This window comes from Eleutherodactylus coqui, chromosome 1 (assembly GCF_035609145.1).
Source record: "Eleutherodactylus coqui strain aEleCoq1 chromosome 1, aEleCoq1.hap1, whole genome shotgun sequence".
NCBI classification, from domain to species: Eukaryota; Metazoa; Chordata; class Amphibia; order Anura; family Eleutherodactylidae; genus Eleutherodactylus; species Eleutherodactylus coqui.
Window position 1 is genome coordinate 288,210,416 of NC_089837.1, and position 72,089 is coordinate 288,282,504.

The 72,089-nt window shown below is 43.0% G+C and overlaps 1 protein-coding gene across 2 annotated transcripts; it reads right to left on the minus strand.

Moving 5' to 3' along the window:
• Nucleotides 1-4,044: 4,044 nt before the first annotated feature.
• LOC136572019 (transcription elongation factor A protein 3-like) lies at nt 4,045-59,385 on the minus strand. 2 transcript variants are annotated; one of them, XM_066572642.1, is made up of 17 exons: nt 59,099-59,385; nt 45,933-45,995; nt 45,673-45,778; nt 45,482-45,554; nt 45,318-45,350; nt 43,507-43,551; nt 37,265-37,330; nt 33,878-33,946; nt 31,058-31,111; nt 30,605-30,655; nt 28,573-28,650; nt 28,351-28,487; nt 27,843-27,899; nt 20,788-20,942; nt 13,792-13,938; nt 10,058-10,129; nt 4,045-7,374 (listed from the first exon to the last, which is right to left on the minus strand). In XM_066572642.1, the coding sequence occupies exons 1-17, from the start codon at nt 59,165-59,167 to the stop codon at nt 7,366-7,368; spliced, it is 1,284 nt and encodes a 427-aa protein (XP_066428739.1). In that variant the 5' UTR covers nt 59,168-59,385; the 3' UTR covers nt 4,045-7,365. The 2 variants fall into 2 exon arrangements, with proteins under 2 accessions (XP_066428739.1, XP_066428745.1); XM_066572648.1 differs by lacking the exon at nt 33,878-33,946.
• Between the last annotated feature and the right edge of the window lie 12,704 nt (nt 59,386-72,089).

Sequence of the window (72,089 nt, forward strand, 5' to 3'; positions counted from 1 at the left end):
AGGGGTACTATATAATGTACTGACAAACTTTAAAACATTTTTTGTGGAGTGAAATGGAAAAGAAACAAAATTCTGCTCTCTTTGGGTGCGTCTTTTCTATGACGTACAACAAAAATGACCTGATAACTTTATTCTATGGGTCAGTACAAATACTAGAATTCCAAATCATATTTATATTTTTTTCAAAGATATTTAATTTTTTAAATTATTTTCTGCCACCATTTTCTGCCAGATATAATTTTTTAACTTTTTTTGGCGACATAGTTGTGCAACATCTCATCTTGGGTGGGAGTCCTGTAGTTTCAATTGGTACCATTCTGGAGTACATACGACTTTTTGATCGCTTTTCATTATATTTTTTTTTGGAGAGCGGGTGACCAAAAAAGGGCAATTCTGGAGTTCTTTATTTTATTTTTTTCTGAGGACGTTCACCGTGTGGGGTAGATAATGTGTTACCTGTATAGATTGCACTTTTACGGACACAGTGATACCAAGTATGTATTTTTGTTTTATTATTTAGATTCCTTTATTACAAATATGGCAAAATGGGGTGTTTTTTAAACTTTTATTACCTTTTTTTAATTCACTAGTCAACAAATTTTTATCATTTCTTTCTCAACATGAATATGACAGTCAAAATTCAAAATTGGCTCTATTTTTTTCTAATCTGCAATAATTGTTTACATCATGAAATGCATTGCAATAGTAATAGGCCTATGGTTAATACCGGTAACAAATCAAGTCATAGACTACGTCTTAGATCTCTTTGCCTGTCTCTTATACAGCTGTTTGTGAACATTTTTGTGGAGTGTCCAGCAGTAGTCAGCCAGCATGGTAGTGGACCATTTTCCCTGGTATCTTTGTTCCATTGTTGCGATATCTTGATGAAAACGTTCACCATGTTCATCACTAACCATACCACGCTTGTCTGGAAAGAAATCCAGATGGGAATGAAAGAAGTGGATCTTTAGAGACATATTGCAGCCAAGTTTCTGATACTGCATCAGCATGTCTTGTACAAGTTCCTTGTAGTTTTCTGCCCTAACATTCCCAAGAAAGTTTGTAGACACAAGGCGAAAATCATTTTATGCGTGTTTCACATCACCCTGCAGCAAGTTGTTGAAGCGGTCATCCTTGAAGAGCTCTTGAATCCGAGAACCCACAAAAACTCCCTCTTTAATCTTTGCCTTGTTGTGTCGAGAGAATTTTTCATGAAGGTATCGGAAAGCTGACGGAAAGTCCGGTCCATGGCTTTCACAAAGTTCTTCATCAAACCTAGTTTGATGTGAAGGGGTGGTAGCAAGATTTTGTGAGCCTTGACCAGAGCTTGGTGCTGTATATTCTTCTCTCCAACTGTTATATTTTGTCTACATTCCTTCCGCAAGTAGTGCTATTCTCTTGCTTGGCTGTCCCACAAACATAAGAAACACATATATTTTTTAGATCCCTGCTGCAGTACCATTAAAAGTGCAACTACCTTCAAATCACCACAGAGGTGCCAGCTGTACTTGTTATACTCAATGGAATTCAGTAGCTGATTTAAATTATCGTACGTCTCTTTCATGTGGACAGCATGCGCTACTGGAATAGATGGAAGATGGTTTCCATGGGGCAAAAGCACAGCCTTACGACTCAGTTTGGCAGAGTCTACAAATATTCTCCATTCTTGTGGATCATGACTGATTCCTAAGGCATTCATGAGACCCTCAATATCAGAACAGAATACCAGATCACCTTCTTTTCTGAAGAAAGGCTCAAACCGCTGGTGCATTATGAAGTAACTGTGGCATCTTTTTCTAGAAGATTTCATTGTTGGAGTCTTGAACCTAGCAATTCTGCCTTGTTCTTGATCACAAACCACAAATCACAAACCAGATGATTTAGTTCTTCCTGTGTTACTCTGTGTGGGGTTGATGATGCACCACAGTGAAAATCTGAATCTCTGCATGCTGACGGACCACGAGAAAAACAGGTTGGCTCACCCTCGTCCTCATCAGCTGAATCAAAAAAATATTCTGCTGGAGGTTCTGGAATAGGAAGTACTTCACCATGTGGAACTGGTCTCAATGCAGACGGAATGTTGGGGTAAAGTATTCTCGACTTCTTTTGCTTTGGCTTATCGAAGCTGATGCAATCCAGTGCAGCAGCGCCGGCCCCATTGAAATCAATGGGAGAAGATTGCGATCCCCTGCTGTGACAGCAGCGCTGGAAGATTCCTTTAGCTCCACAGGGATGTGAGGCTGTCACATCCAGAGGTTTCCATATGTTCTCAATGGGGCCGGTGGCAGCAGCACCGACCCCATTTAAAACAATGGGAGAACATTGCAATCTCCTGCCATGGCTGTGACAGCCGCGGAGGAGATGAAGGGAACCCCTGCAGTGATGTGAGGCGGTTTTCTTGTGAAAATGCCTCACATCCATGGGTTTTGAGAAGGACTGCAAGGGCAATATTGGGCCGTGAACCATGGCCCGATATCGCCCTCACCAGTGTACAGGAGCCCTTAGTTGTATGTATATACCCCAAATATTACCAGTAGAAGATATAGCATGCACCACAGAAAAAGTCCCTCAAACAACTATATCAACAGAACAATTAAAAAATAATGGTGGTCAGAAGATGGTGACAGAAAATATATCTAAAATATTGTTACCATGAGGCCGGTCAGGAACCACAGGTGGCAGTGGCGCGGTTCACCGCGGCGTTCTGGGATGGTGTTGCACCCACGTTCGGGTCAGCGAGCGGCGGCGCTGTGCTCCGGTGTGTGGGCGCGGCATGCACGTGCGGCTGTGCGCGCGCGTGCCTGCTATGATAGGCGCGCACGCTCTACCTCTGTGAGTTATAGTGGCTGGCTGGGAGCTCCAGTCAGCTGGCTTGATTGGTCTCCGCCCAAGGGGCGGAGACTCCTGAATATAGTCTGGCAGCTGCTGATAGCAGTTGCCAGTAATTGGTTGCATTCACTGTGTGTCTGACTTTGGTCCTGCTCCAGTGGAAATTACCTTGTCTCGATCCAGCTCTGCCTGAGTTCAGTGGTTTCCTGTCATGTTGGTTATTCTATCGGCCTAGCCTGTCGGTACTAGTAAGTTGTCATCTGCATAGGTACGGCGGTTCCTTCCTGTCTTGCCACTAGGCAGCATAGGGTCAGTGTTGGTGGCCTGGACCTGTCCACCTTTGGGGCTACCCCCAGGAAGGGACATTGGCGTGGGTGAGGGTCAGGGAGTCCCGCGCCATGCGTACCTGTGCACACTACTAGTACTGTAACATAACTGGCCCCAAAAATATTTTTCTGCGGTTTTTTTAGGTGGGATTAACGGTGCGAATGGAGTCCTACAATACGATTACCGGTCAGATTTGTGACCTGGCCAGTACCTGAACCTAAATGCCCATTACCCGAGGTGTTCTTGGGGGACAGGAAATAATTCTTTGTCTTCTGGGAGGCTTGTAAGTTGTTTTTTCGCTTGCGGCCTCGTTCCTCTGGGTCCGAGGCCCAACGGGTGGGGATTGTTATGTCTCTGCTCAGAGAAGGGCCTCAGTCATGGGCCTATTCTTTACTGGCTGATTCTGCTTGTCTGCAGTCGGTAGACTCTTTTTTCATTGAGCTTGGGAATATTTTGGATGAACCCGATTGTGCAGGTTATGCAGTCAGTAACTTGTTGGCTCTACGCCAGGGGCGCCAGTGGGCAGAAAAATATTGCTCTAGTTTCTATTGCTGTGTTTAGCACGCAAATATTTCCGCATGCAAAAACCCGCACAAATACACCCGTGTGAAGAAGCCCTTAGTTTGTAAATTGGATGCATTTTTTGTCACTTACCTGGGCTTTAGAATTAGTATTTGTTGAAGACAATGAACACTAAAATACAGTGTATTACACCATATTTAGTGCACTTGTCATAATATTGGGTTTCATGCGCTGAGCACCTATTCAGTGCTGTGCAATACTATGTAATTACAGACACTTTGGTTTTCGCTTATTAACTATAGTTTGTTTTTATCTGTTCAGTACTCAACTTGCAAACAAAAGAAGAAAAAGTAACTTAAGCGGCATTCAATATCTGTATCCAGCCACTTAACTTTATTACCAAAGACATGAAGTGAGAAATGGATTGTATTGATTACGGTGAAGATATAATGCTGATTTTCATGGTACATAAAAATAACTTTCAACAAATTTGTATTCTTATATTTCTTGGAGGACGTAGATAGACTCAAAATACACAGTTCCAAATCCACCACTATACCATCCCATATGTCACGATTTCCAGAAAAATGACTTTAAGAGTTTAATATAACCGGTTGCAGTATTCCATAAATGTTATGTCACTCCTCTCTACGAAACATTCCAGACTTGGTACTATGTGTAAAATGTAAAAAAAAAAGTAAGGTAAAAAAAAAAATACAATGATTTGGAAATCTCTTATAACCATATTTTATTCACAATTGAACACATATCAATTTTTCCATTTCATTTAAGTAACTCAAAAGATTGGACAGCGTTAACAAAAGCCTAGAAAAGTAAGTGGTAGTAATGAAAAACAGCTGGAGGGACATTTTTTTTTACTAAATCAGATGACCGTGTATAAAAATAGGATGTTATAAAGTCAGAGTTTCTCAGAAGCTAAGATGGTTCACCAATCTGTGAACTCTGCATCTAAAAATTGTGAACAATTTCAGAAAAATGTCCCTCAATGTAAAATTGTGAAGACTTTGAATATCCCACCATCAGTACAGAATATCATCAAAAGATTCAGTGAATCTGGAGAAATTCATGTACACAAGGGACAAGGCCGATGGTCCATATCTACAGGCCCTCAGGCAGCACTGCATTAAAAACAGGCATGATCCTGTAAAGCAAATCACTGCATGGGCTCAGAAATACTTCTAGAAATCATTGCCTGAGAATACAGTTCAATGCAAAGAAGAAGCCATATATCAATACAATCTAGAAATGCTGGACCATCCAGTTTGTTATCAATACACAGCTCAAACGCCTGCATCTCTGATGAGGGTTGCATTAGTGCCTATGGCATGGGCAGCATATACATCTTGAAAGGCACTATCAATGCTGAGTGGTATATAGAGCTTTTCGAACAACTTTTGCTCCCCTACAGAAAACATCTCTTTCAGGGAGGGCCTTGCATATTTCAGCAAAACAATCATAAGCCCGATATAGCATTTATTACAACTGCATTGCTTCACAGAAGAGTTCAGTTACTAAATTGGCCTGCCTGTAGTCCAGACTTCTCACCAATAGAAGACATTTGGCGCATAATGAAACAAATAATCCATAATAATACATCAGACAAGAATGGCACAACATTCCTCTCCCAAAACTCTAGTGTTATGTCCATGCTAAGCATTTATGCACCACGCCCATCACGGATGCAAGGTACATGATGGATGACAGTTTGAGTGACAGCTTTGAGCAATCATTTTGCATAAACTATTAAGTAGCTACTCAGCTACCTAATAGCTTATTAGTGTGCAAATTAAGCCTTTAGCGGAAAGCAGTTAATATCCCGAGGGCTTTTATCTGCTTTCAGTTCCTTTGTTCTCCGACGGGAAACAATGCTATCAGCACTACCCGTGGAAAACTCCTGGTAAGGCCGAACAATGATTTTTAGGTTGGCCTGAATTTAACGATCAGCTAGCAGTGCACGATGGCCGCATGTTTAGACGCAACAATGATCGCTCAAACTATCGCTTTTTAGTGATTTTTGAGCGATCATCGCTCTGTGTAAATGGGTCTTTAATCGTATATTCGGAACAATGTGCTTCAGGTGTAACGGGGATGAATCTATTGTGGAAATAGAAGTTCGGTTAGAGAGTGTTTCTATCTTCAGACCTGCTTTTAGGGAAAACTGGGAATTAATCAAATTAACGTCTGACTGACTAGTCAACCAGCAGATATGATGTTATTATCTGGATTTAGCCAACCAAGAAACTTGTTGTCTCTTTTTGTTAATTGGCTGCGAATAAAGGGCCCACCTGGTCTACAATAAAAGCACAAACCATTCTTTAGATGATTATCCCTATGTTCTTTATTAATAGAAACTATCGACATAGGCTCATCCAAAAGCTCTTCTGGGAATGTAGACGATGATGAGGGAGACTCAAACACTGTTTCTCGGATTCTCTCTCACAGACAGCGAGCAATCCTAATTGCCGAAGCTATAGCATCCTCCAGCATGCAAAGCAGCATGTAGCATACTGAACCATTGCATTCTTCACCCTGCATGACAGGCTGAAACAGAACTGGCTTTTCAAACCCGGACAATTGCCTTGTTGTAGCATATACGAATTTTACTTTCAGTGAGGGCAACACGATCCAGATCATAGAGCAGGCCTAGCGCTGAAGAAAAATGTCTACTGTAGACAGAGCAGGCGAAGTGGCGGAAAGGGAAAATGTTCAGGCCTGAGGGTCTCCCCGTGACCAAGAGATTACAATGCCCACTCTCTGGATCTCATTCCCTAAGGAAATTGGCCTTTAACGAAAATATAGCTTGCAGGCTTCATGAAATGTAACAAAGTCACTCCATTTAGCAGAAAAATGGACTAGTAAAATAAGTTTAGGTTCAGATTGCGCAGAAACGTCAAAAGATGCAGGAGAATACTTAATGGCAGACAGCTGTTGCATAATATCCGTCATTTGCTGTGACAATGCTAGTACCTGCTGAAGCAGAGCTTGCATTGAATCCTTTACAAACATAGCTTTCACCTGTTTAGCAAGTGACTGAACAGGATCCATACTGCGTCTAGCGCACTTTTATATTGCCGGTTATAATGTTATGTTCGTTCTGGACTGCTAACAGAACCCTGAGAAGACAGTACTGAAGCAGTCAGGACTGATGTGTTAGCTTGCTACGTAGGTGGCTAGACGCAGAAGCAGACAGAAACAAGAGGTAGCGATCAGAGCGGGGCACTCTGAACCCCTCCGACAGACCCCACCTCGCAGCTACACAATGGTAGACATGGACCTGCCTCAACTATTTAGAGATGTATTGCTGCCATCAATTTCCAAATCAGTTGATTTTTTAAAATGAAATGGAAAAAATGTCTCCCTTTCACCTTCTGATGTGTTCTATGTTCTACTGTGAATGAATATGGTTATATGAGATTCCTAAATTATTGCATTCTTTTGTATTTACATTTATTTTACACAGCAGCCCAAGCTTTTTGGAACTGGGTTTGTAAACCCTATAAACATGTAGGTAATAGACTTGTTGATCACAGGGGAATATATATATATATATATATATATATATATATATATACACGTATATTTGACAGGACAGACTTGGAAGAAAACAATGTTGTTCCTGGCATATTTACAGAGCAGGAAAGATCATTATTTGTTGGGAGCCACAGATCAACAGAACTGTAAGAAAAAGACAAAGGTATGAAGATTATTCATGTAAAAGCTGATTAGGGTGTGATACATCAAGCAATTTGCTCATAACAGTAGTTAGGTATATCACATCCTGATATCAGAACTTGCCAATTTTACAAATACATGAGTGGCGCTAAATAGCCTCTGCTCATGCCTTCCTGTAGAATCCAACCTGTTACTGTGCCAACCACTGACTCACATATAGTGTTCTCACTCTTTAAAAAAGAGGTTTTTCAGCATCTGCAGTATATATTATACAACTGCTGAAAAATAACATAATGCACGCTTCTATACCTACATTATGATAAGGATGAAGGTATTTAATATCAATGAAGTATGGACAGGAATCTTTCCTTCCCATGAGAATTTGCAGCAGCTGAGGTGCTGTAGGGCCATGAAATGGTTAATGAGGTGGCCAATGACTGCAGGGAGGCTATATACCTTTAAGGAGGAGAAGAGACTGCAATCTGTTGGCCAAGTGTATTATGCGTAAATGAGCATTACCCACAAAGAATAAAAGTGGGTGCAATGGGAGGGGTGGTCACCTTCTGCACAGGACCACTCACCCTGGCCTGGAGTATTGTAGGTACTGTGTTAATGAAGGTTTTGTTTTGCAGAAGTTGTCATAGCTGTTCAGAGAAGGCGACGTATGTATGCTAGCGATAAGAACTGGGGATCTATATGCTCGCTATTAAAGCAGGGCAGAACAGAGGGTTCTATAGATAGTCACAGTTAATGTAAACATCTTAGAGAAGGCTGATTCTGAAAACAACACTGACGCTCAAACATCGAGGGAAAAAAGTTGTGAAATTGCCACAATTTTCTTGCAGCAATATCGTGATCACCTGTGTGAAACTAGCCTTAGGGGTGCTTGCAGTGTTTAATCATTTGTCTAAATCCATAGTCATCACAGGCTAACTTCTTTTATTCATTTCCCAAAAATTGGGTGGTGCAATTAATGTGCTGTAGTGTATATGGTCACTGCATCCATAATTTGGTGGGTTTCCAATATCCTCAATACAGATGTAGTAGAGTTTAACTTGCCTGTGCTAACTATCTTATCTTAAGCCATTAAAAAGTTATAGTTCTCTTATCTTAATTCAATTTAACTCCTTGTAAAATATTTGAAAGTGTGAACAAACTGTCACAGAAAGTTGTGCCTTAAAAGTCATGTTAAACTTTGCTGCATCTGTACATACTGTATACAAGTACTTAATATATACATTAGAATTTAGGGATACTTTATGTATACTATATTTGTATATAAGGAAAACATCTATTTCTGTTACACAAGTGACCCCTTTAAATTTCACCAACTGGGGAACAGACTAAAACAAATTTAACCAGGGTTGTTTGAACACATAATACTTCATTTTTAGTTTTCATCTCTCCCTTTTTGCCCTATTTAAGAGCTCCTTAAGGAGTCTTCCGGGTTCTTTCTTTTTAAAAGAGCAGGCAATGGTGAAAAATAATAAAAGAGCCTATATTTGCAGGCTTTGGACCCTGCCATTTGAGTGTTGCCACACCTGTTCTCCCCATTAGGCTCTGTTTACAAAGCCAAGACGTACTGTATATACCTGTAACCACTGCAGTCAAGCACTGTACAATGCTGAGGCCCATGATTGCTGCAGTGGTGAAGCACTGGGGTATGCCAAGACCCCCAGCAATCTAGTATCTTTAAAGTAGGCCATCTAAACCACTTTAAGGATTAATTGAATTAATAATAATTAGTGATGAGCGAGTATACTCACTAAAGGCAATTGCTCGAGCGAGCATTGCCTTTAGTGAGTACCTGCCCGCTCGAGACGAAAGGTTCGGGTGCCGGCGGCGGGCAGGGAGCTGCAGGGGAGAGCGGGGCGGAACGGAGGGGAGATCTCTCTCTCCCTCTCTCCCCCTGCTCCCTCCTGCTGACTGCCGCTAGTCACCGCTCCCCCGCGCCGTCACCCGAACCTTTCGTCTCGAGCGGGCAGGCAAGAACTAAAACCAACAATTTCTGCCTTTGGGTACATACAAATTGGTTTAACATAAAATAAATTGTGTTCTGGTATTAGTATCTGATATAAGAGTTCACTGTCAGTTTGATGAGGTCTATATTCATCCAAATAGAATAAATCCAGAGAAAAATGAAGCTGGTAATAGTGAAAAGAGATATGTCTTGCTTTATTTAGAACGTGCCATTACATGCCAAGCTTAAAACAAAATAGGACGCGTTTCGGTTCCCATCGGAACCTCGGTAACCAAGGTGCCGACGGGAACCGAAACGCGTCCCATTTTCACTACTACCAGCTTCATTTGTCCTCTGGATTTATTTTATTTGCCTACTGCTGCTTAAGACTGGGCGGTGAAGCTGCACATGTGAGGAAATTACTGCTGGAGCTTGAACATCATGCTATGGGGAGCGAGGTGGTAAGCAATAATCTTTTTCCTTTTTTAACTTCTATATGTTCATCCAAGGTAGATGTGTTGCAGAAATTTCTGCGACTTGAAAATTATTTCATTCAAGAAGTTGTTTTGGTGGCAACCTTATGTATTCATCAGGCCACATTCATGTGAATAATGCAGAAATAAAACTTTCTGCAACAAATCTGTTGCATGCAAATATATCATAAGTGATAAAGGATATTAAATACATAAGCAAGGACAGGGGAACATGCTTAGATAGCATACACACCTTCCAACGATGTCCACACTCATTGCATAACACAAAAGTTGTCATTGGCTCATCTGCACTGCGTGTCTGCACCTGTAGGAAATAAAGAGGGTACAATTTCCTGAGATTATCTCACTTTCTTTCGTGTTACAAGGCTTGTTAGAAGGTTAGACATCGACTTATAAGGAAGTTGCTTTGCAAGGTTTCAGCTCTGACACACCCTGCTTGCAGAAACAGAAGCAGGTCTGAAGCAGCTGATATGTAAAATTAAAACTTAAAGTGAAAAAATGGGCCTCTACCTGAATTTAAAGAAGACTAAAATTATGACAACTGCAAAAAATGGCCAAATTCAAATCAAAAATCGACAACGAGGCTGTAGAATGGTTTGAAAATTGACCAAGATTGAGAATCTATGCCAGAGATAAAATGTAGGATAACACTGAGGCGAAGCGCAATACTAAGCATGGACAAAATCTGGAGGGATACTGGCATAGCAACTAAATGCAGGATAGTGCAAACCATTGTTTTCCTCACAGCCATGTACTGATGTGCAAGCTGGACTGCGTAAAAAGCTGAGTTGTGGTGCTGGCGAAAGCTGCTGCGTATACCCTGGACGGCGAGAGTAACAAACAGAGAAGCCCTAAATCGTATGAGACCCGATTTATCACTGGAGAGCAAGATGACCAGAGTCAGGCTCATGGAGGAGAAGATGACCCAGCTCAGGCTCACATATTTTGGCCATGTAATGCGAACAGAGTCGCTAGAAAAATCTATAATACCTGGACAGATCAGTGGCAAAAGAAGACCTGGCTGCCAAATTCAGCCATTGATTGAATTCAATGAATGGGTGACTGCTGCTTCTGATTGGCTGAGCGCAGGGACCAATCACAGGCAGCTCTCAGCTGTCATTTTAAATCCCCGCCTGCTGAAAGCACTTCAGAGCAGTGCAGGAGAAGACCTGGCTGGACACGCCTGAGCCCTGGCAGCTGCAGAGAGGTGAGTATATATATTTTTTTACTTTTTACACATTTTAGGGATGATTTCCAGGGAAATTTAAAGCCATTCCCCCAAAATCACTGCAGGGATTGCGGGCAGCCCATTGCTTTCAATGGAGCCAGCTGTAGCGCCGGCTCCATTGAATTCAATGGGAGAACATCGAACTCCTCTGCCATAGCTGTCACAGCTGTGGCAGAGGATCGCGATCTTCACTATATGTTCTCAAAGGGGTCGGTGCTGCTGCCGCCGGCCCCATTGAGCACAAGGTGAAACCCCTGGGTGCGACAGCATCCATGGGTTTCACATTTTAAAAATACTGATGCCGCAGTTACCTACGTTTTAAAAATGGTGTCTAATGATTTTCCCTGCAGACGTTTTTGCGCATGTAAAATTCACACATGTGACCGCTGCCATTGGAAGCATTGGTTCTATATAGTGCGATCTTTTTTACCGCACGAATAATCGGATGTTAAAACGCTCATGTGACTGAGCCCTTAGGGTCGTGAACCCTGTGTATTTACTGCATATTTGTGCACTATTTTAATAGGCCCATCTGCATTCTTTTTTGCGTACGCAAGTATACAGGCATAAGTGATTTTCGATTGCGCAAATACACAGCGTATTTGTGCGACCGAAATACAATTACACCCATGTGAACGAGCCCTAATAGTGACCCTGATAGTGGCCCCAGTAAAAATAGTGACCATGATAGTGGTCCCAGTAAAAATAACGACCCCCCACAGTGCCTCAATTAGTAATATTAACCCCCTCCATAGTAATACCCCCTTAGCAACATTAACCCCCCCCCTCAGTAATAATAATAAGCCGCCCTCAGTAATAATAAGCCCCCCTCAGTAATAATAATTACCCCACAGTAATAAGCCCCCCTCAGTAATAATAATAAGCCCCCCTCAGTAATAATAATAAGCCCCCCACCAGTAATAGCAATAAGCCCCCCTCAGTAATAGTAATAAGCCCCCCTCAGTAATAGTAATAAGCCCCCCCAGTAATAGTAATAAGCCCCCCCTCAGTAATAGTAATAAGCCCTCCCCCTCAGTAATAGTAATAGGCCCCCCTCAGTAGTAATAAGCCCCCCTCAGTAATAATAAGCCCCCCCCCCCCTCAGTAATAATAAGCCCCCCCCTTCAGTAATAATAAGCCCCCCTCAGTAATAATAATCCCCCCAGTAATAATAATAAGCCCCCCCCAGTAATAGTAATAAGCCCCCCCCAGTAATAATAATAAGCCCCCCCTCAATAATAATAATAAGCCCCCCTCAGTAATAATAATAAACCCCCCCTCAATAATAATAATAAGCCCCCCTCACTAATAATAATAGGCCCCCTTCAGTAATAATAATACCCCCCCCCCCCCTCAGTAATAATAAGCCCCCCCCCCCTCAGTAATAATAGTTCCCCCCCAACCCATATACTTACCACATAACATGAGGCAGGGGTTGATGATTATGATGATAATTTTTTACATTGTGAATTGAAATTGCATATTGTTTACATTGTTTTACATTAAAACGCTCACTAACTTTTCAACAACTTGTGCTTACATGATAGCCAGTGTGATAACCAGCAGAGGTGAGGTTTACTTACTAAAGTGAGGTTTCTGTGTTGAAAAATCACTCTAAAGTGCTGACTACTAAGGGTCTCCCTTGCTCCTAACTTGCTTTCCACTGCCCCTTCTTAAGTAAAGTTATCTCTGTTACTTTAGTTAAGACAAAGAAGAGGAAATATTGGAGTGGAATGACTCATCTTGCTCAAGAACAGAGGGAAGGGAAAAAGAAGGAAGGGAGAGTGGAGCAGAAACTCATATGGGCATGGTGTTTGAGCTAATGGTGAGTGTTTTTGGTTTTTGTTTATTTACATCTATATTGCTCAGTACTGCTGTACACTGTCCCACATGATGATGTTATGTCTCTGTGTATGTGTGTTATAGAGAGCAAAATCTCTTTTTTCTGTGTACAGTGTATAGAAGGCAGAATACCAGCAGGCTCCACCTACCAGTCCCAAGAGAGCTAAGAAGGAGATATATATCCTGCAAAGGGGAAAGTGAGGGTATGAGTCATATAATGGCCAGAAATAGTGTTCTTTGTCATATACATACACATGAAAAGTCAGAAACGCTTTAAGCGCTGATGCTACGCTATGTCCACGCTTGAGCCTAGAAGTTTCATTAGAAATCTTACTGTACCATTGACCAGGGTCATTTTAATTTAATACACAAGTGGGCCCAGTGCACAAGCATTGAAAAGGCGCACCCTGAACTTTTTTTGTGGCAAAAAAAACCACTCATACGCACCATGATTTTCACTCACCCATCTAAGCATGTGACCACTGGACCCAGAAAAAGTGGAGACCCAAGTGACAGAGACACGCAATAGGTGAGTATAGCTTTCTCTTTATTACCTTTCAAATTCGTCAATACTTTTCAACTGTATCTATGTCCTGAGGATGCAGATACAGTTAAAAGTAGTGCCACTGCGAGGGGGCCTGATGCTACCAGGGAGTCCGATACAGATGCAATGTTTACACTGTGGTTAAAGCTGCCCTGCCATTGACCATAGATTCCAGGTTTTTGCTACAAATACTATTATTATAGGGCAGCAATTGGTCAGCTTGAATGTTATCAAATCTCATATATCCTGTGTTTCGATTTCAGAGATAAGTCTTGAGAATAATGAAAGAAAATGGGATTTAGATAACACTCCACTGATCATGACATATTTCGTTATTGAACAAGTCACTTGCCTGGTTATAGGTACAGTTCTTCTTCTTACACTTGTCACATTGCAGTAGGTCTGTCTGAGTACCTCCTGTCTTTGCCATCTGATGTTCTCTTATAGCTTCTTGTGTCAGTGTGTTCCTAAGTTCTTTTAGCTCATCACTTGCCATTTCCTGTTATGTGAGAACAGAGTCAGACACTAGACTGCAATTTTGAGGGAAAACACACTGCAGAATACATTATCTCCTCAAACCACCTGGTACAAAATATTGACTCAGGCTCTGTTCACAATACGATTATGGCTTATATTACTTTTAGGCCGAATACACAGCGCTGGGTCGAATTCCTAGCGGACCCTATTCCCGGCGGTGACAACCATATACCAGTGCGATGTCTTCTTCTTTGTGCTGCAGATGTGCTGTCTGACCCGCCGCTGCACATACACAGTGCAGAGAATGTCGCACCAGCGATGACATGGATCCACGGTGATTTCAAAATTGACGTTTTGGAATCGCCGCGGGACGGACGGCTTCCATTGACTGCAATATAAACCATCTGTGCGAGGTATGCACTAGAATACGACATGCTGCGTTCTTTCCCCACAACCGGAAAATAGCAGTTGATTTCTGCTCATGGGCATGGAAAACTGTTTTGCTTAGCATGTCTATGGGCAGTATTTGCTGCAGGATCTAGAGGCAAACGCCTGCTCCAGATCCCGCAGTGCACATACGCCCGTGTGCATTGGACCAAAAGTACAGAGGCAGGTTGCCTTCACAGACATTCAAGGACAAAGATAAGAGCTTGAGACAAGCACAGTTTTTCTGAAACTTTTTACTCAAACTGAATAATTTCTCCACGGCAATATTTGAACTTTAGAAGCGCATAATAATACAGATGTGGCAGAGTTTAACTTGACTTTCTGAGGCAGAGTTTGTTTGCCCTTTCAATTGCTTCACCCCTCAAGAACTGCCCATACAGCTTTTGACTGAGCCTTATTTTGATGCAGACTTTTTTGTAAGGCGCTAGATCAGAAACCTCGCACGCCGGTGCTGAATATAGTATTCCAGATGTAATCTCATCAAAGCTCTGTACAGCGGGATCACAATCTCTTTCTGTTTGCTGGTTAAAGGTTTTTTTTTTTAAATTAAACAAAAAAGTTAAAAGGGCTTAAAATTAGAGATGAGCGAACGTACTCGGATAAGCACTACTCGTCCGAGTAATGTGCTTTATCCGAGTATCTCTCCGCTCGTCCTGAAAGATTCGGGACGCGCTGCGGAGCGGGGAGCTGCAGGGGAGAGCGGGGAGGAACGGAGGGGAGATCTTTCTCTCCCTCTCTCCCACCCGCTCTGCCCCGCTCCCCGCTGCGACTCACCTGTCAGCAGCGGAGCGCCCCGAATCTTTCAGGACGAGCGGAGAGATACTCGGATAAAGCAAATTACTCGGACAAGTAGTGCTTATCCGAGTACGTTCGCTCATCTCTACTTAAAATCAATAACAGTTGAATACTCACCTACCCTGGCTGCTCCCTGTTCAGCGCTACAGCCTTGGTGCCCATTGCATGCAATCTGGAAGAAGCAGCAGGCGGTCACGGGCCGTTCACTGTGCACGTGACTGCTCAGCCACTCACAGACTTCAGTGGTCTTCTTCTATGGCCAAATGGCTGAGTAGGCACAAGCGCGATGAATGGCGAGTGACCGTTGCTGCAGACCACCTGATTCTGGTCATCAGAGAGCAATAGAAAACCAACAGAATAGACCATAACACCGGCAGGAATATCAACCCAAATGTATAAAGTTTGTAGTTCTTTATACCAATCTGAGAAAAAAAGGACCATGCAGCCTATGCTACTAAATTGTGTTTCAAATTCATTGTCCTTAAAGGGGTTGTCCCATGAAGAATATTGCTGATAGTTAAATCCAGCCCATAATTATAAATATTTTCTTTATTTACACTTATTTTAAAAAATTGTTTCTATCCCCAAATATTCCAGAGTTAATGTTATAATAGTGCCACCTATTGCTTCTATTGAATAGCCTTTCTGGACCTACCTCTGTAAATGGTCCATATTGGTCACACATGCTCAGTATTACTTCTCTCTCTTCGACTGGGTATGTAAAGGGATTCCTGGTGTGGTGAGTGGCTGCTTCTTAAGTTCTATAGTCTTCTCTGATGTGAGAAGCGATGCTGATCAAATGATAAGAATGAGACAGCGTTACTGCAATTATGCTTGCCTATCATCTCCTCTGACAAGCAGAGACGATACTGGAGCTTCAGCAGCAGCTACACCAGGGATACCTCCACATACCTAGTGGAGCAGAGAGAGAAGCAACTTAGCATGTATGACTATTTCCATTTGTCTCCTTTAACACTGGTGGGAGTTATTATTTTTGTGTTTTGCTCTTGGAGTACACCTGAGGGCAATTATGGAGGGTATTTATTTCCACCTTGCCTTGGTTCTATGCTGTTCAATTTTTGCAGTCTCCTTCTGCTGGTATAGGTGAACATTGCTGGATCAGGGCTCTGGGATTCATCCAACAACTCATAAGATAAGTACTGTGGCTTATTTTGTGGAGTTTGTTTATTTGCACAGTGGTATTCATTTGTTATAGGTTGCAGGGCTAGTGAGTGGCCAAGGAACAAGGGTTGGATGTGTCCTTATCAGGGTGGGTCATTGACTATTAGTAAGGGACTGTCACCATCTAGTGTCCCGTAGGGAAAGTTCTTCTCTTTTTGTTTTCTTTACCACATATAACTAGTGTTCCTGATAGTATAATGTAAACATTGACAGATAGATTATTTTTTGGTTTGCAGTTATTGAACTCAAAGCAAACATGACAATTGCATCATCATTCACTTCCTGGCTGTGACATGAAATGGTGGTTCCAACCCTGTCATCAAGAGTTTGAAATTGTCAGAATTCGAAATAGAGTAATTAGATTGAGGCCTAGCTGGCATCTGCCTTTCCAGCAGTCTCTGTATCTACCGCTTTCTCCCTTTCCTCCAGGCCATATGTTTGCCATCAGAACATGTTCAGTAAAGTTCATTCAGAGCACTGAAATGTCTGCAGATTATTTACCCCAAGGGCCTCCAGTGGGCAAGTGATGCCCTTGTTACCGGGTACACTTTACCATGCACTCCATAAGACCTGAGACATTCATGGACAATTCAATAGACCCCACAGTCCCCCATCAAAGTACCTGCCAGTGACCCTCGCAAGATCTCAGAGGTCATTATAATAGTGCTAAAATAATTCTAAAATTAGTCTTGGAAAATCTGAGGCTATAAACACATTTTTTACGAAGTCTAAATACAAAATTATTCATAATTATGGTCTAAATTTAATGATAAACAATGTTCTTTCTGGGACAATTCCGTAAGTATTTTTTTATTTATTATTCCAGATCACTGAGTTTCAATAGAATGTAATATATTTTAATACCAGTTACTTAACCCCTTAGTGACGAAGCCTGTTTGCGCCTTAGTGACGGAGCCAAATTTTGGAAATCTGACATGCGTCATTCAACGTAGCATAACTCCGTAAAGGCTTTACATATCCAAGTGATTCTGACACTGTTTTTTCGCCACATGTTGTAATTCATTTTGGTTGTAAAAAGAGACCGATATAATTTGTGTTTATTTATTAAAAGCACCAAAATTGGGAAAATGTAGAAAAAATTTTCATTTTTTCACATTTTCAACTGTAATATTTCAAATATGTCCAAGCATACTGTACAAATTTTTGATAACATATATATTTCCATCTGTTTACTTTATTCTGAATGCACATTTGAAAAACTTTTGTGTTTTTTTAACCATTTAGATGACGTACAAATTTAACATTACTTTTCAGCATTTTGAGGAACACTTTGTTTTCCTGCACCAAGCCAAGTTTGCAAAGGCTCATTAGTGTCAGAATAATAGATACCCCCCCCCCCAAATGACCCCATTTTAAAACCAACACCCCTTAATGTATCCACTGAGGGGTGTCATGAGTATTTTGACCCCACCATTTTTTTTCAGGAATTAATTAAATTTAGAGGAGAAAAAATAAAATTTCATATTTTTGCAAATATGTCATTTTAAAGACATATTTCTTTTCCTATAGTGCCCATGAAAATGAGGATTTACACCCCAAAATGGATACCCCCGTTTCTCCCGTGTTCAGAAATATACCCATTGTGGCCCTAATCTTATGTCTGGATACACAATGGGACCCAAAATGAAAAGAGTAGTCAGTGTCTTTCAGAACATAAATTTTGCTTGAAGGCGTTTTAGGCCCCATAGCACGTTTGTAGAGCTCTTGAGCGGCCAAAACCAAAGAGAATCCCCACAAATGACCCCATTTTGAAAACTAGACCCCTTAACGAATTTATCTAGCGGTGTACTACCCATTTTAACCCCACAGTTTTTGAATGAATTCAAGCAAAGTAAAAGGAAAAAATTGTGATTTTTGTTTTTTTGTCAATTCTGTCATTTTAAAAACAATTTTTTTTTGTACAGCACACACATGAATGAAGCCTTGCACCCCAAAATGAATACCCCAAAATGTTTCTCCTGTGTTCAGAGATATACCCATTGTGGCCCTAATCTTTTGTCTGGATGCACAACGAGGCCCTAAATGAAAGGAGTAGTCGGTGGCTTTCAGAACAGAAATTTAGCATGAAGGTGATTTAGGCCCCATTGCCCACTTGTAGAGCCCTTGAGCGGCCAAAATGACAGAGAACCCCAACAAGTGACCCCATTTTGAAAACTAGACCCCCTAACGAATTTATCTAGGGGTGTACTGTGTATTTTTACACTACAATTTTTGAATAAATCTAAGCAAAGTAGTAGGAAAAAAATTACAATTGTCATTTGTTTGGCAGTTGTATCAATTTAAAAACTGTTTTTTTTGTACAGCACACATAGGGATGAAGACTTTCACACCAAAATGGATACCCCTGTTTGTCCTGTGTTCAGAACCATACCCCTTTTGGCCCTAATCTACTTACAGGACCCATGGCTAGGCCTATAATGGAAGGAGCACCCGTTGGATTTCAGGGTACAACGGAATAAATTCAAGGCCCCATAGCCCACTTATAGAGCCATTGAGCATCCAAAACGATAAAGAACCCCTCAAATGACCCCATTTTAAAAACTAGACCCTTTAACGAATTCATCTAGGGGTGTACTGCATATTTTGACCCCACAATATTTGAATAAATCTAAGCAAAGCAGAAGGAAAAAATTACGACTTTCATTTTTTTGGCAATTTTGTCAATTTAAAAACAGGTTTTTTTGTACAGTGTACGTAGGAATGAAGACATTCACCCCAAAATGGATACCCCCATTTGTCCCGTGTTCAAAAACATACCCCTTGTGGCCCTAATCTACTTAGAGGAAACATGGCAAGGCCTATAATGGAGGGAACACCCGTTGGATTGCAGGGTACAACTGAATGAATTCCAGGCCCCATTGCCCACTTGTACGGAATAAAAATTGACACCTTAAAAAATATCCCCTCCCCCCCTCCCCCACACACTCCGCACCCTTTTCGGCGTTCCCCAAATCTTAGATAAAAGTAATAATGTGAACTGTGTAGTATTTCCGAAGACAGGGGTAATTACGGAGGCTGGTTGGGATGGGTACATGGGGCAATAAAACCGGGTATCCCCCCTCCTCTCATGCTTTTTGGGGTATTTTGTGACCTCAGTAGCGGTTATGGGGTGTAAAGAGTGGCGCTCTGTGAGTCTCCGTAAGCTTGATGAGGTGCGGCGGTCTCACACAGAAGGCGCTCAACAGGCTGCTCCTGGAACTGCATGAAGGCGAACGTTCCCGGGGCTTCTTGTAAATTACGGATTACAGGTAGCGGTCTGAATAATGCCGGGCTCACGCAGCCGTAGGCGAAATCTGCTTGCGGAGGCCCGCAGTGGATCCCAGCTGTGAGCCCGGCTGTGACCCTGCGTACGGCCGCGTCGGGGTGCAAATACGGAGGCCTCCGGTAAAAATCTTCATCTCCTCTCAACGATCACATCGGTGAGGGGAGATGAACCTTCACCTTTTTTTTACTTTTACGTGATCGCCATTATCCATTGGATAACGGTGAACACGTGATCAGGAACTGCTCACCGCGGCCCCCCGTGAAATCTCCAGGCTCTCGGCTAAGTTTTGTAGCCAGGAGCAGGGAGATTGTAAATTACCACAGCTTTTGCGCATGCGCCTGCCATTTTGGCGACAGGCGCGTGCGCAGAAGCTGGGGTAAGGTCCGCGGATAGATCCGCGGGCCTTAGGTACGTAATTTCATCCTCCCTCACAGATATGATCTGTGGGGGGAGATGAAACGCAAGCTTTTTTAACTTTTTAAAACTTTTTAAAACTTTTTTTTTTACTTTTTACACTTTTTTTTTTACTTTACATGATCACTGTCATCCATTGGATGACAGTGATCATGTCCCTGGTGACATCTCTCTGCTCCTGGCTACACATGGCAGCCAGGAGCAGAGGGATTTAAAATTTCCCGATGATTGACATCGGGCGTGCATGCGCAGACAGGGACTTCGGGTCCCGGGACATCGGGACATCGCAGAGGACCCGAAGTGAGTATTTTCACCTCCCCTCATGGATCCGATCCATGAAGGGAGGTGAAACTTTTCTTTTTTTTAACTTTTTCGCGATCGCCGCTATCCAATGGATAGCGGCGATCGTGGGCCCAGGGACTGCTCACAGCGGTCCCCGGTAACACCTCCTGGTTCCTTCAGGATCCGGGAGCCAGGAGATTTGCAGAAGGCCGGCGGCGGGTCCGGGAGGACCAGATCTCCGGGGGACACCGCGGACAAGCCGGGTGAGTATTTTCAGTTGCCCTGATGGATCCGATCCATCAGGGCAGCTGAATATCTAATTTTTTTACTACTTTTATTTACTTTATTGCGATCAGCGCTATCCATTGGTGCAATGCATTTGGAAAGTGTTCAGTACATTATATATAGTATTACAAATAAATATGTATATATATCTTTTAGACTTGATGAATAGGATGTGGTCACCTCAGCTGTCATTGTTGCTATGTTCTGTGCTGACACCACTCCACAGAGTACGTTACGTCTAAGGCTGGGATTCTTCGGGTCTTTTAGGTTACTAATTCGACTCCTGATCCTGTTTCTGTACTTCATATCCGTGGCTTTCATTTCATTGTATATGCGTGGGAATGTTAGGGAACAATAACTGATGTACCATATGACCAGAGAAGTGCAAAATCAAACAGCAGCAAGCACAAAATGATTACAATAAGCTATATTGTTTAGAGACAGTACTGCCTAGACTAATACTACCTCTATATATATCTTAACTAGGAAAAATTAACTTGATTACTCCAGTCAAGGATAAACTGCAGAAATAAGACCGCCAATTTGTTAGCATGGGGATAGGGGATGTGCCTTAGGCCTCCCTTCCACAGTTGTTTTTGTACAGTGTTTAGCGCTGCGTTTTCAGCCCTGTGCTAAACGCTGTACAACACTTCCATTCATTTCAATGGGGCTGCTCACACAGGGCTGAAAATGCTGCGTTGAAAAACGCTGCGTTTTGAAAGCGTTGCATGTTCTATTCTTGGGCTTTTTTAGCTGTGTGTATCCCGTTGAAATGAATGGGCTGCGTTTTCAGCTGTGCTGAAAACGCAGCGCTGAAAAACGCAGCGTTTTTGCAAACGCCCTGTGTGAGGGAGGCCTAAGGGTTACTGCCTACTAATATATTACATCTGTGTCCAACCTCAGAGTTGCACCAAGGGCATAACTAAAGGTTATGCTTACTTTTTCTTTAGGCCCCCTGCACACGGGTGAAAATTCGCAAGAATTTCCGCCCGTGGAATCTACCATAGGATTGCATTAGAAAACGCAATCCTAGGCAGACGGCCACTATTTGTCCGCGTGAAATCACATGCGGAAAACAAATCACATCATGCTCTATTTCTGTGCGGGTCTTGCAGAGGCCCGCATGGAAATGTCACTCTTGGGCCGCCTGTCACAGAGCCGGAGCTGCGGGAGCAGGTGAGACCTGCACTGGTCCCTGCAGGAGCTTGGGTCTGGTCCCTCTGTGAGAATTCTTGCAGCGGGATCCGATTCGGCCGTCTGCAGGCGGCCTTAATCTGTATGCATAACAGTAATAGTGCTACAAAGATAATAAATTGTGTCATGCTGATAGTGCCTGTGACTGAAATAATGACCACTAAGTATAGTGAATTATAATTTGGGCACATATATACAGTAGTCTCTCCAGCAGAAATAGCTCCTACACAGTGCCCCCAAAACAATTTGTTCCAGCAGAATGCCCCCAAAAGTAATAGTACTCCCTTTCAGTGCCCTGAAAAGTTACAATACCAACCAAAAAGCAGTCTCTGATTGGTACACGACGGGTATAGGACAGTGTATTTCTAGATCATATGGAGGTGCTCACTGACTGCATCTATCACCTCGCATACAATACTTCCCATCATCTTGTTCCCATAAGTATTTTCAAGCATGCTGTGTGCATAGAGCCACAGGGATGTACTGAGGCTGTCGATGAGGAACAAGGCTGTTGGTACTGATGCAGGATGACTGAGATGATTGCTGCACACAGGGGCAAGAAGTGACAGCATACACCAGAAAATAGCCATATTAGGTATTATAGATAAAATATGAACAAAACGTTACCAAGTGTTAATGTGTATTATAGGTGCACAGTCCGCACTAAGAAAAAAATTGCAATTGTATCTTGGCCTTATTCTACTTGCGGATGCAATAAATTCTGAGCTTAAGCACTAAACAGGGAAAAGAATGTTACTTGCCACTAACGATTTGCAAGCAAGATTTATGATATTTTGCCTACAAAGACCAAAAATCTTACTAAATGTAGATGTCATTGAAGCATCTATTGCTGCAGCTACCCACCACATACAGTAACTTATGCCTATGACTAGCTTATGATTATCTAATAGTATTTACAATCATGAATTGTAATACAGGCAGGTCCAAATGTATGGAGACAACTGAATAAATGAAAAATGGTGGTTGGGAACACCATCCTGTGTGTGGCATGTTGCTAAGGAGAACAGGGCAAATCTGAAAGGGACAGTGTGCAACATTGCAGCCATTTTGAAAGACGCAATCTTGGAGCCAAGTTGATATTTTCAAATGGGAAGGGGGGCATATAATCTATGTACCTGATAGATAATTTCACGGGGAATCCAAATCTCTGCTTAAAGGTCACGTACCTTCATTCCTTATTTATTAACAATTTTTCCATGACATGGAACACAACAATGATCCACTACAGGATATGCTCCCCGTTGTTTAGAATCGTCAAGGCTGTCCTTTTTTTCCCATTCACGATGGACTCAAATCAACACCTCAGCAGAAATAGTTGCACAGGCGTCTAGGATCCGCTGTTGCATGTGCTCCACACACTATTTTCACTGCGTAAACCCTGGACTCGACTTCATTCTACAGGTAGAAGTCAAGGGGGGTGAAATTCGGTGAGCGCAGGGACCACTTCAAAAGGCCACGATGCCCAATCCACTTCTCCGAAAGCTACTGATCCAAAAACTCATGGACATCACATCCATAATATCAGGAGGGCACCATCTTGCTGAAAGAACACTGGGAATCTGCCATCTTTGTTGCACAATGCTGGAAACACTTTGTCATGTAACAATTGCTGATATTGGCCCACTATCTTTGTACCCCACACACTAAACCCCAACCATCACTTTCTGTGTGCCCCACTTCTTGGAGTGATCTGTCCGGTGCGGTTTTGTGTCGGACGAGTAGCAAAGGTTTTGTTTGTTCACCTCCCCATTCACGTAGAAGTTTGCTTCATCATTGAATACTACCATCTCTGTGAAATATGAGTCCTGTTGCCATTGTTGTGACACCCATTCCCCATATTCAACACAGCAATCGCGATCATTCTCATTAAGGTGATGCAGCAACTGTATTGGTAGGTAGGCAGCAACTGGATGGTAGTTCGACTCACGCCACTGTCCTGTGACTGACACCAGATGCTACAATGTTAGCTCTTGCAGAAGGACGACAGAACAGCAATTGTTGTTGCTTGATCTGTGTCACTTTTTGGCAGGTCCAACACAGAACTTGACAGGCAGTTTGCCAAATGTGCCAAGGCTGATGGGTGGTCTGTTGGGGTGCTGACCTTTTAAATCCTCTGCAATTACTCGCATACTGCGCTCTGCAAACATCAACACAATCTCTGTCCTGTCCTCGCATGTTAATCTCGTATTTACATCTGTATCTGTAACAAATAGAAAACTACTAATAACTTTGGCACCGATAAAGGTATTTCACATTTAAGCACAGATTTGGATTCCTCTATCAGATACATATGTCACCTGCACCCCTTCTCATTTGAAAATATCAACTTGGTTTCAAGATGGTGGCTTTCAAAATAGCCGCCATGTTGCACACTGCCCCTCACAGATTTGCCCTTCCCCTTAGCAACATGCCAGTCACAGGATGACGTTCCCAAGTACTGTTTTCCATTTAATCAGGTGTTCCCATAGCTTAAGACCACCAGGAACAGATATAGCACGGTGTAATTTGTCTGTGATAACGTTCTGTGACAAGTTACCCTATCTTAAGCAATTAAAAAGCAATTTTTTCTCAACACGACAAAGGCCTTTGTAAAGTAATTGAAAGGATAAAAAAGGTTTGGCACAGAAAGTTATAACACATTAAATGTCATGTTAAACTTCGCTGCATCTGTAGATAGGTGGCATACACTAAGACTGTTGCATGTAGTTATTATATTTAATTTTTTCAGAAAATTTTACTCACAACTCTTGATTTGAAATTGTTCTTCCTAAAAGGAAAGGGATTTCTGGAGTATTCAGCAAAGACATGGTTAATGCATTTCTAATACTAATAAGTTTTAAAGGAAAGCTCTAGAGCAAGCTTTTATGCAATTATACTAAAACTGTACATCACCATGAGAACATATTCTTGAGAATGATTTCGCTTGCACAGTACTTGCAGATGCATATTTGGTATTAGTCAAGGGCAGACTATTTTCAGTGTCAGAGAAAGTGTCTTCTTGTGTTAATCTACTGCTCACCCCTCTTAAAGGGATTGTCCAGGGTTAGAAAAACTTAGCTGCTTTCTTCAAAACACAGCATCCCCCTTGTTCATCGGACTGTGTGTGGCATTGCAGCTTAGTTCCATAAAGTGAATGGGAGCTGAACTGCAATAGCAGATATAAGTGATATATGTAAACGCGGGCATAGTGCAGTTTTCGTTTGAACGATGATTTTAAGGTTAACTTAGTCCATTGTTCAGCTACTGAGACATAGAGCAAACACCTTTATCTCTCAATAGACCGCATGCTGTTCTCTGCACGGCATGTTTACACTAGCCGGGAGAGAACAATGCAATCTGCCAGCAGCCGTGAGGAGAACAATGCAGCTGTTTGCACAGCTGGGAGTGTGTTTAAACACACACTGAGCTCTGCAACAGCTCCTGGAGACTCTTTTACATGCTAATGAAGATGATAACGTGTTCATTTCCATTAGTGGCCATTAACACTTTATGCAAATAGATCGCTAAATCTTGCAGTCGTTTTAAAGATTATATTTGCGTGTAAAAGAGCCCTTAGGGACCTCAAGGTTCCTCACATTCTCCTTTTCAGGTGTGTGGAGGTTAAGTAAAACAGGTAGCTGAGCACATTTTGTTTATTTGTTTAGGGACAATAGCCAACTGGAAGAAAACCATTTTCCACAATATGCATAGGACCAAGTTTACGACAGTCGGTGTACTTTCCATAGTTTTCACTGCAGTCAATCTATATTATTAGAACAAGTTCTCATGTGATTTGATATTTGTATATAAGAGTTTCACCTTATTTAGAACTTCAAAGCAAGTACAGGGAAGTGTATCAGGTGTTTTGTTCCTTCAAGCAGTGTGGAGTTTGTTTGATCTTGTGTTTGCTTTGTGTCTGCTCTTACCCTGTAATGTGTGTGTCCAAGTGTCCTCTGTGTTCCTTCTTCGGGTCTGTTGTTGCCATTGTCTGCCTTCTTTCTATTCATATCTACTGTAGGTGTCTAGGAGCCATTCAGGGCTTAAGATACATTCACACCTGCATTGGGGATTTTTGTCTTACAGTCTGCAGCACTATTTGTTCCTGTAAAATAACATAAACCTAACAGAAAAGAAGCAAACGGACAGCAAACCATTTTTTTAGCCCAATGAAAACAATGGGGAGAAAATGGAAACATTTAATTCAATTTCTGTGTTTTTAATACAGAACAGAGACTGAATTGTGGAGGATAGGTCCAACGCAGGTGTGAAAGTAACCTTACAGAAGAGGGGTAGTAGATAATTCAAGAGGAACAGAAGATAGGAAGAGGAATACATTTTTGAAAAGATGGTTTGAGAGTGGGATACTAAGTGGCTGGCCCTGAAGGTTGTCATTTACCACTCCTTATGGGTAGGATTCTGGGGTTGTGCATGTCCCTTGTAATATACAATACTCTGCCACATAAATACTGGAACACATTGATGCAATGTTATAAAATCCTGAACTACATACAGCAAATTAGAAAGTACCTCTTTCAGCTGGGATATTCTATGAGGTAGTGATTGGTCACCACAGTGACCCACCAAGACACCTAATTGTGAATTATTTGAGACAGCTCACTAAAGTGAAACTGTTATGGTGGTTGAGAACCCCGTTGAAGTTAGGAAGGAGAACCTTTGGTTGATGGTCAATACATCTGAATTAAAATCTATTTAAAGGGCAGCAAATAGGTGTGGTTATGAAAACCCTACTGTAGTTTATTTAAGAACCACTCCACAGGAGCTTGTTTGGGGTTATAGAAGCATGCAGAGACCACTGCCCTTACTGACAGTTTAAGAATTGAGTTATTGACAGGTATATGTGATCAGTACTGGTGTACCTGGACGTCACTGGAAGATAGGGTTTGACAGGAGGAACGCCCCTGTCACACCCCTAGCTCCCAATTGGCTGCACACCGAACACAGCTCTGGAGGCAGAGAGCAGCGTGACGTGATTTCTGACAGGGATGGAGGGCTAGTGTAAGGGCAAGTGCAACAGTTAGCCTTACTTTAATACTATAAGGCTAACTGTTACACTTACCCCTCACCCTAACCCTTGATCCCTGCCACAAATTGCCAAAAGTTGCCTTTTACCTGCTAGACTGCCTGCAGCTCACATACCAGGAAAAACGTTCCTGGGGGCATGAAGGCCCTGCCTGACCAGTCTGTAGGGTGCTGTGGGCGTCAACAGCATGTCAAACTGCCTGTATCTTATCGCCACCCACACTTCTGGTGGCGTCAAGATACACCAGTACCTATGTGGTCTACCTATTTGACCATTACTGGAACTCCACACTGACTCTCTCATGTGTCATATGATAACTTCCTAGCAAACTCTGTGGGTTTATTGACCTATAGATATAATACAGTATATGTTGTTTTTATAACGTGCTTGAAATATAGAAAAGAACAACTTGTCTGAGACCTCTTGAGAATGTAAAACAAAAAATGCCCAATTTAAAAGTGAAAAAAATATCAAGTCACCCATAAGGAGGGCATATTACTACATTTACTCTTATTAATATCTATCAGCTTGTGCATTTATGCTACAACTAAGGAGCTGGCGGAGGCTATGCCCTGAGTCAGAGGCGTAACATGAAGCTCCTGGGCCCCAATGCAAAACCTGGAACGGGGCCCCCAACTATAATGCTTTATTCATAGTACTGAGCTCCCTATATGGAGAAGAGAGGCCTTGTGGGCCCCCTAAGGCTCCTGGGCCCCGATGCAACCGCATACCCTGCATCCTCTATAGTTACGCCCCTGCCCTGAGTGCAAGGAGGTATAAGGGGTACAAATGAAAATTTAGCAAAGCTGGGAAATAGACCGTCCTGCAGTTCTTGCTTCATCTCTGCATGCAGCTTTAGCTTTTCTTAAGAATAAAAAAGACCCTAAAGTAAATCACATGACCAAGAAGAAATTATAATCAACAAAGTGATTAACAAAAATGCAAAAGCATTACACTTGGATCATAAATGATTATAGTTATGATCACTTAAAAAGGATATATTCTTCTATTTCCCATGCAATCCTCTCACAGCTTACACCAAAAGTTTTATAATCATCTAGAATCAGATATGAGACAGACAGTTAACAACATATACATATATATAGTATCTTAATCCATAGTATCTTATAATTGTGTAAAGATGGACATACACATTAATATCGCCTGACCCTAATGTGCACAGAGAGATTCTCAACCCTCCCCCAGAAGCTGATGGCAGGAGAGAGAAGGATGGTGCAGTTGGATTTCAATATGCCAGATCATTTCGTTCACTCTTTCCTTCACGCACAGCTGAGCTTGTACGTGTATTGATGGGCTGGGAGAGATAGCTGTTCTTTTGCTAATAGAAAACCAATTTTCAAAAATTCTATTAGTATTCTAAGCCAGAAAGCCCCTTTAAGAATTCTTTCTTTAATTCTTGTCATGTTCTGTATTAGTTATGATTGATTATTTTAAAACTACTAGACTGGTACTTATGAAATATGCAAAGATAAATTCTTAAGCCTTACCATCAGTTTTTAGAGCAGATGCTATCATCTCTACACACTTATCTCTCACGGAATCACCTGTCACATAAGAGGGTGATAGAACATCAGATGAAGGAGGACTACTACATGTAGGGGAACATGCCAATGGAGCACTGGGTCTAGGAGAATAACAAAGCCTTACTTAATTCAGAAATGCATAGAAAGTTAAATGAACATTTTATTGATACTTTAAGTTCTTGTCACCTTTCCTCTTTGGTGTTTGTGGATGTTTTGTTGGATCCATTCCGATTTGACGAAGTTGGTAAAGACACAGAATGTCTCCTGGAAAGATGAGCATATAGAACGTAATTAGATTTCTAATAAAACTAAATAGAGATGAGCCTTAGCCTCTTAGTGACCACCCATATGTGTTTGTACATCCTGGGTGTCTGGGTTTTATTCTTTAGGGCCATAAAAACCCTGTAGAATAAAGCCCTGTGGTCTGGGAATGTGACAGCTCCCGGTTATCAGCTATCAGTCACATGATCACTGTTATTTAACGTATATTTGTGATCATGTAAAAAAGCAAAAATCACGTTTTAAAAGGTTAAAGTTTCATCTTCCCTCACGGATCTAAACCGTGAGGGGAGATGAAAATATTTACAAAGGTGTCTGGCGATGTTCCCTGACAGGATCTTGCTGCAAGGACCTTCCCCCGCTTCTGTACATGCGCACCACTGGCAAAATGGTGGCACGCATGCGCAGAAGTGGTGAAGGGGGGTGGGAAATTTAAAAACTCCTTGCTAGCAGCTGCCAAAGGTAGCTGAGAGCCTGCGGCTGTTGTCAGGGGCCAAGATAAGTGGTTCCCTATCACGTGACTATTGTTATCCATTGGATCCCGTAAAAGTTCAAAAAAAGTTTTCAAAAAGTTTTAAAAGTTATTACTTCTCACCGATTCGATCAGCGAAGGGAGATGAAACTTCTTACCAGATTTGTCCCCTGAAGTAATCATCCCCAACGGATCTTCCCTGGCTTCTGCTCATGTCCCCGCCAGCAAAATAGCAGATGCATGCGCAGAAGCCGGGGAAGGCTTGGGAAAAACTCTGTGCTCCTGCTTACCAAAGGTAGTCAAGAGCCTGGAGCAATGGTGAGCATTCCTAGGCACATGATCAATGGGATCGGATTCATGAGGGGAGATGAAACTACTTACATAAGGCCTCCAGCGATGTCCCCTGACACAGTCATCCTGTACGAACCTTCCCAGGCTTCTGCATATGCGCCTGCTTGTAAAATTCTGGATGCATATGCAGTAGCTACGAGTCTGAGGAGGTGCATAGAGCACCAATTTTTTTACAGAACACCAATTTCTACACCCCATCCCTGCCACTGAGATCAAGAAATACCCCCCAAAAAAGTATTGGGTTTGCAGCAAGAATGGGAGGAGGAGGGATACGCGTTTTTATTGCCCCAATGTGCCCATCCCAACCAGGCCTCTGTAATTACCCCTATTTTGAGACATATCACACAGTTTTACACTATTAATTTTATCTAAGATTTAGGGAATGCCAAAAAGGGGGGGGGGGGGGTTACAGAGTCAATTGTTTTTATTTTATTTCTGCACAAGTGAGCAATGGGCCCTGAAATTTATTCAATTGTGCCAGGAATTTTCATGTGCACTATAGAAAAAACCTGCCTTAAAATAACATATTTGCAAATATATAAACTTTTAGTTTTTCTCCTCTAAATTGCATAAATTCCTGAAAAAAACCTGTGAGGTCAAAATACTCATGACACCCCTCAGTGAATATATTAAGGGGTGTATTTTTTTTTAAATGGGGTCATTTGTGGGCATATCTATCATTCTGATACCTACGAGCCTTTGCAATCTTGGCTTATTGTAGGAAAACAATGTACCTCAAATATTAATAATTAGTGTTAAATTTGTCTGTCTTCTAAATAGTTAAAAAAGTAAATGACTAAATGATGATCATTAGAGTTATTCTATATTAAAGTGACACATGTCAGATTTCCATAATTTGACCTGGTCATTAAGGTGCAAACAGGCTTGGTTACTGATGGGCTAAAATACCCTGTACGACATTCTTAGTTAAAAAAATGTAACTGTACTTTCTAAAAACTTTAGCTAGTGAGTGAGCAAATATAGTACTCAGCAAAGCACTTAAGTTGCTTCCTTCAAACAATTGGTCTCAGTACCCAAAACCCCAACCAATCAAGACTTTTTACATGGCCCTCTGAAAGTATAGTACAAGCATATACTTTAACATAGCAATTTTACCTTTCCTCTTTGCTGCTGCTGGAACTTTTGGATGTGTTTAAAGAGAGTCGCCTAGTGGAGACATATAGAAATCATTAGTAGGAATAGATCACTTTGTATTGTATACTTTATTGACTCCTCTTTAGGTCACGGTTCTGTGCAGTGATCCTGTGCAGCTGTACATGGAATACCTATGAGAATGCTGTAGGCGCCTCCATATGACATCATATGGTGCCTTTATGAGGTACTATCTTATAGAGCTATTCTCCTTCAGAAGCAATGCTTGAGAATACAGTACCTCCATAATATGACATCCAATTTGACATGTTTTTGTATGTAATTGTTAAATTGGAGGCATACATTGGTGCAGTACGGTCTAATAGAGTGTCATATGTTCCTTATTATAACTCCATACAACTCACAGAGGTTTTACAAAACAATAACATGCCTCTGATTCCTTACACTAAGTCTCACCTTTCTAGTTTCTTAGAAATATGAGATGCAGATTGAACGTCAGTTGAATGGCTTCTGTAAAGAGTATATGAATATGTCAAATAAATTAAGAGGTAATCCCATATATCAGTAATTAAATATATCAGCATTACAAATAGTTTGTCATTTTAAACAAATTAATACTAAATGCATAATGGAATGACTAAATGCATAATGGAATGACAAAATGAATCTCAACTCTATATATTGTAATAAATTACTTAGGACACATCTTTTTTCATATTTGGGAGCTTTAGTGTTATGATATGACAAAACGATATCAGGTATCATGGTTTAATATATCTAACCACAAGGAGAAAAAATGCAATTAATGTGTGAAAACTTCTGAACATCTTCATGTGATATTTAATAAATACAAATCCAATATCTGCTCAATCTGCTGTATCGCACTAATTAAACCAAATCTCCAATCTTCTTAAAAGATGAAGAGATAAGGTGTCATGTTTAGTTAAAGTTGTCCATGCATTTCATGCCTTGCATATGTTAGATTATATGTTAACCTAATAATTTACTAACCATGAAGGATTGTTAGGTTAGCATAATGGACCAAAAGGCTCACACTCTAATAAAAACATTGTGTTCTTTGGCTAATAGGAGCTATGAAAAATATAGTGGACTCAAAGTTGTAAGTCTGCTATATTCATAAGGCTAGCTCCCCACCTCTCAATGCCTCCTGCCAGCCTTGTGAAAAGTGATTGATGGACGGCTGTGCATACACTGCTGAGAAGCACAGACAGATGGGGCAGGGAGTTCCCCCGTATTGTTTGATAGCTCTTATTTGTCAGAACACACAATATATTTTTTGGTACGGTGTGTTGTTTAGACTAAAACAAGAGCAGACCTGTCCCCACTCTATACATAGAGCTGCATAGTCTGATGACATGGCTACTTTAATACAATATTGTTGGAAACACATGCAACAAACGTACCAGCAATCTGATGATAAACTGGGGGACTGCAAGGAATTTCAAGTTTTTAAACCCCTTAATGACATGGCCTATTTTGGGCTTTAGGACGCAACACTTTTTGGCGGATTTTCATCTCCATTTTTCAAAAGCCATAACTTTTTTATTTTTCCGTCGACGCGGCCGTATAAGGACTTGTTTTTTGCGTCGCGAGCTGTAGTTTTTATCGGTGCCACTTTTCAGTACATAGACTATATCATAAAACTTTTATTATTTTTTTTATGATAACAGGGAGAGAAAACGCATCAATTCTGCCATAGATTTTTTTTTTTTACAGCGTTAATCATGCAGCATAAATGACACAATACATTTTTTCTGCGGGTCGGTACGATTACAACGATCCCAAAATTCTTATATTTTTTTTAGGTTTTTACACTTTTTTGCAATAAAAAACCCTTTTTATGGAAATCCTTTTTTTTTCTCTATTGCTGCATTCAAAGTCCTGTAACTTTTTTTTTTTCTATGTACGGAGCTCTATAGGGGCTTATTTTTTGTAAGAGGAGCTGTAGTTTTTATTGGTACCATTTTGGGGAATATATGGCTTTTTTGATCACTTTTATTGCATTTTTTGTGAGGCAAAATGCTAAAAATTAGCATTTTGCCTCAGTTTTTTAGCGTTTTTTTACGCTTTTTGCCGTACAAAATAAAAAGCGTGTTCAAATATGTGCCATTTAAATTTTTTTTTACCTTTTTTATGCTAATATTAGAAAAAGCACAAAAAAGGGTTTTTTTAACTTTTTTTTTTTTTTTACATTTTTCTTTTCTTTTTTTTACACAATGTGAGTCCCTCTGAGGGACTTGCAGCACAGCACTTATGATCGCTGTGATAAGGCATGGCAGGGTTACTGCCCTGCCATGCCTTATCGCTTATACAGCGATCATAGGCATTGGCACTACAAGATGCTGGTGTCTGGCGTCCTGTTGCCATGGCGACAGGCCGGGCTCTCGCGATAACATCGCGAGAGCCAGCTGGAGACACAGAGGGAGCGCGCTCCCTCTGTGAACTCTTTCCCTGCCGCGATCTACTTAGATCGCGGCAGGGAAGGGGTAAACAACGGGGGGGGGGGGGCGCATCTCCGATAGTGATTAGTCATGATCTCGCACTATCCCGATGACGTAAGGGTACGTCATTTTGCGCGAAGTACCAGCCTACCATGACGTACCCTTACATCATGGAGCGGGAAGGGGTTAAAGCAGATTGCAATGTTTTGTAATAGTTAACTCTATCAAGACAGCCTTGGCCTGCAGTGCAGTAATTGTCTGAAGAGAGTAGTAGCCAATATTTAGGTGTTAGCTCGTGCATAGAGTATACTGTATAGGCAATTTGCCATTTGCACCAGCCCTACAGGATATATAAGGAATGCTCCCTCTTGTAAGGGTAGAGAGTACAATAATAACTTTATGCCCATTGACATTGAGCATAGCCCTAGTTCTTAATTTTTAATTTTATTCATATAGAAAGTTAAATGTGGGCAGGGTTCTAATTATATGAGTTGCAGAGGTGTCAGTTGCACCTGGGCACTGGTGCTTGAGGGGCCAAAAGACTTCTTTGCCACATAGGCGCACCCAAGTATTATTATACATGGCTACATGGCATATGGCAGGTCAGGCCTCTATTACAGATTTCATATTGTGGCCCAGGAGCTTTATATTACATCTCTACCAGTAGGTATGCAGTGAAAATGTCATTCTCACATGTATATTTAGGCCCATAACTCAAGAAAGAAAAAGGGGTTTGAAGAAATTTTAATTAAAACAATGAAACTATGTAAGTTAAGACTATTATACAGATATTATCATGTATAGAAATCTTTACCGTTTTAATTTTGAGTCCTTAAAAGATTTTTGCTGGTTTTGAGATGGAGAATGACTTTCAGGACAGTCACTGCAAGAGAGATAAGTTCTGCTATGAAAAGGTGAACCTTATCAATGTGTCACATGCTCTATGATGGAAGGAAAATTGTGTCTGCTTCTGTAGAAGTATCATAGTGGTCAATGTTTTAAAGGTAGATATTGTTAGAAAGTCACGGTCCGGGAAACAAGTCTTCTCTTGAGCAAACTGCATTTGACAGCATCAGCAGAAAATTTTTAAAACATACTGTAGCATCACAGAATGCGGTGTCAGTCAACTTTCTTAGTAACAGGGCAGTTTATACCATTTTACACAAAGGAACAACAAATTTTGACATGATTGACTTTTCCAACATTTGGACACTCAGACTAAACCTCCCCAGGGCCATAATAACACATTGGTGGGCCCAGTGCAAAGTTGTCATAAGTGGGCCACTCCTAGGCCAGGTATAAGGAACAGGCAAGGTCCTTGACACGTGTTTCACCAATATTACAACTGTTACCCCCCCCCCCCCCACACACACACACACAAAATCTAAATATTATATATGTACATAGGCAGCATATCTATGACACAACAGGCTTAGATATAACACAGTTACCATATAATAGTTGAATATCAGCTCTTCACAGTGACAGTGATTACAGCACAGTTTGTTCCAGTGATTATAGGTGATGTTTCCTATCTCAGTGGGGACATTTCCTTTTCTATAACAGTGCGAACCGTCACGGTACCGCCTTTCAGCCATAACTCTTCTCTGCACACTCTTCTCTTCCTGTTGCTACCCCCCAATGCCCCTCTTAGTGGCCCCTACACAGTACTACTGCCCAATTTTGTACTTCCTAAGGTAATAGTACTCACAAACAGTACTAATTCCTCTTTAGTGTCCACCACAAGAAATAATGCCTGGTATGTGCATCACAGTAATAGTCCCCTTTGTACCCCTCATAATATAATAATGCCAACCTTTTGCCTCTGAAAATTAATACCTCCATGCCGCTAAAGTAATAGTACCTCTTATACTCCCATAAAGTAACTGCGCCCCTTCTAATAGTGTCCACACAAAGTAATAGTGGCCCCAGTGCACCCATAAATTAATAATGCACCATCTATGCCCCCACAAGGTAATAGTAGTCCTTCTCTGCTTTCATAAAGTAATATTGCCCCATTAAATCATACTGCCATTCTGTAGCACCATAAAGTAATACTGGCCCACGGTACCCCCAAAAAGTAATAGTGCCACACTGTGCCTTCAAAAGTAATAGGCCCCTCTGTGCCCCCAAAAGTGATAGTACTCGGTGTGCCTCGATAAATTAACAAGACCACTATGTGCCCCCAGAAAGTAATAGTGTCCCCAAAACTTAATAATGCCACTGTATGCCGCATAAGATAAAAGTGGCTCTGTTTTTATTAGGAAACTGAGCACTAGAACAAGAGGGCACAATCTGAGTTTGGTGGAAATCAGAATCAATGCCAGAAAATAATATTTTGCTGAAAGTGTAATAGAAGCTTGGAACAAACTTCCAGCAGACGTGGTTGAAAAATCAACACTATATTTTTTTTTCAACAATACTTTTTATTAAAAGTTTTCAAATAGGAGTATATCAAAATACATAGCAATAGACAAGTTTTTACAGGCATAATATAATGACATAGCTACAAAATGTTACGTATACTGATTAAACTGTGTGTATTAAAGTTGTAGCAATCTAAAATTGTCGCTGTCATGTTTTCTTGTATTACATCGCTTTTTTATTGTGAGAACATTTTGCAAAAAAGAAGGCCTGGCCAGGGCCAATGTATAGGTCAAGAAGGGAAAAAGTGGAATTAGGAAAGTTTGTGCTTTTGCGATTTTTGTGTGATGCGATTTTAACATTAGAAAGTCCCATTGGAAAAAAACACAGCAATATTGGAGCGTTAAAAAAAACACTAGTGGGTAGAAGCTCTAATAATGTTGATGGCTGACTAAAGACATCATGGGTGAATCAAGCACATCCTGATTCTCCTTAAGGCTCCCTTCACATGAGCTTTTTTATGTGTGTGCATACGCATGCACAAAAACACGCGTCTATTACAGCCACTGCATTCCCTATGGTGTGTTCACGTGTCCATGTTTTACAGGCGTGCGCCTGCAAAGATAGGACATGCGTGTACAATGGGGAATGCACGCATTGTCTTCAATGGAGCCGCGGCTGCTGCCGGCAGCTCTCTTGAAGGCAATGGTCTTCTGGCAGCCCAGAGTGATTTTTCAGGGAAGAACTTTAAATATAAGCTCTTCCCTGAAAATCATCACTTTTAGTGTAAAAAAAAAAAAAAAAATTATATATATATATATATATTTACCTGTCCACCGCTGCCATCTCCCCCATGGGAAGGAAGAACACATCTGCCACAGATGTGACAGATGCAGCAAGGGAATTCTTCATCCCCACAGGATGACAGCTGCGGTAGAGGATCCAGCTGCCTGCACCCCTTAATAGTTTTTCAGGGAAGGACTTTAAATATAAGTCCTTCCCTGAAAAACAAGCCAAACTAGTGTAAAAAATTTAAAAAAAACATACTTTTCTTCAGCTGCCAGGGCTCAGCCGTGTCCTCTCTGCGCTGTCCCAGGCTCTGCACTGAAGTTCTTTCAACAGCCGGGGAATTAAAAAACACACCTGCTGAAAGAGCTGCTTCTGATTGGCTGGGGCGCTCAGCCAAGCACAGGCAGCTCTCGCCTGTCATTCATTCATTTATATATATATATATATATATATATATATATATATATATACACACAATATTTTGTAGGAAGGGATGCAGTTAAGTGAATGGCCACCAGGGGGCTTGGAGGAATAAGGGTACATAAGAGGAATAAGCAGGTAACTCCAGTCGTGGTGTGGCTGGAGGAAAGAAAACCTCCAGAGTAAGCTGTGATCTACTACTAAGCTCCTGGTTCTGGCTGAGAGAGCCAAGAATCTAACAGGGGTGGTTGCCCCCTACGCTGAATGGGTATCATATAGCGACATTAGAATGCTATGTGTTAAGGCACTAGGCCTGTATGGTAGGCAGGATGCAGGCACTAGGCCTGTATGGTGGGTAGGCTGGACTGCAGTTAAAGAGCCAGGAAGGCTGATGAGTAAAGCTGCATGTCTGCTGCTGTGCTTTGCAGAACATTAAAGGGCCAGAAAACCCTAAAGTAAGTAAATGACAATCGATCAGTGAAAACGTGAACCAACACCGAACGAGAATGGTAAATATATAAAGATGAAACTTGAGCTTATTGAGGATGTGACCTTTTCTATGTGAGTTTAAAGTCACATGCAATGATAATGGAATGGCTTGTAATATCATAAAGACTATGTTCTTTACCGTTTTACTTGTGGGTCCTTGGTGGCAGGTGGCTTTCCTAAAGCCTGCAAGCTCTCAGAGGTTGTGCTGCATGATAAAGGAGAGTCAGTAATGACAATAATATAAAACATTTCTATAATTGTAAAGTTAGCTATTATAGAAAACAGATGTGGATGAAGACTATTGTGATCCTGTCTATATAACCAGGGGTGCAACCGTAGGATATGCAGAGGTTGTGTAGTAGACATCATGATTAATATAAAATGTCTATTGATTTATATAAACCCAAATGTATTTTGCTGTTGTAATGACTTTCAGCTCTGAGGAGTTTAAAGGACACACACACAATCTAATCATGGTATTTGCTAGACAATGGATGTCTGATGTAATGTTAGTTAAGTACATAGAAGTTACACAAGAGACCTCTAAGAGTTAAGGGCTATAGTGTTATGTGTATATCCTGTGTTCAATACTGTGTGTTTACCTAGGCCCCCTTCCACTCCTCAAACACAAGCTAGTTAAACAAATGATTTGTCAACTACACAGAATTCCTTAAGGCTGTCTGCATGCTAAAGAAGACAAAGTCCATACTATGGCGGACGTGAGGAAGGGTGGGTAGGGAGGCGGGAGACTCTGTATAATCTAGCGAATAAGAATATATATATGTTACTGATGTAATCTGTTAAACGCCCATAAAGGGCGGTTGTCATGTGTTATAATAAAAGGCTTGAGCCTCTACACATTGTAGAGACTCTCCCGGTTTTAGACCAGCATTTGTGTCTGATTCTGGTCGACGATGTGTGCACACGATATAATTCGGAAGCGACAAAATACCCCAAAGCCTGCTGGAGAAATCATAATCCAGATCAGTTGTAGTCACACCTGGGCTGTGGAGTATATAGGGGCCCATAGAAGGATACCAGTACCATAATTAGTCGGGGGCCCTAATGCAGGTTTTGCATTGAGCCCAGGGCCCTCAATTAACCTCTTTGAATTTAGCTCAGACATCTATATGTGGAAATGTTAGCATCACACAGCTTCCTTTACCCATTGAATCAAGTATCCCTTATGAGAATATATTTGGCCTCCAATACCACCTCTATGCTGACGACACCCAGCTATACACCTTTTCCCGTGACATCTCTGCACCTTTCCTCCAAAACATCACGGACTGTCTGTCCGCTGTCTCTAACACTATGTCCTCTCTCTACCTAAAACTAAACCTCTCTAAAACTGACTTACTGGTGTTTCCTCCTTCCACTAACCGACCTCACATCTCCATCTCAGTGTGTGGCGCCACCATAACTCCCAAATAGCATGCCCGCTGCCTTGGGGTCATATTCAACTCCGATCTCTCATTTATCCCCTAAATCCAATCTGTGGCTCGGACCTGTCAGCTGCACCTCAAGAACATTGCAAGAATCCGCTCTTTCCTCACCATAGACACGCTGAAAACGCTTATTGTTGCCCTCATCCACTCACGGCTCGATTATTGCAACTCGTTGCTGATCGGCCTCCCCTGCACCAGACTCTCCCCTCTCCAATCCATCCTGAATGCGGCAGCCAGGCTCATCTTCCTGTCCAGCCAATACTCAGACGCCTCTGCCCTGTGCCGGTCACTGCACTGGCTGCCCGTTAAATACAGAATTCAATTTAAACTCATTACCTTCATCCACAAAGCCCTCCACAGCGCAGCGCCACCCTATATTGCCTCCCTCATCTCAATCCATCACCCAGCCCAGGTTCTCCACTCGGCAAACGAAACTAGACTGCATACCCCTCTAATTCGAACTTCTCACTCCCGCCTCCAAGACTTCTCCAGAGCAGCACCAGTCCTCTGGAACGCACTACCAAAGGATACCCGGGCAATCCAGGACTCGAAGAACTTCAGGCGTGCTCTAAAAACGCATTTTTTCAGGGAGGCATACCGAATTCCCTAAACAAACTCCTCTATACGCTGCCTGATAACATGCTCCCTGACCTATTGACTGCAATCCCTGCTAGCCATCATAAACTGCTCCTGTAGTCATACTGATCCTGCCGTCGCATAGCTAAATGTCTGACCATTGTCTGTATATAGCATCCCTCATTCTCCAGCTCGCCATACTGTGCACATCTCAGGCCACTTTACCTTCTGTATCACCCCATTACTTGTAGTATGTAAGCTCGTTGGAGCAGGACCCTCACCCCTATTGCTTCCATCAACTGATTACGATTGTAACTGTGGTTCTGTAATTTTTTGTACTTTTGTCTTTCTGTATTCCCCCTGTCTATGTAAGCGCTGCGGAATATGTTAACGCTATGCAAATAAAGATTATTATTATATTGTGAGGGTGGTATCACATACAATGCTTTGTGGCATTTTTCCAGATGTTCTCCAAAAAACTCTAAGGGCAGATGTTAGCTATAGTTCTATAAGAGGTTTGGAGATGCAGGAGAATATTTTTGTGACTTTTAGCCCCACTGAGTGCTTTGTCTGGGTTTATGTGCTTTTTTTCCCAAACACAGCAATAACCTCACAAAATAACATTACGTGAAGGAGGCCTTGGGCTGTGTTTCCACATAGCAAAAAACTGTTTGCAGCCAAAACCCTGTCCACCCGCAGCAGCCATCGGCTGCGGGATCTTTCTGCCATTTTCTACAAGATCATGCACCATTTGCTGCGTGAAAGCCTTGCCTTTTGGAGCCTGTATCATAGCCTGTTGATGGATCTAATCATGCTCTATGATGCTGAATAAAGTAGGTGATTCAACAATACCACCGAAAACAGTTTGCGTCATAAAACATTTATGAACCAATTTTTGCTTAAATTATAGTATAATATATATTTACTTATCCCTATATGATTTGTCATATTAGTTATCCACTAATGCTTGTCAGTACTGTTAGTTTAGCAACGTTGGAAATCTTTGGGTATCCCTTATATCTCTGATAGAGATGAGCGAGCATACTCGTCCGAGCTTGATGCTCGTTCGAGTATTAGGGTGCTCGAGATGCTCGTCACTCGAGACGAGCACCACGCGGTGCTCGTCTCGATTAAGCAAGCACTGACCATTGAATTCAATGGAGCCGGCAATACAGCCGGCTCCATTGAAAGCAATGGGCTGCCGGCTAGCGCGGGATGAATTTTCGGGAAGGGCTTAAAAATATAAGCCCTTACCTGAAAATCATCCTAAAATGTGTAAAAAGTAAAAAAAAAAAATATACTCACCTTGTCCCGGCAGAACGATGTTAGCCCATTGAATTCAATGGAGCCGGCAATACAGCCGATTCCATTCAAAGCAATGGGCTGCCGGCGATCGCACAATGAATTTTCAGGAAGGGCTTAAATATATAAGCCCTTCCCTGCAATTCATCCAGAAATGTGTAAAAATAAAAAATATATATATACTCACCTGGTCCCGGCAGACGGAGTTCAGCTGCGGCCAGCTGGCAGTTCTCCTGAACTGTCTGAACAGCTGTGAGTAGTATTCAGCAGCCGGGGATTTAAAATCCCCGCCTGCTGAATGAGCTGCCTCTAATTGGTCACAGCCTGACCAATCAGAGGCAGATCTCACTCACATCCATTCATGAATTCATGAATGGGTGAGTGAATGCTGCCTCTGATTGGCTCAGTGCAGCTCTCAGCTGAATGACAGCAGTTCAGCACCACAGTGCAGGGGACAGCAGGAGAAGACTCTGCTGTGCCCCGGCAGCTGAAGGGAGGTGAGTATGTATTTTTTTTTGTTTTTTAAATCACTTTAATTCATTTCCAGGGAATGGCTTATATGTAAAGCCCTTCCCTGAAAAAGAATTCAGGTGTGCCAGCAGACCATTTTAGGATGATTTTTAGGTAAGGGCTTATATTTTTAAGCCCTTCCCGAAAATTCATCCCACGCTCGCCGGCAGCCCATTGCTTTAAATGGAGCCGGCTGTATTGCCGGCTCCATTGAATTCAATGGGCTAACATCGTTCTTCTCTGCCACAGCTGTTACAGCTGTGGCAGAGGAGAACGATCGTTATGCTGAAAGTGCGGGGGGGGGGGGGTCTCACTCTTGCCACTATTGTGGCTTAATAGTGAGACCTCAGAGCCCGAAATGCAGCCCTGCATGTTGCTCCTCGCCTGCCCTATCCATTTCTGTGTTTTTTACATGACTTTGGTGATTTGCTAAGATTTTCACAAATGAAAACCTTAGCGGAGCACCAGTCATATACAAAAATGCTCGAGTCGCCCATTGACTTCAATGGGGTTCGTTACTCGAAACGAACTCTCGAGCATCACTGAAAGTTCGACTCGAGTATCGAGCACTCGAGCATTTTGGTGCTCGCTCATCTCTAATCTCTGATCATTCTTGGTGTAATTACATTTTTTTTGTGGACACAAATATAAGTCTAAGGGCTTAGTCACACGGGCACATCGGCGCCCATGTTACTGCAGGTAGAAGACGGCCGCACTTCAGGACGGACGTCTCTCTGCAGCGCCGGAAGAAGAACATGTGACCAGCTTCATTGATGGTCATGTGTTCTTTCTTCAGCGCTGCAGGGAATCATCCGTCCTGAAGTATGACCGTCTTCTTCCTGCAGTATTGGCACAGTCACATCGGCGCCCGTGTGACTAAGCCCTAAAGAGTGACATATGGTTGATCATAATAGTATGTTTTCTTAAGGTCCTGATGACAATATTGTAATGTTATTTACATGCTTTAATTTACATAATTTCAGCTAAATGCTCTGATTATAGGCTATTTAGCATTATAATCTGTTTTGAGCACTGGTTAATTAATTATATTATACTTTCCAACCATTTAATGACCATATTTACCAAGCACTTGCCAACTAATTTTACATGATTCATTAGGTTTGTGTTATTGTACAGTTTCCCTATTAATTGCTAGCATTCAGTGATTTCACTGCGGTGGACAAGCATGGTGGCTCAGTGATTAGCACTGTTGTCTTGCAGAGCTAGTATTCTAAATTCAAATCTGACCAAAAACAACATCTGCATCTCAATAACTGTATGCGCTATATAAGGTGATTATTATAAATACGAAACCCACACAAACACAGGGAGAACATACAATCTCTATGCAGATGTTTTCCTTTATTAGATTTGAACCTAGGCAATAGTGCTAGCCACTGAATTACCATGATTCTTCTCCTTTCTTGCTTCAGAGGATAATAAGGGGAAGAAATTCTTCTCCTTTTTCTTCTCCTCCTCCTACTCCTCTTCCTTCTCCTACTTCTCCTCATTCTTATTCCCCTTCTTCGCTGGAGGATTAAAAGAAGAAGAACCATGGTGTCTTAGTGGTTTGCACTATTGCTTTACATCATTGGAGGTTCAAATCTGACTAAAGGCAACACCTGCATGGAGTTTGTCCACCTGCATGGAGTTCGGCCAAGACAAACTGCCCAAGGTTCGCATAAACATTTAAAGGGGTTGTCCCGCGAAACAAAGTGGGTCTATACACTTCTGTATGGCCATATTAATGCACTTTGTAATGTACATTGTGCATTAATTATGAGCCATACAGAAGTTATCAAAAGTTAGTCACTTACCTGTTCCGTTGCTGGCTTCCTCGTCTCCATGGTGCCCGTTTAATTTTCAGCGTCTAATGGCCAAATTAGACGCACTTGCGCAGTCCGGGTCTTCTCCTTTTCTCAATGGGGCTCCGTGTAGCTCCGTGTAGCTCCGCCCCGTCACGTGCCGATTCCAGCCAATCAGGAGGCTGGAATCGGCAATGGACCGCACAGAAGCCCTGCGGTCCACCGAGGGAGAAGATCCCGGCGGCCATCTTCAGCAGGTAAGTAAGAAGTCACCGGAGCGCAGGGATTCAGGTAAGCGCTGTGCGGTGTTCTTTTTTAACCCCTGCATCGGGGGGGGGGGGGGTTGAAAAAAAAAAAAAACCCGTTTCGGCGCGGGACAACCCCTTTAAGCAAAGTTAACCCAAAATAGAAATAGGGTGGTACTGTTTTGGTTCACTAAATACTATTTAAAATCAGCATCCTGTTGTGAAACATAATGACTTCCCAGAATTAAATATGCAAAATGTATATCAATATCAATGGTTACTCTAGAAGAGTTTACAGGCTTCTTTGTGCTAATAATTGCATTATTGAATATAGACCATATAGGTGCAGCAGCATACAACTGATGACATGTAAAAAGACATAATGAACTTTGTACCTGAAATAGCATATCACCGTCATGGTGGCAATCAAGGAATGGACCTCCACTGTTAACATAAATATTGTGTAAACCATAACTTTTAAGAAAAATGAAATACCTTCTTTTCTCAGAGTGTGGGTTCTTATGAGTAGAGGAAGGAAGCCTGTAAGTAACACAAAGTATGAGAGTAGTATTACAGCATGTTTATATGAGTAGTCTTTACAAATCAACTTTTCTCTAATGTCGATCTGCCACAATAGGCTAAGCCTCAAAATTCTTTTGTGGATTTGCATGTGGATCCACATGTGAATTTAGACCTAGTTAATGGAGCAAATCTACATATAGTCGGTTGACATGGGTTCTGTTTCAAAACTACATCAAGAATTGCTATGTCAATTGTTTTTTCATGACGTAGATATCAGAATGGAGGTCCTAAAAATCCCCACATAAATGGAACATCGGTCGTGCATGCAGCTGCTCTATTTACTTCAATGGGAGTGCCAGAGATGTTCAAATACTTGCTGCTCCTATTGGTATGAATGGTGTGACCACTCCTTCATTCATGCACAGCCTTTCAGAACCCACATTCTCCCGGTCTGTGGGGTCCAACAATTGAACCCACACTGTTTAGAAAATTTTACTCTAACCTATGGATAGAGAATAACATTCTATCTTGGTACACCCCAGTTATTGTATTTTCTGAGTGCTACTCTGGTGTGATCGAAGTGTTTAACCTGGCTGAATTTGATTTATTCAATAGGGCATTTTCTGATGACTCATGAGAAATGTGTAAATCCAGTCAAAATGATTTACTGATTTACAGAATGAAACAACTGAAATGTCAAAATTTCAGTAACAGAATCCTCTCTTATTCGTGCTTAGGGCACATGAATGCTTTTTTTCATTCTGGAAATCAGTTGTGGATTATTATCATAGATGTGATTTCCTTATTTTGGAAAGCAAAATATCATTTTTTCCCTTAAGAACACGGACTTTCTGTTGGGCTGTACAATTTTTTGGCAGTTTTTTTAGAGGCTTGCCAAAAACCTCATGAATGTCATATGGTTTTCACAAGCATATTCTTGGCTGTGTGTGTTTTTTGACATACATTTTTTTCCTATACAGAACTGTATTAGAGAACGACTGAAAAAATGGAAATGCCACAGCTAAAGCATGATGCGTTAAAAAAACAATGCACCTAAAAAACACAACAAAAGTAAGAAAAAAAGCTACAAAGAATGCCATTTGTAACGCAATTCATATTTCTGCATTGACTTACAACTAGCCTCTGTATGCAATATTTTCTGTTAGAAAAACACAGCAAAAAATGTTGCAAAAAATGCATTTTTCTGAAAAATTCTGTGTGATATCACCTTTTTGCTAGTATTTCAGACTTATTTAGTTGTTCAAAATAATTGGGTTGAATGATAATAATTTGACTTCAGAGAACTCAGACAAAATCTACATCCCCGAGGCGGCATGCTACCGACCAAACCAACAGTCACAATGCACAACAGGCCTGAGACATATAAACCATCTAACTGCTCATTGTGTTTGTCTTGCAGGTATAAAGAAATGCTATGGCTGTTAAACAACTTTTAGTAAATAAGACTGAAGTCTATATGTTACAAACTTAAACAACCAGCAGTGGGGAACCCCCCCCCCCCCCCCCCCCCTCGGGACAAGAAATAGCAAAGCTGTCTCTGGTTCAAAGTCAAGCTTTGTTCACGTTGGTGTTTTTTTTTCCCATCAGGTGCTTCTTAAAGGCAATGACAATTTAGTCTGCAGCACTATTTCTCTGTCACTATACTGTAACCCATACATTGTAGGTTACTGGATCCATCATTGCTATCATACCGGTAGTTTCAATATGAATGAAATTTAAGACTCTGGTGAGAATAGAGCTTTGATTTGATGATGCAAATTTACCTTTTCAAATGTATCTTTTGTTCTTTCCGCTTTCTTAAATTTGCAGGCAATTAGAAAAAGGGGAAGTGGAAAAATTGAGAAAAAAGATTTTGTTGAAGTTAATTAAAAGAAAAGTAAAGAATGAACACTTCTGACTAACACTTATCTTGTCACTTATTTCTTACTTTTCAGATTCAGCCTTGGTAGAAGTATGCATGACTGTTCCAACTGAAGCTCCATTGTTGTTGTATGAGGATTCTAAGAAGAAACACACATAAATGGGAAGTATTTTCTAAGATTATGTCATTCAGTCATTCAAATGAAACTGATTTTTACACTTACTTTACATGTTCACACAAACTTGAAACCTACTTACCCAGAAGTCTTTTCCAATCCTTGATGATGACTTTGGCAAGCTCTCCAATCTCTCGATCCTTGCTTTGCTTCTTCAGCTTGTTCACAGTCACTCCAATCCTAGTGCTCTGGGGGAGGAAGGCCAATGCACTTCAATTTTGTCTTTTTAGAGAACCACCCCTAAGAAGCTATATGCTACTCACTCACTTCTGAACTCTAACAACCCCTTACTCCCTAATGGTCTGTGCAGGCTTCTGAAGCAGGAGTAGGTGCCACTCTTACCCTCAGGAGGGAGACAGTCACTTGAAATCTCTGTAGCTCCTTTAACAGATCCAGAATACGATCCTATAATAATTTCAAATACAGAATAATTATTGATGGCACAATAAAACCAAGGAGGCCAAAAACCTTACAAAAGTGGTAGTTTTATTTGTGTAACTTACATAAACCATAATACAACTACCGTATATACCGGCGTATAAGGCGACGGGGCGTATAAGACGACCCCCCAACTGTCACCTTATATGCCGGTATTACAGTGGAGAAAAAAAAAATCAGTACTCACCTCCCCCAGCGTTCTGTCGCGGTCCGGCAGGATGTCGCTCGCTCCTCGTCCCCGGCGCAGCATTGCTTTCTGAATGCGGGGCTTGAAATCCCCGCCTCCAGAAAGCTAATACACACGCCGTCAGCCAGTTACATCCATTCAATGACATCATTGAATGGCTGTGATTGGCTAAAACACACGTGGCTTCAGCCAATCACACTATTCAATGACATCATTGAATGGGTGTGATTGCTAACACACGTGCGCCTTCAGCCAATCACAGCCATTCAATGATGTCATTGAATAGTGTGATTGGCTGAAGCCACGTGTGTTTTAGCCAATCACAGCCATTCAATGCTGTCATTGAATAGCTGTACCGGCTGACGGCGTGTGTATTAGCTTTCTGGAAGCGGGGATTTCAAGCCCCGCATTCAGAAAGCAATGCTGCGCCGGGGACGAGGAGCGAGCGACATCCTGCCGGAGCGCGACAGAACGCCGGGGGAGGTGAGTAATGATTTTTTTTTTTTACACTTTTTTTTTTTGTATTACCGGCGCATAAGACGACCCCCGACTGCAGAGCAGATTTTTCGGGGTTCAAAAGTCGTCTTATACGCCGGTATATACGGTATAAGGCATGCTGGTCTTAGTGTAATGTCCATTGGAGTTAGATGCTGAAAATGTATTCAGAGGCAAATTAAAATTACAGTAAATTTGCATTAGTGCAATGCCTTGCCCAATTTATTTTTAAAAACTGTAAAGGCCGGTGTTAAAAGGTTGGTAATTTTTGCACAATATGGTTTGTGCAAAAATCTGTAGCTTTTTAGATGCCACAATTGTGCACATCCCTTTTTAAATTTCTCCCTAAATCCTTATAAAAATGGAAAACAATCAGTTGAAGGATCACTTTGATCTCCAAGTTGTTTTAACTCAAGACTATGATGAAAAAGTACATGACTGCATATACTTGCTGCCCACAGGGTTTTCTTGGTTTTCTTCTGTGAGATCTTTGAACTTGCCAGAAACTTTTATTGCAGGAAGGAGCTCTAGGGTCTATCATCCCTTAGAAATGAGTGTCACATTCGTCACCTAAAGTCTGGTTGGACAAGTTTAAAAAAGAAAAGCAGATGTACATCTGCCCATCCAAATTGAACATTCCCCATCTCCTATATCGTGGTGTAATATAGGAAGATGGACTGTTGAATTTTTATTGCAATTGCCCTGTATTGTGCTACCTCACTCACTCATCAATCAAACCAGGGATTTGATTAATGAATAGAGATGAGCGAACGTACTCGTCCGAGCTTGATACTCGTTCGAGTATTAGCGTGTTCGAGATGCTCGTTACTCGTGACGAGTACCACGCGATGTTCGGGTTACTTTCACTTTCATCTCTGAGACGTTAGCGCGCTTTTCTGGCCAATAGAAAGACAGGGAAGGCATTACAACTTCCCCCTGCGACGTTCAAGCCCTATACCACCCCCCTGCAGTGAGTGGCTGGCGAGATCAGGTGTCACCCGAGTATATAAATCGGCCCCTCCCGTGGCTCGCCACAGATGCGTTCTGACATAGAGGAGGGAAAGTGCTGTCTTGGTGGAGCTGCTATAGGGAGAGTGTTAGGAGTATTTTAGGCTTCAAGAACCCCAACGATCCTTCTTAGGGCCACATCTAACCGTGTGCAGTACTGTGGAGGCTGCTTTTTGCAGTGTTGCACTTTTTTTTTGGTATATCGGCCGTGCAGAGCATTGCGCCCTGCAGTAATACTCCAGGGCCAGAAGTGGTGGTTAGGCAGGGACAGAAGACATATTGATTGAATATAGGCAGTGGGCCTTTGCAAAAACATTTGGGGAAAAAAATCTATTTGGGCTGCCTGTGACTGTCCTCAGTGTTCTGGGTCTCTGCTGGGTGTAGTAGTTCTCCAAATTCATACGCAGCCAGCTAAGTGTTACAGCAGGCTTGTGCAAAATTATTTCCTGGTTCTGTGTCTGGGCTGTTAAATCACCGCTGTATTGCAGTCCACAGTGCAACACTCTGCAGTTCTTTGACATACTCCAGGGCCAGAAGTGGTGGTTAGGCAGGGACAGAAGACATATTGATTGAATATAGGCAGTGGGCCTTTGCAAAAACATTTGGGGAAAAAAATCTATTTGGGCTGCCTGTGACTGTCCTCAGTGTTCTGGGTCTCTGCTGGGTGTAGTAGTTCTCCAAATTCATACGCAGCCAGCTAAGTGTTACAGCAGGCTTGCGCAAAATTATTGCCTGGCTCTGTCTGGGCTGTTAAATCACCGCTGTATTGCAGTCCACAGTGCAACACTCTGCAGTTCTTTGACATACTCCAGGGCCAGAAGTGGTGGTTAGGCAGGGACAGAAGACATATTGATTGAATATAGGCAGTGGGCCTTTGCAAAAACATTTGGGGAAAAAAATCTATTTGGGCTACCTGTCACTGTCCTCAGTGTTCTGGGTCTCTGCTGGGTGTAGTAGTCCTCCAAATTATTTCCTGGCGTTCCGTAAGCGAAGTCAGCCTCCAACCACAGGCCAATAAGCGGCACATTTAATTACAGCGTTCTGTTTCTGCACTTCTGGTAATACACCATGCTGAGGGGTAGGGGTAGACCTAGAGGACGCGCCATGCCACCCTGCAGAGGTCAAGGTGCTCAACGGTGTGGCAGTTTTTCACAGGGACGCCTGACGACCGACGAACAGTGGTGTGCAACCTTTGTCGCGCCAAGATCAGCTGGGGAGCCACCACCACCAGCATGCGCAGGCATATGATGGCCAAGCACCCCACAAGGTGGGACGAAGGCCGTTCACCGTCTCCGGTTTGCACCACTGCCTCTCCCCCTGTGCCCCAACCTGCCACTGAGATCCAACCCCCCTCTGAGGACACAGGCACGAGTGCCTACCGGCCTGCACCCACACCCTCACCTCCGCTGTCCTCGGCCCCATCCAGCAATGTCTCTCAGCGCAGCGTCCAGACGTCGCTAGCGCCACTGTTTGAGCGCAAGTACGCCGCCACGCACCCGCACGCTCAAGCGTTAAACGTGCACATTGCCAAATTGATCAGCCTGGAGATGCTGCCGTATAGGCTTGTGGAAACGGAGGCTTTCAAAAGCATGATGGCGGCGGCGGCCCCGCGCTACTCGGTTCCCAGTCGCCACTACTTTTCCCGATGTGCCGTCCCAGCCCTGCACGACCACGTCTCCCGCAACATTGTACGCGCCCTCACCAGCGCGGTTACTGCCAAGGTCCACTTAACAACAGACACGTGGACAAGCACAGGCGGGCAGGGCCACTATATCTCCCTGACGGCACATTGGGTGAATTTAGTGGAGGCTGGGACAGAGTCAGAGCCTGGGACCGCTCACGTCCTACCCACCCCCCGAATTGCGTGCCCCAGCTCGGTGGTGGTATCTGCGGCGGTGTATGCTTCCTCCACTAAACCACCCTCCTCCTCCTCCTCCTACGCAACCTCTGTCTCGCAATCAAGATGTGTCAGCAGCAGCACGTCGCCAGCAGTCGGTGTCGCGCGGCATGGCAACACAGCGGTGGGCAAGCGTCAGCAGGCCGTGCTGAAACTACTCAGCTTAGGAGAGAAGAGGCACACGGCCCACGAACTGCTGCAGGGTCTGACAGAGCAGACCGACCGCTGGCTTGCGTCGCTGAGCCTCCAACCGGGCATGGTCGTGTGTGACAACGGCCGTAACCTGGTGGCGGCTCTGCAGCTTGGCAGCCTCACGCACGTGCCATGCCTGGCCCATGTTTTTAATTTGGTGGTTCAGCGCTTTCTGAAAAGCTACCCACACTTGTCATACCTGCTTGGAAAGGTGCGCCGGGTCAGAGCACATTTCCGCAACTCCAAGACGGACGCTGCCACCCTGCGGACCCTGCAACATCAGTTTCATCTGCCAGTGCACCGACTGCTGTGCGACGTGCCCACACAGTGGAACTCTACGCTCCACATGTTGGCCAGACTCTATGAGCAGCGTAGAGCTATTGCGGAATACCAACTCCAACATGGGCGGCATAGTGGGAGTCAGCCTCCTCAATTATTTACAGAAGAGTGGGCCTGGTTGGCAGCCATCTGCCAGGTCCTTGGAAACTTTGAGGAGTCTACCCAGATGCTGAGTGGGGATGCTGCAATCATTAGCGTCACCATTCCTCTACTATGCCTCTTGAGAAGTTCCCTGCAAAGCATAAAGGCAGACGCTTTGCACTCGGAAACGGAGGCGGGGGAAGACAGTATGTCGCTGGATAGTCAGAGCACCCTCATGTCTATATCTCAGCGCGTTGAGGAGGAGGAGGAGGGGGAGGAGCATGAGGAGGAGGGGGAAGAGACAGCTTGGCCCACTGCTGAGGGTACACATGCTGCTTGCCTGTCATCCTTTCAGCGTGTATGGCCAGAGGAGGAGGAGGAGGAGGAGGATCCTGAAAGTGATCTTCCTAGTGAGGACAGCCATGTGTTGCGTACAGGTACCCTGGCACACATGGCGGACTTCATGTTAGGATGCCTTTCTCGTGACCCTCGCGTTACACGCATTCTGGCCACTACGGATTACTGGGTGTACACACCGCTCGACCCACGGTATAAGGAGAACCTTTCCACTCTCATTCCCGAAGAGGAAAGGGGTTCCAGAATGATGCTATACCACAGGGCGCTGGTGGACAAACTGATGGTAAACTTCCCATCCGACAGCGCTAGTGGCCGAAGGCGCAGTTCCGAGGGCCAGGTAGCAGGGGAGGCGCAGAGATCAGGCAGCATGTACAGCGCAGGCAGGGGACCATTCTCCAAGGCCTTTGACAGCTTTCTGGCTCCCCAGCAAGACTGTGTCACCGGTCCCCAGTCAAGGCTGAGTTGGCGGGAGCACTGTAAAAGGATGGTGAGGGAGTACGTAGCCGATCGCACGACCGTCCTCCGTGACGCCTCTGCCCCCTACAACTACTGAGTGTCGAAGCTGGACACGTGGCCTGAACTCGCGCTGTATGCCCTGGAGGTGCTTGCTTGTCCTGCGGCTAGCGTCTTGTCAGAGAGTGTGTTTAGTGCGGCTGGGGGAATCATCACGGATAAGCGTACCCACCTGTCAACCGACAGTGCCGACAGGCTTACACTCATCAAGATGAACAACACCTGGATTTCCCCAGACTTCTCTTCTTCACCAGCGGACAGCAGCGATACCTAAGCAATACGCAGGCTGCACCCGCGGATGGAAGCATCGTTCTCTATCACCATCAAAAACGGGGACCTTTTTGCTTCATCAATCTGTGTATAATATTCCTCCTTCTCCTCCTGCTCCTCCTCCTGAAACCTCACATAATCATGCTGAACGGGCAATTTTTCTTAGGCCCACAAGGCTCAGTCATATAATTTTTGTAAACAATTTTTATACGTTTCAATGCTCATTAAAGCGTTGAAACTTTCACCTCAACCAATTTTTATTTTAACTGGGCTGCCTCCAGGCCTAGTTACCAATTAAGCCACATTAACCAAAGCGATTAATGGATTTCACCTGCCCTCTTGGTTGGGCATGGGCAATTTTTCTCAGGTACATTAGTACTGTTGGTACACCAATTTTTGGGGGCCCTCGCCTACAGTGTAATCAAATGAATTTTTAGCCCACCTGCATTACAGCTGACGTTACATCAGCTGTGTTGGGCAATGCAATGGGATACATTTATGTACCGCCGGTGGGTTCCAGGGAGCCACCCATGCTGTGGGTGCACATGGAATTCCCATTGCGGAGTTGTACCTGCCTGTGACTATTTATAAAAAAAACGCGGTCTGACTGGGGCATGCAGACACCTTGACAGAATGAATAGTGTGTGGCACATAGGTTCCCCATTGCTATGCCCACGTGTGCAGCTCCAGATGGAGGTGGCACAGGATTGGATTTCTCATTGCTTCTGTACAGCATTGTGGACTATCGCCCCGCCCCTTTTAAAGAGGGTCGCTGCCTAGCCGTGCCAACCCTCTGCAGTGTGTGCCTGCTTTTCCTCTGGCAGACGCACTTATAAATAGACATGAGGGTGGCGTGGCATGAGGGCAGCTGAAGGCTGGGCAGGGACAGTTTAGTGTGCGTTGTGGACACTGGGTCGTGGGGGGGGGGGGGTTGGGCAGCATGTAACCCAGGAGAAGTGGCAGCGGAGTGTCATGCAGGTAGTGATTGTGCTTTGTTGGAGGTAGTGTGGTGCTTAGCTAAGGTATGCATTGCTAATGAGGGCTTTTCAGAAGTAAAAGTTGTTGGGAGGGGGGGGGCCCACTCTTGCCGCTATTGTGGCTTAATAGTGGGACCTGGGAACTTGAGATGCAGCCCAACATGTATCCCCTCGCCTGCCCTATCCGTTTCTGTGTCGTTCCCATCACTTTCTTGAATTGCCCAGATTTTCACAAATGAAAACCTTAGGGAGCATCGGCGATATACAAAAATGCTCGGGTCGCCCATTGACTTCAATGGGGTTCGTTACTCGACACGAACCCTCGAGCATCGCGATAATTTCGTCCCGAGTAACGAGCACTCGAGCATTTTGGTGCTCGCTCATCTCTATTAATGAACTAAAATATAAAACATGTTTGAATAATAGAAAGGAGTGCACATTTTTAGAGACCAGTCAACAGTTAGGGTATGTTCACATGGTGGAGCAGCTAAACTGTAAATTTCTGCCACATTTCTCTGCAGATGCACATGCAGATTTAGTTCTGTCATAGGGCTATATCTGTGTGCAGAATTTGCAACGTGATTCAGCATGGATCTATGTTAAGAAGTAACATGTTATGTTTTAACGAAAAAAAGGTTTGGTACCGTGTTAGTCAGTTGAGCAATGTGTGATTGTTCTCAGTGAGAGAAACCAAGTAATCTTCTAGATATGATAACTTTTAATGGCTAACAAAAATGCATGATGTTACAGCAAGCTTTCGGGGATATCTTGCCCCCTTCGTCAGGCTATTGAATGAAACTAGTTGGATATATATAGTTATATACAGGAGATTCCCAGATTATACCATCATGCTCTTTGTCACTATATGCAGGAGATGTATAGCTTATACTAGCTGTATATATATAATTTTATACAGGAGAGACCCAAGTTATACCAGCATGGTCCATCCATTTATACAACTCCTGTATACAGTGATATTGACAACGCTGGTATAAGGCCGCTTTCACATCTGCGTCAGAACCTCTGGCCAGTGATTCCGTCACAGATCTGGCTCAAAATACTGGAAGAAAAAGTGCTGCATGCGTCCAAAAGCTGAGCAGCTGGGTGGAAAGCGGACATACCCCATTCTAGTCAATGGAGTCAGTCCAGCACTGTTATCACCTGTATATAATTATATATGTACAGCTGGTATAAGTTATACATCCTGTACATAGGGATATAAACCATTCTGATATAACCTGGTCTATGGTATACTAGTATTGTCTATATTACTATATACAGGATGTATCACTTATAGCAGCTGTACATACATAATTATATACAGGAGATACCCAGGTTGCACCAGCATGCTTTATATCACTATATACAGTAGATGTTCATCCCCCTGTAGCTCTGTATATAGTGATATGGAGCATTTTGGATATCACCTGTATATGATTATATATGTACAGCTGGTATAACTTATACCAGCTGTACATAACTGAGTATGTACAGTACTTATCACTTCCTCCGGTCTCTTCCACTCACCACACTGCCAGCCACGTGATTGGTCAGTGCACTGCCAACCGGACCAATCACGCAGCTGGCATTGCACTGATAGACTGCAGTTGTGACCAATCACAACTGCAGTCTCTCAGTGGAAGGGAGGAGTGCACCAGGTAAGTCTGCAGCCTGTAATTGGCTGCTGACTCCCCCTGTAATGGCCCTACCCTCCTTGAGTGCTACCCACAGCCAGGGATACCGCATCTGGCAGGGGGCCCATGGGCCTCCGTTTGCTAAGGGGTTGAGTCGCAATTACGACCCCTAGTGGTGTGCCAGTGGCTTCTACTACCTCTGTCTGTTGTGGCCAGTGCTGTGTCGCCTGTGTTGTCTATGGCAGACACTGGATCTTTTGCCAGTTCACTGGTCCCCAAAGAGTGCACAGGCATGGCTGGCAACCCCTCAAAGGGCCAGTGCACACATCCAGCTTTTCCAACTGCAGCCAACTCGGGCAGGCCTCTGGATATTAAAGGCACCCTCCCCCACTAGCAGGTATCTCAGCAATCAGTCTCTATAATGTGTAAAAGTGCAAGTATGTTTCTGTCTGATCTCCTCCAATTTGATTGATCCCTGAACCACCCAGCTTTCATGACCCCTATAATTCTGACCGTGGCTTGTTACTTGATTATGCTTTCCTTGTCTGCTGCCTTGACCTGAATGTTGGCCTGATCTGCGTTGTGAAAGTATTCCACCTGCCCTGACCCCATTTTTGTTCTATGAATACTTCTTTGTCTACACCCTCATTACGGAAAATGTGGCCAAGTGCATCAGTTGCCTCTTAACTAAAACTATTTTATGGGGTGTCCCAGCAGTGAAGACCAGATCCAGTTTAGTGGGGTGAAAGGATTAAAAACACAGAACCGCAGGTGCTACCTCTGGACCTAGCCCCAAGTCAAATCAGTTCTGAGGCACAGTTCTAGCCTCTGGTAAACAAAGACTTTAAAGACTTCTGTATTTTTACCCCTTTATTTTATTGTTTGCTTGTATTTGTATGCCATTTTAGGCTGTCTTTTTTGCCTTTTGTAAGTACTGCTTCTTTTGCATTAAAGCATAAAACTGTATTAAGCTTAGTTCTTGTTGTTCTAAACCTATAACCTTAATAGTGTTAACTCTTTTAAAGCTAGAGAGCAGAGAGGGCGAGAATTAGGTCTATTAGCCCTTACCAGAACTGGTAACAATGAGTATCTAGAGGTGTACAGACTGAGTGAGGTATGATGTTGGTTCAGTTTGCAGCCTGAGCAAAAGATCAGTGCTAGATTGACTGAATATAGAATAACCCCTTACAGTCGCATCCTCTCCTGTGCTGTGAAAGTGTATACAGTTGACAATGACAATAAGGTTTTTGCCAACAGCTTGCATCCTTTTATATGAAGAGAAGACCTTTTCATACCAAATAGGCATGCTGTACCGTTTAATTCAGTTAAAAAAAAACTAATAACCAATAATCTGTTTCCTACATGAAGTTTCATAGTATCATCAGTTTTCCCATCTGTTTTTTAATTCTCTATTCTGTTAACTGTTCGAAAAACTTTACCCCTGAAATTTGCCTTAAAGGTTATGCCCACCTGTGCAACCACATTTTAACCACATCTTGATTCAAAATTTCAGATAATTTTGTCTACAGCTCTTATGCAGCTCTATGGGTCTTCATGGTAACAAACTAAAATTTGGTAGTTTAGCAGGATGTGGGTGTTTTGGCATGCCATCTGCAATTAGAAAGTTGAGCCAGGGTGGTGTCATAACATTAGCCTTGGTCCATATTATGGCTCCTTTGGTGCATGCACCCTGTCATTCGGTGCTGGGCAGTGAAGAAAGTCCCTGAGGTGCTGTCGGTCGGAAACCCCTCAGATTTTAATGGTCATTGCAGAAGGCCCTTAGATGTCGCCTGTCGGAATTCTCTACTTAATGTGCCCTTCTGCTCTGTCCAGCTTCAGTATCTCCTATGGTCTATGGACAGATTGGCAAATGAGTAGGTGTATTCCTTGGCTGGCCAATCAGCCATTATTGATATGCATTTGTTCTGATCCCAGCCCTGCATGGACGACTGTTATTCTCCTGTCTTCTTGCAGTTTAGACCTCTGTCTGTTTTTGTCCTGTCTGGATCCAGTTCTGTCCATGTTTGATTCATGTCTTGCCTTTACCCTCTGTTCAAAGGTTTGTTGGACGCTTGAACGCTCCGTCTGATGGTTTGTTGAATGCCTGAATCCTGATTCCAGTCTAAATCTTGTTCTGTCTGTGGTGTTTGGTTGGGCAGTGTACTCTTGTCAGCCAATTTCCTCTGTTTATTGTTTCCGTGCGAGGCTTCTTTTCTTTAAACTTCTCTATATTCCATCTCGAGATAGGCTAGGCCCCCTAGGTTTAAGACGTAGGGTCGTCCCAATTGGGACGATCTTCACACTTTTAGGTAGGGTCTGCCATGTGAATGTTTAGGGATAGTGTTCCTGTATTTATGTTACTGCTATTTGCTCTATACCACTATTTATTATAAAATACATTATGTATATTGGTCCACTGTGGACATAAATTATGTCTGATCAGACATGTTGGTGACATCCGTGAAGGGCACAGTATGACTGGAGGATTAGACTACACAGGGTTGGTTTGTAGTCTTATCAAGGGGATACAAAAATAGTTTCTGTATCATGAGAGATGCATTGCCTTACTCTTGATCAGTGTTGTAGAATGATATGGATGGACTCATGTTTTTTTCAACCTTATAATGTATAGTTACTATAGATATCACAACTTTGATTCTTTTCTCCCCTCTTCACATAAGCTCCACCAACACTTACTTTTTCCTAAAAAAGGTTAAAATATTTTGCAAAACTTAATTTCTTAAAGGGGTTGTCCCGCGCCGAAACGGGTTTTTTTTTTTTTCAACCCCCCCCCCGTTCGGCGCGAGACAACCCCGATGCAGGGGTTAAAAAAGAACACCGGACAGCGCTTACCTGAATCCCCGTGCTCCGGTGACTTCTTACTTACCCAGTGAAGATGGCCGCCGGCATCTTCTCCCTCCGTGGACCGCAGGGCTTCTGTGCGGTCCATTGCCGATTCCAGCCTCCTGATTGGCTGGAATCGGCACGTGACAGGGCGGAGCTACACGGAGCTACACGGAGCCCCATTAAGAAGATAAGAAGACCCGGACTGCGCAAGCGAGTCTAATTTGGCCATTAGACGGCGAAAATTAGACGGCAACCATGGAGACGAGGACGCCAGCAACGGAACAGGTAAGTGAATAACTTTTGATAACTTCTGTATGGCTCATAATTAATGCACAATGTACATTACAAAGTGCATTAATATGGCCATACAGAAGTGTATAGACCCACTTGCTGCCGCGGGACAACCCCTTTAAGGTGATCTCTAGAGATGAGCGAGCGTACTCGGAAAAGCACTACTCGCTCGAGTAATTTGCTTTATCGGAGTATTGCTGTGCTCGTCCCTGAAGATTCGGGTGCTGGCACGGAGCCGGGAGCTGCAGGAGAGAGTGGGGAGGAACGGAGGGGAGATCTCTCTCTCCCTCTCTCCCGCCCGCTCTCCCCTGCTCCCCGCTGCGACTCACCTGTCAGCCGCAGCGGCACCCGAATCTTCAGGGACGAGCACAGCGATACTCGGATAAAGCAAATTACTCGAGCGAGTAGTGCTTTTCCGAGTACGCTCGCTCATCTCTAGTGATCTCCACACTTAAAATTTGTAACAAACCTGGTAATAGGTATTAGATTTCCGTTGGTCAAATACTTAATAACTAACACCCCTAGATCCCCTATTACTGTATATATACACATTAAGTTGTCCAGAAACCTAAGATAGCTTTCCACCAAGCACACATGCTTGTTTCTTAGGGGAGAGGGCAAAAAGCTTCTGCCAGACCACTCTGACAGCGGCTTAACTCCACGCTGGACTGTTGACAGGTGCAATTCCTGCAGTGTGAATTTAAAAATAGGTAGAACTTTTTTTTGTACCATGTTGAGATGTCACGCTGAGAAGTGAAGCTCCAGCACATAAACATACACTTTGTTATATTTTTCCAAATTCATATTTCAATGATAAATTCTGATTATTCCTTGGGATGCTTATAAGGGACATGTCTTCATTGCTAATGCTACATTTTCTTCCTTGTTTCACAGAGGAAATATGAAAAAGTACAAATATAAATAATACCTCCTATTATTTATAACTTAATAACTAGCATCCACTACACCTCTACATAATGGCATTACACTACTGAAATCAGAGGATTTTAATAATGGAAAATTACATATGTTTCAAATAAAAAATGGCACAAAGCTGCATTAAGCTACAACTTCATGGTTCATGCTACACACGCATTACACAATACAACACCAGTTTTCTCATACCTGCAGCCTATTGTGTTTTTTTCTTTTGCTTCATGAGACTTTGCGCATGCAACAACTTATTCCAAACATTTCTTATCATTGTTCTGCCACAAATCTCAATAATGAGAGCAATTTAGTAGGCGAGCGATAAACACATTGCAGTGACTTGTTTATGTACAGTGCCACTGTTAATCTATGTGTTGTTTATAATCCTGTTTATTTTGTACTTTCTCATAACACATGCACTCTCTTACCATTTAATTCACCTGTTCGGTCTTTTTTTATGTTGCTCGATATTCATATCTGACACCCCACCCTCTTTTTACATGTGTTGTTTCACAGAAAATCTTATGGACTCATTCTCGAGGCTTAGCCTACTCCTTCTATAATGAACTCTCATTCTTATTTTATTTCATAGCCCTACATATCCTAGGATTTTATAAATTGTTCATGCCACGCAGTAATGGCACTGTGCCCCATGAACACTTGTCTGAAACTTGCCACTTTGCTGCTTGCTGTTCTTTTGCCTGCTATCACTTGGCTCAATTCCTCTAAACTAACCCAACCTTCTGCACACATGGCATAAAATGAGTGACTATTAGGTTTGCTGTGTATTCTTGACTTTACGTTCCTTGTTCGGCTTCTGCACAATACTGATTCCTGCAGCCATATCTATAGGGTCACATTAGTTTGTTTATATAGGTTTGTCCATATGGACGATATGAAGGTAAAGGACTGCAGCCGGAGTCTTCAAAATCAGAGATTTGAATTTGAATACAAAATATATTAGGAAATTGAAGAACTAGTACTAATTGACATAATAAAGTCCATTTAAATCTGCAATTTAGCAACCCAGATCTATTCACCAAAACACTCACCGTGCTCTGCTCGATGATCCGCTTCTCCAGCCTCCTGCCAAGTTTCAGTAGATCCTCTTCTGCCCCCATATGGTTTTGTATAAAAGAAGCCACACAACTGGCTGTATACTTATTTGTTCACAAATCTGTCAAAATGAGTGTTTTGTGAAGTTGCATGTACAGGTGAGGTGGGTGTGATTTGTACTGTGTCTACCACTGAGAGTGTTATTAATCTGTACATAACACTAGTAGATTGTACGCTCACAGTTTTGGTATACAGTTCGTGTTGTGTGCTGGGTGTCACCGTGTGGGTATATAGCTGTGCTAAGTGTATACAAGCTAGACTTGCCTAGTGCCAATGAGGAGGTGTGTCCCAAATTATAAATAGTACCAAGGTCTTGAGCTGGACACTAGCGGAGGGGGGAGAGCAGTGACAGCTGGTTACTTGGGCTCACATTTAAAAACGCAGCATGTTGAACAAACCACATGTTGTATATGTTACTAGTGCCATGCATGCCAGCACATGGAGTGATGTGCGCTGCTGCTATGCATGTACACATAAACACTGTACAGCTCATTTCAAAACAATTTGTGACATCAGATCTTTAGATTCTAACATAGTAACTTAGTATGGTAAATGGTTCTGGTAAATATATAGTTGAATAAAAAGTCTATAATATTATAGTATAACATTTATTACACTAATATCATCAATAAACAAATAGCTCCTAAGTAGTCCGGTATATGCTAATCACTTTTCTAATTAGTTATTCAATTCAAATTGTACAACACCATACATTTCTACTCAATTGAACTATTGTGCCAAACACAGTCTCCAAATAAAAGGGCCATACAATGCACAAATAATAATGCAATGCATTATTCATATTCTAATGGTAAACAGTGGTAAAATAAAATTCCATGTATTAGCAAAAGCCATATGAATAGAAACAGGAGTGCCAGCCATATTAGTGGTCTGATAGTAGCGCCTGCCACAAATGCTATATAACAGTCTATATACTTTATAAAGTGCTAGACACGGCAGCAAGTTCCTGATAAAAGCACATGTCATAATGACTAGACATGAGTGGGCATGCTCAGCTGCGTTTGATGCTTGTTCGAGCATTAGTATACTCGAGAGTACTCGTTACTCGAGCAAGCACCATGCAGTGCTCGGGTGCTCGAAAAAATTTCACCCTCTCCTCTCCACATGTTTATTTTTTGCTAAAGTGTATGCAAAATAGTATTTTGCATACACTTTAGCAAAAAATAGACAGTGTAAAATGAGTACAGTCTTGTTATATAGTGCCGATGGACAGGACACACACTAAGTTGTTTTCAATGGAGCCGCGGCTGCTGCTGGCGGCTCCATTGAAGACAATGGTCTGCCGGCACCCCTGAATTGTTTTTCATGTCATTCATTCAGCAAGAGCTGCCTGTGATTGGCTGAGCACCTCAGCCAATCACAATCAGCTCTTTCAGTAGGCAGGGATTTTAAATCCCAGTCTGCTGATAGATCAGCACTACAGAAACGGGGACAGCGGAGAGAAGATGCGGCTGAGCCCCGGCAGCTGAAGGGAGGTAAATATGTATGTTTTTTGTTTTTTACACTACTTTTACTGGTTTTTCAGGGAAGGGCTTATATTTAAAGCCCTTCCCTGAAATTCAATGACAGGGAGCCAGCAGCAGGATCCTCTACTGCAGCTGTCATGTGTGACAGCTGCAGTAGGGAATTAAAGAATTCCTCTGCTGCATCTTTCACAGATGTGGCAGGTGCAGCAGCAGGGAATTCTTTTTACTAGAGGGGATGAAGGAAAAATCTGCCGCATGCGGCAGATGTGTTCTGCATCCCTGCGGAGGACACAGCAGCGGCGGAGAGGTAAGTTTTTGGTTTGTTTTTTTTTTACATTAAAATTACTGTTTTTCAGGGAAGGGCTTATATGTAAAGCCCTTCCATTAAAACAATTCCCGGGTGCTGGCAGACCATTATTTTCAATGGAGCTGCCGGCCGCAGCCGCGGCTCCATTGAAAAATGCTCGAGGCTCCCATTGACTTCAATAGGGTTTGTTACTCGAAACGAGCTCTCAAGCATTACAAAAAGCTCGGCTCGAGTAACGAGCACCCAAGCATTTTGGTGCTTGCTCATCTCTAATAATGACCAAGCGATGCTTGTCGTAGTGCCCAAAAAAACATTTTAAAATGTCTGAATGTGTAAAGCTTCTAAATGAGTTGCTTGAGCTGTGTTTTTCTAATTCTGCTCACTTAAAGGGGTTTTCCCATATTATAAAGTGATAGAAAGTCGCTAGGGTATGTCAGCATGTTATGATTGGTGGGGTCCAACTTTTAGAGACTCACAAAACTCTGAGGGCACCTTCACACTGGTGATAAAATTGCACGATTTCCGTGCAATGCAAGAGTGAGTGAAAACAGAGAATTATGAAACCAATGATTTTGGTTTTCTTCACATTTGCAATGTTTTCACTCATTTGATGTTGCAAGGAAAAAAAATTGTGTCATGTCCTATCTTTCTGCGTTTTGCATTACATATGGAGGTTGCCCTCTGACCTCAGTAGGGACAGGAAGAGCCCTTAAAGCACCTCTCTTCCAGCATCTCCTCCGTGTCTAGCTCTCCCTATGGTGGCCAGATGGAGCAAGCTCCAGGGGTACTTACCTAGGGCATGCTGTGCCGAAGATCCCTTGGAGGAAAGAGGCCGGGTCTGCATACCGCTCCGGTCCCTGCATCTCCAGTCTTCGAATTCCTGCCTCCACTGACAGGCTCTACTTCTACTGGAGGTTACCCTGCAAGCCCAGAGAGGTGCTCCAGCATGTCAGCACGTGACACATCAGTACAGGAATGAGAGGCAAACCACCTGCAAACCATGAGTGGCCATATGCCAAAAAAGGAATATGCATATGTCACTGTGGTCGATTTGAATGCATATTTTTTCCCTCCCCCCCCCCCCCCCCATTCTTTGCATGGGTTCAGACTGATAAGGAAGGTCTGAAGAGCAAAATGGACCCTAAAAAACGGGCCAGAACGTGCGTTATCTGCAATAAGAAATTGAAAGATAACTATTAAAAAATCGCTATGCGAAGCATGTACAGGAAAAATGCTAGCGGAAGAAAGGGCGGCTTTTAAGGCGAATATTAGGGGTATGTTAAGGGAGGAATTACAAGTCTCTATGGAATCCCTTCCCCATACGCAGCCTGGTCCGTCAAGACCCTCCAAAAGGTCAAGGCCAGCAGAGTCGCTGGGTTCTGTCTCAGAGGTGTCCCTGGAACCCCTGTCAGAAGGGGAATTAGAGGACCCGCTGCCAAAAGCCAAGAACGAGAAAAAGTATTACTTCTCTTTGGAAGATATGGAACATCTCAAAGCGGTGAGAGAGACAATGCAAGTTGAAGAGGATTGTCCGCCCAGGACCGTCCCGGACGAGATGTTTGAAGGGCTCTGGTCCAGAAGGAAAACTTTTTTTCCAATAAACCAGACCCTGAAGCAAGTCACCTTAGATGAGTGGCAGGTTCCAGAGAAGAGATTTTCAGTCTCAAAATAAATTAAGAACAGGCTGGCGTTTGCACCAGAAGATGTCCGCATACATAGAGAAATCCCAAAGGTCGATATGCAGATAGCCAAAGTAGCTTAAAAAAAACCCTGCTACCCTTTGAGGACACATCGCAACTTTCAGACCCCATGGATAAGAAGGTTAATGGGCTGATGAAAAAATCGTGGGAAGCGACTTCCTTCACCATTGCAGCCAACATTGCGGCAACGTCAGTAGCCAGGTCTATGGTTCTATGGCTAAACCAAATGGAGACATCAATAAATGAACAGGCTCCCAGAGAGGAAATAGCTAGCTGCCTTCCCCTTCTAAAGATGGCTATGGGATTCCTAGTGGACGCGTTAACGGAATCGGTGAGATATGGTGCAAAAAACGCAGTCCTAAGTAACAGCACAAGATAAGCACTATGGATGAAGTCGTGGTCAGCAGATGTGACATCAAAGAACAAGCTCTGCGCAATTCCTTTTCAGAAAGAGTTTAGCCCTGTCCTGGATAAAATCCTGAAAAAGCGGGAACAAGAATAAAATCCTTCCAGATAGAAGCTCGTATAGGAAACCACCCTTCTCGAAAAGGACATTGTAGTCACCTCCAGAAACCAAAGGGAAAGGAAAAAAAGGGAGGTGGGGTAAGGAAATTCAACAAGCTTCTGACCCAACAGTGGGGGTAAACGTGAAATTTGGCACAACCATTCTTTAGGTCCTACAAGCGAAAAGTAAAGGGGTCACAACTCAGTTATTCAATGCTAAGTGCAAAAGTATTGGCACCCATGTGTAATGTACCTAATCTAATTCTCTAACTTCCCGGTGTCATGCAAACATGAAATTTGGCAGGACCATTCTTTAGGTCCTAAATAGGAAGAGTAAAGCGGTCACAACTTGATTATTCAATGCTAAGTGTAAAAGCTAGGTGAGGAGAGTGGGTGGCACGTTCTGCAGAGGGACATCAGTACATGCAGACTAAGGAAAATTTACCTAATCCTTTATGTGTATACATATTTTATTCCTCGGTTCCTCTAAAGTTACCTTGACTTTAAGTTAACTTGACTAAAATTTTCTATGCGAACAACACGTAAATACCTGTATCAAATTAACTCGGGTGAGGCGGATATATCAGCTAGTGTAGGTATAAATGTGTAGAAATTAAGAGGTAAATGTATTAAAAAATTTAACCCTGAGTAAAAATGACCTGATTAAGGCTGCTTGCACACGATTGGTTTGGATTCCGCATTGGAATCCGACCCTGTATCTGGCTGGCATCTGCGCTTACCTGCTTCTTGTCTTCTTTTCCTTCTTTTCCTTTCGGACAGGCGCAGTACAGTTTTTTGCTTTTTTTAACTCCCTGATTTTCCTATGCCATTGCTAGGCGATGTCGCGGGTACCCATGACCTTTCTGCAATGTTAATTGCAGAAGGGCAGCGTGTCGGACGGCTTCAATTAACTGCAATGGAAGCCGTCCATGCATAATCCACACAAAAATTGAACATGCTGCGATTTTTCCTCCACAAGCGGAAATCGCAATTAGTTTCCGCTCGTGTGCAGGAAGAAGCGCTTTTCCATAGCATGTTATCAATGGCATTTTCTGCAGATCCATGGTGTGGATGCCTGCCGCGGATTCTGCAATGCAAATCCGTTTGTGTGTAACCAGCCTAAAAGAAAAGTGATAGGAAGTGCTAATGTCATATGAGAAATGCTATAAGGGCTGAAGTTTAGTACATAAATGCTGAGCTATAATATAGAAAATTCTAAAGTACAGATGAGTATTGCATAGATTTAGTAAAAGAAATGCTTCTGTGATAGCTGATAATTGCCTAGCTAAAGAGATTAATTGTGTAAAGCTAGTGTGTATTGTACAAATATTGGGATTTGTTAGGAGATTGTGTATATATACCATGCTGCATGGGATATGTGTGTCAAAAGGTAGAACACATCTGCTCCGCAGGGTGATGGCTGTTTAGGATGAAAGCATGTGGTACACAAATTCTTGTGGTGGCTGTGCTTGTGAAGTACACAAGCAAATGTGAGGTCTGTGCAAAGTCGGGGTGGACTAGTAAGGAGCTATAAATGAGTAGCCCTGAAGCCCTGGAAGCCTGCTGAAAGGCTGGGTGCAGCCCGAAGGCTAGTTCACACAGCTGTCATTTTGATGTTGAGCTAAACACAAATAACGCAACCAAAAATTGGATGAACGAGGCTTTGCCGCAATCGGGTTCTGAGCTTCAGGTGTGTTTTATCCTCCATTCACACAAGCAATTTTTTTCGTGGCTAATACCATTGCTGACAAAATTACAGGAAACTGGTGGAATAATGGCCAGGAAGTGTGAATCCTTGGCCATCCCACTTTGAATAGGTGACAGGAATGGGGGTGCTCTATTCTCAAACCTCCCCTTCATCTCCAAACTACTAGAACGCCTGGTTTACTCTCGCCTTATAAGCTATTAATCGAGGGACGACTACTCCCTACTGATCCTCCTCGACCTCTCGGCAGCATTCGACACTGTCGACCACAAACCTCTCCTCAGTATGCTTTTCTCCATTGGACTAAAGGTCACTGCCCTCTCCTGGTTCTCCTCCTACCTATCCGACCACTCCTTCAGTGTCTGCTTTGCTAGCTCTACCACCCCTCCTCTTCCTCTTGCTGTTGGGGTCCCCCAGGGCTCAGTCTTTGGCCCCCTCCTCTTCTCCATCTACACAGCCCCCATTGAACAGACCATCAGGAGATTTGGTTTCCAGTACCATCTCTATGCTGATGACACCCAGCTATACACCTCCTCCCGGGACATCACAGCAGCATTACTCCAGAGCACCACCGACTGTCTGTCTGCTGTCTCTAACACTATGTCCTCTCTCTACCTAAAACAGAGCCTCTCAAAAACTGACCTACTGGTGTTTCCGCCCTCTACTAACGACCACATTCTGACATCCCCATCTCAGTGTGTGGCACCCCATAACTCCCAGACAGCATTCCCGCTGCCTTGGGGTCATATTCGATTCCGATCTCTCCTTTACGCCCTACATCCAATATCTTGCCCGAACCTGTCAGCTGCACCTCAAGAACATCGCTAGAATACACCCTTTTCTCACTGTGGACACACTAAAAACGCTCACTGTTGCCCTCATCCACTCTCGGTTAGATTACTGCAACTCACTGCTGATCAGCCTCCCCCTGCTCCAGACTCTACCCTCTCCAATCCATCCTGAATGCAACAGCCAGGCTCATCTTCCTGTCCAGCCGCTACTTGGACGCCTCTGCCCTGTGCCAGTCACTGCACTGGCTGCCCGTAAAATACAGAATACAAATTAAACTCACTACCCTCATCCATAAAGTGCTCCACAGCACTGCCCTGCCCTACATTGCTTCCTTCATCTCAATTTACCACCCAGCCCGCGCCCTCTGCTCCGCTAATGAAATGAGACTGAGTGCCCCCTTAATTCGAACCTCTCATTCCCGCCTCCAAGACTTCTCAAGAGCAGCACCTGTCCTCTGGAACGCACTACCAAAAAATATCCGGGCAATCACTGACACACTAAACTTCAGGCGTGCTCTAAAAGCGCACCTCTTCAGGGAGGCATACCATATCCCCTAAACCAAACCCCTCAGCACTCCACCTGATAACATGCTCCCTGTCCCACAGATTGCAATCCCTGCTAGCCATAATCAACCGGTATCTGCAGTCATCCCAATTCCGCCACTATACGGCCTGACCATTGCGTGTGTGTATAGCATCCCTCACTCTCCACCCCGCCATACGGTGCACATCTCCAGTCCCTTTACTTTCTGTATCACCCCATTATCTGTAGTATGTAAGCTCGTTGGAGCAGGACCCTCACCCCTACTGTTTCCATCAATTGATTACTTCATGTAACCATGGTCTTGTGTTATTTCCCCTGTATTGTAAGCGCTGCGGAATATGTTGGCGCTATTTAAATAAAATTATTATTATTCTGCTTCTGGTTCTGCCTGGGTTTGTGAGATAGTTTGGGGGGAGTGGGGGGACATGGCTTCTTCGGGAGACAATGTTCTTTTGGCCTGGTTGCTGTTAGGCACATTCAGTACGTCACATCAGACCCCAAAGGAGGTGCCTAGAATTCTTCCTAGCAACCTTCCCAGTACTAGTGATAGGACTAGGACTGTCAGGAGGAGGAGTAGGAGGACTAGGAGGTTCTATGTGCACCCGCTGGTTTTGCAGCATGATCGTATAGAACAGTTCTACTCACTTTACGAGGACTTGAGGCGCCATCTGGACAAGTTCATCGCCTTCAGCAATTTGTCGGTCATACAGTGCAATATGCTTCTGGCGCAGGTGCGTTTTGGTATTACCCACAGATGCACCGACATGCACAGTGAGTCTCACCTGAGGAAAGACTCCTGGTCACTATGCAGTTATTACATCTGTTGTTCTATGTTCTAAGCTGACTTTATCTTAAGTTCCTTCCGCATTAGGTTTGTTCATTGACTCTGCTTTTATGTGTTTTTATTTGCCATGTTATTTTTTCTTGAGGCTTAGACTCCATTCACACAGGGCAGTTTGGCTGTAATCTAATCTACACCAAAAAGTGCAGTTGCAAAACTGTGTTTGTTTTTTGGCACATTTTACTTCAAACATAGTACAAACACACATGGTTTCACCACTGCAGTGTTTATTGTGGTTTTTACTCCAAACAAACCACTCTGTCAGACCCCAATAGTCAGCTACTGAGAGCCCAGACAGTGCTGATGTGCATTTTTGACATTTTAAAATGTGTTTTTGTTGTTTACCGTTGCCTACAAATGTACTTTGTTTGTAAAATCTGTGCTCTTTTTCATCTTCCGGCAGGTTCCTTGCCACAGGGCATTCATTTGCTTCATGGCATTTCAATTTTCTGCTTTGCATATCTACAAAGTTTGAGATTGTCCAGGAGACCCACGATGTCCTTTGGCAGCGCCTGGTAGCTTCGGTGATGGATCCACCTTCTTGTCAAGATTGGTTGGAAGTCTCCGAGGGATTTCTGGATGCTGCTCAGTTTCCGAACTGCATCGGGGTGCTGGGCAGAAAGCACATTCATGTCAAAAAGCCACCACACTCATGGTCACGGTATTTTAACTACAGGCAGTTTTTTTGGCAGTGCTGTTGGCGGTAGCGGATAGTAACTATCGATCTCTGCTGGTTGATATCGAGGCATAAGGAAGCACTATGGATGCTTGCATTTTCAGGGCTTCCAGAATGGGTCGGAGGCTTTTTGCTAAGCAGCTCTCCTTGCCGGAGCCCTGTCCTCTTCCTGGCTTGACAGGTCCATCTACCCTATTTGTGGCGATGCGGATTTGGCCTGACCACTCATGTTCTGCATCCCTTTGCTCACAGGGACATGGACACCAGGAGTTGGGTGTTTAATTACCACCTCACACGTGCCCAGCGTTTTGTGAAGTGTGTCTTTGGGATTCTCACCAACAAATGGAGAATTTTCCACAGTGCCATTCAGCTGGTTCCGGATAATGTGTGTGCGCACCTGCGTGGTTCTGCATAATTTTTGCCAGGGCAACAATGTTGTTTGGAATGCAAAGGAGGCTCAACCAACAACTCTCCTGACGGAAATTTTGGTAGAGCCAATACAGTATGGCAGACCAGCAGATTTTGCTCTCCGAGTCAGAGACAACTTCATGGACTACTTTCTGACACCTCAGGCAGCGGTTCCATTGTAGTTGGACCATGTACAAGGAAACAGATGAGCTGATCTCTCCAGAGAGCATATTTTTTAAGCCAACTGTGCATTGTTTTTTTTTTAGCTAGCAACTTATTGTCACACATTTAGTTAGGCACTTGCAAAACTATGAGGAAGTTTGTCTGTGAGCCTCTTTTTTTTTTTTAAATAAAAAAGGGTGGGCACCTGGCTCTGCCAAGTTTAAGGGGCACCTTTAGAGTTGGGCTGCATTGATAAGAGTTGTAGCCAAGTTTTGTTATCTCTCTATAATTCATTCCCTCAGACCCGGATTGGCAATCTGCTAACTGGGAATGTGTTTGTCCATGGTAACTGTCCAGCTTTGAATGCGTAACCTGGATGTCTAGCATGTTACGAACTGTCTGCGTCAAAGCTCTGGCTCCTCCCACTTCAACTAACAAGGCGACATTTGCCAAATCTGCATAACCCTTCAGACAGCTCACTAAAATCTACCCAAAGGTAAATGTTGTCCCCAACAGACTGTGGTGAGCACGACCGAGCGCAGACCGGAAACATGGGTAAGCAGCAGGGAACACTAAAAGAGTAGTCATGGTGGCTCTACTGCTTCCCGGCAACTTGGGAAATCGCAGTCACAGTTGGTGAGTCACACGCAAAAAGTGTTAAAAATAAAAGAAAAATGATTAATCTATCATGATGCCAGTCCGTATATGGGCAGGGACCCATTCCGGACAAAAATAAATAGAAAGAAAATAAAAACGGGGCTAGCCCCCAAACTCTGTGGTACCTCAGTGTAGCTGTTGCAGATGGCAGGAAGTAATTCAGCAGACAGTCTTTAGATAAAAGGAATTTTTAACTTTTTATTGCATGGGAGAGATGGAATGGTGTTCTTTTCCTGTCTGTTGCCTGGTTCTCTTCCTTCATCTCTCTCTCTCCTTTGTTCCAACTTTGGTAAAACTTCTGTTCCTTTAGTTTCTGACCTTTATCTCTCTCTCTTTCCATAATTCCTTTGGGCTCATACTCACACTTTGCATTCTTCTTCCCACCACACTGATTTAGAATAGATGATCTCCTTCTTCTCCCCAGTTTCCCTCAGCCTCCATTGAGCTGGCTAGACTAAGATGGAACTCCGCCCTCTCACTGTCTTTTATACCCTCTGTGTCTACCAATCCTGAGCTAAACTAACTGTCCTATGCCCAAGCTACCTAAGGATGATTGACAGAATTGAGCGGGGGTTAGTTAACATTCTGCTGAATCATGCAGAGTTAGCAAATAAAAACATTAGAAATTAACCCTTAATAAACTAAGTATTCTTGTTGCCTTATAATGAAAACATGTAACAAAAATCACTTTACACATTTTCTCCTGAGTATAAACATTCAACCTGACACAGTGATAGACGTGCTGTGGGACCTCAACTCTAGAGCGAGTATGCAAACTACTATTCAAGGCTGCCGAGGGTGTAGCCGAACATACACCTCTCTTCTTTTGGCTGTCTCAAAATGAGCAACCCACTTCGGGATTATCTTCCGAAGTCCCATGCCCACTGCCAGTGTTTTAAGCTATGACAGCATGATGAATAAAGGTGTGGCCACTACCTTTATAATACTTTGCTGAGCCAGGCATAACCTGTGCTAAATCAGCATAAACTATGGGGCCCATACATGACTCTTCTCCCCAAAGTCTGACATAGAAATTACACACTGGACCGGCAGAAGGGCAGGAAAGAAGGCCTAAAACAGATAGAACAGGTAGGAGCAATCAACGTCATACTCCCCCCTTGCCTAGGAATCCAGATGAGTGAAATTACAAAGGAGTCCTGAAACTGCCACTCATTTAGAAGCGCAAAATCCTCTACACCCTGCCTAAACAACTGCAGTCGAAACCTTCCAGCACTCCAGACACAATTGGGGATAGGCTTCAAGAAAAGATGTCATTGGAATTGCACCAGAATCTCAGTAGGATATATACTTACTAATTTGAGGGGACATTACATAGAACCTCCGCTTCCATCCTTCTCCACCTGAAAGGGTGCTTAAAGCAAATGTTACATAACAGATCAAAGCACTCCAATACTCCACCTCCTGCAAATTTTTTCATTCCACCAGCACATATTGTACAGCATAATTTAGACCATTTTACCATTTTTCACAACAATTATTGAATGAGATCCTTGCAAGAGTCCATATTTCAGTATCATGAGTCTCTGAAAAAATGAAAAAAAAGGGTTGGTACCGTGTTAGCCAGTAGAGCAAAGTGTGATTGTTCTCAGTAAGAGAAACCAAGTAATCTTGTAGATATAATACCTAATGTTATGAGGTATCATATCTACAAGATTACAGTGGTGCCTTGGCTTAAGAGTTTAATTTGTTCCGTGACGGAGCTCTTAACCCAAAACACTCATGTCAAATCAATTTTCCCCATTGAAATGAATTGAAATGCCAATAATCCGTTCCAGACCTCCCCAAAAGACGGCAATTTTTTTGCTACATATTTTTAAATAAGAAAAAAATGTACTTATAAATAATGAATATTGTATAAAAAACACAATACAATAGAATGTGCTGCAATAAACTGGTTTTATGGAGTATAATGTATAACATTTACCTTGGAGATCAAACAACTGAATAATGGAAGGAATCTTATTTGCTGAAGACTTGAAGACGCTGATGGAGTTGAACTGAATAACTTAACTGAATAACTGAACAACAACTGAATAACTAAACTGAATAATTTTCGTAGATTTTTGCCCTTTTCGCCACACTTTCCTCACTTTCATGTCCAGGGGTTTTCAATGAAAAGCTGTACAATGAACTCTGTTTCATCCTCCCTTTCAGAATGTTTCTAAAATGGGTTAGGCAAGTGTCATTAAATAGCTCTGTCACGTGCCCAGTTGCAACTTTTTCTGTGTGTTACTTTAAAGTCTGAAAGTTTCTCCCACATTCCCAACATTTCCTTTATCTAACTTGTAGAGATCACCTCCTCCGCCAACTCCACGTCCCCTGCTTCCTTAAAAACCTCTGTGTGCTGCTGCGTTTGTGGTTCCTTTAGCTTCTCTGTTGTCAGTTCCTTGGAGTGCTCCTCAATGAGCTGGTTGATGTCACCTTCATCCTTGTCCAAGCCCATGGATTGCCGAGGAATACAATTTCCTCTACCACTGCCTCTTTGGTTTCCTTCACCACTGCCACTTCAAAGTCCGTTTCAGAGACAACATCAGGCTGTAGCTTCTTTCATGCAGAGGTCAAGGTCCTCTTTGTAACACCCTGCCAATTCTGAGGCATATCACAATGCCATAGTGGTCTTTCCAGAACTCTCAAAGGGTGAGGTTTGTGCTCTTCATCACCTCAAAGCAACGGCGGAACAGGTGCTTAGTGAAAAGCTTCTTGTAATTAGAAATCACCTGCTGGTCCATGGGTTGCAGGATAGGGGTGGTGTTGGGTGGAAGGTAGAGAACCTTTATAAACCTGAACTCTTCGAGGATGTCATCTTCAAGATTAGGTGGGTGAGCAGGTACGTTGTCAAGGACAAGAAGGGCTTGCAAGCGTAGGTTATTTTCCTGGAGATATTTCTTGATGTCAGAACCAAAGACCAAATTCACCCACTCCACAAAGATCTGCCTGGTGACCCAGGCACTTGAGTTTGCCCTCCACATAACCGGCAGTTTTTCTTGCACAATCTTATGTGACTTAAAGGCTCTGGGGTTTTCTGAATGATAAACAAGCAGCGGCTTAATCTTGCAGTCGCACTTCTGCATCCTCTTCTCCTCTGCCATTATGTAAGTTCTCCTTGGCATCTTTTTCCAGAAGA

Coding starts and splice junctions, on each gene's coding strand:
- LOC136572019 (XM_066572642.1), bottom strand. CDS start 59,167: ATGGGGGCAGAAGAGGATCTACTGAAACTTGGCAGGAGGCTGGAGAAG. Junction 28,651..30,604: donor AGCAGCAGCAAAGAGGAAAG/GTAAAATTGCTA, acceptor TCATCTTTCCAG/GAGACATTCTGTGTCTTTAC. Junction 20,943..27,842: donor TGCATGGGAAATAGAAGAAT/ATATCCTTTTTA, acceptor TAACATTCCCAC/GCATATACAATGAAATGAAA.